Source organism: Xiphophorus couchianus, chromosome 13 (genome assembly GCF_001444195.1).
Source record: "Xiphophorus couchianus chromosome 13, X_couchianus-1.0, whole genome shotgun sequence".
Taxonomy (NCBI): domain Eukaryota; kingdom Metazoa; phylum Chordata; class Actinopteri; order Cyprinodontiformes; family Poeciliidae; genus Xiphophorus; species Xiphophorus couchianus.
Window position 1 is genome coordinate 25,659,469 of NC_040240.1, and position 69,286 is coordinate 25,728,754.

At 45.6% G+C, this 69,286-nt stretch overlaps 2 protein-coding genes and 1 pseudogene across 3 annotated transcripts; 2 read left to right on the plus strand and 1 right to left on the minus strand.

Moving 5' to 3' along the window:
- Positions 1–8,187: 8,187 nt before the first annotated feature.
- On the plus strand, positions 8,188–27,997 carry LOC114155957 (ephrin type-A receptor 7-like; annotated as a pseudogene).
- A 4,215-nt stretch (positions 27,998–32,212) lies between these two features.
- LOC114155958 (prolyl endopeptidase) lies at positions 32,213–42,684 on the minus strand. Its single transcript, XM_028036114.1, has 15 exons — positions 42,531–42,684; positions 41,681–41,755; positions 41,478–41,611; positions 40,423–40,553; positions 40,149–40,358; positions 39,908–40,029; positions 39,313–39,418; positions 37,510–37,701; positions 36,936–37,133; positions 36,767–36,870; positions 35,479–35,615; positions 35,210–35,304; positions 35,008–35,139; positions 34,597–34,753; positions 32,213–32,942 (listed from the first exon to the last, which is right to left on the minus strand). The coding sequence occupies exons 1-15, from the start codon at positions 42,570–42,572 to the stop codon at positions 32,648–32,650; spliced, it is 2,130 nt and encodes a 709-aa protein (XP_027891915.1). The 5' UTR covers positions 42,573–42,684; the 3' UTR covers positions 32,213–32,647.
- Positions 42,685–50,941: 8,257 nt separating this feature from the next.
- prdm1b (PR domain containing 1b, with ZNF domain) lies at positions 50,942–59,876 on the plus strand. 2 transcript variants are annotated; one of them, XM_028037130.1, is made up of 7 exons: positions 50,942–51,391; positions 51,512–51,820; positions 54,343–54,462; positions 55,555–55,795; positions 56,965–57,866; positions 57,957–58,085; positions 58,380–59,876. In XM_028037130.1, exons 2-7 carry the CDS (start codon positions 51,650–51,652, stop codon positions 58,953–58,955), a joined length of 2,139 nt encoding a protein of 712 aa, XP_027892931.1. In that variant the 5' UTR covers positions 50,942–51,391; positions 51,512–51,649; the 3' UTR covers positions 58,956–59,876. The 2 variants fall into 2 exon arrangements, with proteins under 2 accessions (XP_027892931.1, XP_027892932.1); XM_028037131.1 differs by lacking the exons at positions 50,942–51,391; positions 51,512–51,820; positions 54,343–54,462 and adding an exon at positions 55,200–55,331.
- The last annotated feature ends 9,410 nt before the right edge of the window (positions 59,877–69,286 follow it).

A 69,286-nucleotide genomic window follows, 5' to 3' on the forward strand; every position in this document is an offset into this window, starting at 1 on the left:
AAGGAAATGTTATCTTTGCAAACCCCAGTTTTTGCTTTTGCACAGTCAGCACCCCAAAAGATTGAGTTCTGCCAAAATAATACATAAAATCCACAGGACAAAATAAAGTATAATTCCTGAGCCATTTTCTAATAGTAAAGAAAACATTTTCATTCAAACAATTTCCATTTGCTTCTAATATCGTCACAGATAATACAGTTTTTTCAAATACATTCGTCCTTTAGTAGTTTTAAAATTAGATAATACAATCTTCAGTAAACATGATATTAATACTTAGAGATTAAATGTTACGGGGTTTCAATCTTCTATTTTGCATTAGTTTTACACCATCGCAGATGCTGGCCTCCGGCAGGTCTCCCCCCAACTGCCTGCAGGAATGCTAATTTATAGCTCTGTGTTCTAGCCGGGCCTCAAAAGGCCCCATTTAGTGATCTGCATTCTGACCCCTGTCTGTCCGGTTCAAAACAAGAGTATCAAACCTACCCTTTTTACACATGCGTAAAATTAACTGTATCAAGTACTAGAATTAATCCTTTTTCTTAACACTAACTAAATACTTTCTTAGCATTCTAATTTTATTTTTCATCAATTAAATATTTGGCTCCAATTCAAATATTTGGCTTCAAACTAAAAGCTTAGTTTGAAATCAGATATTTAGCTAGCTAACTAGTTAGCTTTCTATAACTTCATCTAAATATTTAGCTAGCAGGTGTAAAAAAAAGAGGATCATTTAATGCTAGCTTTGGACAAAAAGTTTTGGCTCTTTCCTCTTTTCTCTCCCGAGTCCTTGGCGAGTGGCGGCGTCCTGCTAAAACGAAACAACAACAAAGCGTGTTGACGTCAAAGATCACAGAGTTTAATCTCATACAAAGCAATGAACAACAAAGCTGCAGAGGAACAGAGATATGCACCTTTCTCATAAAAATAAGACACACAAGGGGAAGACAAACGAACACAAAACACAAAGACAAAAAAAGGCAAAAATAGCGGCCGCTCTCTTTCTCTCGGCGTGCTCCGTGTACGTAATTTTTATACCAAATAGGTGTTTCCCTATTTAATATATGCAGCCAAGGCGTTCCGTTCTTTGACCAATTAGAAACTCCCTCAGGGACTCAGAAAAACTTGGAAACTCCCCTCATTATGGCAAAGGTGTCTGGTTTTTGTCTAAGTAAAAGGGCGGACCACTTCGCGTTCATCTCCGTCTGGTACGGGGAGAGGCGCCAAGAAGTCTCTTGCCCCCTATCGGAATGTAAATTTATTACTCTGTCTTCAGCGGGGGAGGAAAAAAGCCCTGCTTGTTTAAATGTCTGCTATTGTCAGCTCCCACATGCTCAACAGAAAACTGTTCCAAATAAAAGTGTTGGCTATACCTTTACACATGTCGTATATTAGCTGTATTAAGCACCAAAATAATCATTATTTCTTAACACAGGCTAAACATTTAGCTCTGCGCTAGCGGCAGAAGTGTCCGCCTCTGTTTCTTCAGATCTGCTGAATTTTTCCCATAAATCTTGAGGATCATCAGGAAGTGTTCTGGTGGATCTGAGCCGGGTCACATTGTTCTTTTGGGTCAGCAGTGGTTCTGGTCTGGAAGCTCCATCATGGAGGCCACTTTGTCTCTTTCTTATCCTTAGATCCTGACCTCTGACCTTAGCTGAGGCAGTGAAGCCTTGGGGTGGTTCTGTTGAGTCTGTCTGCAGGTTCTGGTTCTGCTGAGGTTCTGTGGAGACCCAGAACCTTACAGATGGTTCTGGAACATTTTCCACTTTGTTCATTTTGGTGTTTTTATATCTGGACTCGATTCACCCTTTTCATCCTGCTGCCAGGCAGGTTCTGTTTCTCGGTTCTGGTCGGGTTTCGGTTTGGCTGGTGAAGTTAAACTACAGCAGGATTGGGATTAATTATTATCTTCAGGAATAAATCACGAGGAAACCGACTTGCAGCAGAAATGTGTCTGCATGTCACTCCCTTCAAACAGAACCTTTCCGTGTGAGAGGAGATGATGATCGGATCTTCATCAGGTTGGTTCTCATGTTCTGAGAGAACCGGCGGTCCCAACAGAGACATGATGGAGCAAACAGAGCCGAGGAGGAAAACCGTCTGGAGATGTTTCAGATCAGATGCTGGGAGGTAGCCATGTTTCCTGAAAGCACCAGACGGCTGCTGCTGTGTGTGTGCGTGTGTGTGTGTGGGCGTGTGTGTGTGGGCGTGTGTGTGTGTCTCATCCTGCAGGCGTCCGTCTGCTCCTCTCCTGGTTTTATGTGGTTTGTGTCGCCACGCTGTAATATCCCGGCTCTTATTGGATAACTTGATTCTGATTCTGAAGACATCCCATAGTCGGGCCTGGTTCCAGTCAGCATGGTGAGAATCAAACATCGCTAGCATGATCCGCCGCAGCCTCAGCAGCTAACCAGCAGAAAGATTTCATTTGATTTAACTGCATGTTTTTGCATCACCATGTTTGTGAAATCACACAAATACAAATTTAACACCAATAATTTAGGATATTTAATTTGTCACAAGGGGGGAAAATGAGGATTGATTTTTTTAAGTCATATTTTCACCCTGTTATTCATTCTAAATGTCAGTTTCAAATTTAATATTCAGTAAGCTAGCTAGCTACGAAGCTCCAAGCTAAACATTTAGCTCTGAGCTAGCTAGCTAAACATCCAGTCATCTCTGTCTAACTTCATCTTGACGTTCTCTGGTTTTACAGATCAGAAAACATTTGATCTTTTAACAGATCAGCATCTTTTTGCTCGCATCACATCCTGGCAGCGAAACGCTTTTTCTAAATAAATGTAATTTTTTCTCTTATTTTTAAAATGTTTTCCAGTGAAATAGTTTTGTTATTCTGCTAATATTTTGACTTTATTCTCATAACTAAACCTCTGGTTGAAATCAAATCCACTTTATGAAAATATTTTTTTGTTAGTAATTTGAGCAGGAAAATGAGATGAGTTCTGGAAGTGCTGGTTTCGGACCGGTTGGACCTGCAGCGTTTCTGTCTTCTGCTCAGATGAAAACATTTTATTAAATATCAGCAGCCGGAGTCGGACCGGTCCGGATCCAGCCGGATCAATGATCCATTCGGAGGTTCTGAGTCCGGAACCACTCCGGACTCTTCTGATGGACACTGAAGCTACAGAACCAAGCCGAAGCTTTATTGATTATTGATTTCCAGCGGCTGAAGCGGGTCCGGTTCTGCCCCAGTTCTGGCCCGGAGTACAGCAGGAAGTTCTGTTGTGGGAGTCGGACACTAACCTGTTTGGGGTTATTAATATTTATTAATGACGCCGTCGGATTGATTCGTCCTTCAGAGGCAAAACTCTTAAAGTGGTTTGTAAAGTTAATGAAATTCAGATTCTTTTACCTTTTATTTGCTGCAGGATGAAACTGCAGTCATGAATTTTACATTTTTATTCTTCTGGTCGGATTGGAAACAGTTTCCTGTCCCTGATTCGGACGTCCAGAAAATATTTCCTTCATGGAACCAAAGATTAAAAAATGATTTTAATCACAAGATCAAAGTTTTGAGCAGAACAAAGTCATAAAAATGAGAAAGTTTCTAGCTGACCTTCTCAGTTGATGATTCCTAACTTTTTTTGTCGTATTATTTAGAATTTATTCACAAATTATTTATATTTTTTCTCGTATGTTTTTTTAAATATTGACGTTTTTGTCGTATTAATTACGTTTTTTCTCATATTTAAATTTTTTTCTCATTCTGAAATATTTTTATCTCTCAAACATTTCACCATGCTGGAGTTGATTCTGACAAACCAGCTGCCAGGCCCAGTCAGAACTTTGACTAGACCACCACAGACCCTGCTGCTGTTTGTCCTACAGAGAGGCTCATGATTGTGACCTTTGACCTTTAACTGAGGCCTGCAGAGTCTGAATCGAAGCTCTGGGGTTTCTGGTCTTTTCTCTGAGCTTCAGGCCCTGACCTCTGACCTTTGGCTGAATCTGCTGGGATGTCCAGTCCTGGGAAGGGAAGAGATGACCTTTGACCTCTCCCAGGTTATGGCTGATTTAACTCACCGACCTGCTGAGAGGAATTTATCCAGTGATGAAACAGAAACTGAGAGACGATTGGCTCAGAGTGTGTGTGTGTTTATGTTGGGGTGTGTGTGTGTGCGTGTGTGTGTGGGTGTGTGTGTGTGTGTGTGTGTGTGTGTGTGTGTGGGTGCTCGTCCCGCTGAGCCCCGTGGCAGAACCGGATCTCTCCCTGCCAGCTGTCTCAGACGGCCCTCGGTTTTTGGCAGGAAGTCAGCTGAGCGGATCTTTGTCTCGGTTTCGGTGTCGTTTGGACGGGTTCTGTAGAGCCGGTCTTCTCGTGGCGCCAGGTGGACTGTGGCTCGGTTCTGACTGGCGTGACCCCGCCTGGCGGCCGCCGGCTGCTTCAGTTATCGGAGCGGCTCGTATGGTGTCGGCCGGGTGGCGGTCCAAATGCAAGTCCGGCTGAAAGCAGGAGATAAGTCGGCCGGAACCAGCCGCCAACACGGCGGCGGAAAATGCGTGAGGCGTTTATGATGTCTGCATAATCGGGCCTTGATTTGGGTCCATTCATGCTGGTTCTGCTGGCGCTGAGCGCAGAACCAACGCGCGGCCGCGTAATGACTCACATTAGAAACTCAATTACAAGCTTCTGACTGGATCCGCGAGGCGGGGCTGGGATCTCCAGAACCGGGCCGGACTGAACCCAGCAGGAGTTCAGTCCGGCTGCAAACAGAACCGGCTTCATTATTCCACCATCAACACAAATCTGCATGGCGGCAGGAGCAGGAAGCGGCCGGCTTCATTTCCTGGGATTCATCACGGTTCGGCTCAAAGACGCTTTCACCTTTCAGCTCAGATCCAATAAACTCTGAAACGAAACGAAGCAACACTTCCCTCAAAATTAGGATTCATTATCATGTTTACCCGGTTCGCTCTCGCTACGGTGGCCCGCAGGTTCAAACGGCTAAGCAATGCAGAGACATGAATGATGCAAACTACAAAACTCACCACAAAAATGAAAACGAAAAACGCAGCAACCAGAGGAAAAAGAAACAAATCCAGAAAAACAGCATCAAGCTTCAAATGCTGCAAACTCGCTGCACAAAACAGAAGTCCTCCAGACCACTAGGGGGAGTCTGGAGGACGTTACGTTGTCTACGTAATGTTACCCAGAAACCCTGGATCCGTTTTCCAGTTTGACACTTTGTGCTTTTGTTGCGTGTTTCTTGGTGTTTTTCTGTCGGTGTGTTTTGGGGTTTACATCGTTGAGATATTTGCAGCTTCTTGCTCTCATTCTGCGTATAAATGTCTGAAACATCGGCAGGAAACAGGAAGCAGGAAGCAGGAAGCACAGAACATCTGAGACTCAAATGTCCAGAAAATTCATCTGACATTTCTGGTGAGAAAGAGTTTAGTTCAGATCATTCAGATTTATTCATCTGGACATGGATTATTTATCAGCATTTCTCTTATTAACTCATTTATTAATTATATTTGATGTTTTTGAACCAAGAACAACTTTTAGATCCAGAAAACAAACATCTTTAATTTAGCTGGATTGTGGGATTTTAACAGTTGCAAACGGAGGCCTGGTGTATTGCTGCAGGATCGTGTGTGTGTGTGTGTGTCTGTGTTTTATCATCACATTAAAATATTTTTTCTTTAGATTTCTGATTATTTGTTGTTTGTTTTAATCAATAAACCGAAATCTGTTGAATATTTAGAACTACGTTTTCTAAGTTTGACTCCAGGACATTTTGCCTTCTGGGCTTCCGTACTTCAGAGAAACATTAATAAACATGTTTTGCTGAAATGAGAGGAAGAAACAAAAAGAAACGAGGTTTTAATGTTTTCCTGGTTTGTTTCCTCTGATCCGTTCGGATCCGACCGGTTCTGTTTGGGATCTCACATCTTCTTCCCTGAACACTGAAAAAAAAGATCAAGAGATCAAACTTCTGTTGATTCAACACAACAAATCAAATTAAGTTCATTCAAGTTCAGTTATGAAGTTAAACATGTAAAGTTTGAAAAACTAAATTCAGTAACTGGAAAAGTTATTTTAAGTTGGAGCCACATTCAGTTTTTTTAGTGTAGATTCATTTTTGATTTAAAATGTTTTTCTGTAAAAGTTTGAGATGCAAAAACGACTCAGTTCTGACGGAGTGTGTTTCCTGACGGAGTGTGTTTTCCTGACGGAGTGTGTTTTCCTGACGGAGTGTGTGTTTCCTGACGGAGTGTGGTTTCCTGACGGAGTGTGTGTTTTCCTGACGGAGTGTGTGTTTCCTGACGGAGTGGTGTTTCCTGACGGAGTGTGTGTTTCCTGACGGAGTGTGTGTTTCCTGACGGAGTGTGTTTTCCTGACGGAGTGGTGTTTTCCTGACGGAGTGTGTGTTTCCTGACGGAGTGTGTTTTCCTGACGGAGTGTGTGTTTCCTGACGGAGTGTGTTTCCTGACGGAGTGTGTTTTCCTGACGGAGAGTGTGTTTCCTGACGGAGTGTGTTTTCCTGACGGAGTGTGTTTTCCTGACGGAGTGTGTTTTCCTGACGGAGTGTGTGTTTTCCTGACGGAGTGGTGTTTCCTGACGGAGTGTGTGTTTCCTGACGGAGTGTGTTTTCCTGACGGAGTGTGTGTTTCCTGACGGAGTGTGTTTCCTGACGGAGTGTGGTTTTCCTGACGGAGTGTGTTTCCTGACGGAGTGTGTTTCCTGACGGAGTGTGTTTTTCTGACGGAGTGTGGTTTCCTGACGGAGTGTGTGTTTTCCTGACGGAGTGTGTTTCCTGACGGAGTGTGTGTTTCCCTGACGGAGTGTGTTTTCCTGACGGAGAGTGTGTTTCCTGACGGAGTGTGTTTTCCTGACGGAGTGTGTTTTCCTGACGGAGTGTGTTTTCCCTGACGGAGTGTGTGTTTCCTGACGGAGTGTGGTTTCCTGACGGAGTGTGTTTTTCCTGACGGAGTGTGTTTTCCATGACGGAGTGTGTGTTTCCTGACGGAGTGTGTTTCCTGACGGAGAGTGTGTTTCCTGCGGAGAGTGTGTTCCGGACGGAGTGTGTGTTTCCTGAACGGAGAGTGTGTTTTCCTGACGGAGAGTGGGGTTCCTGACGGAGTGTGTTTTCCTGACGGAGTGGTGTTTCTGAACGGAGTGTGTTTCCTGACGGAGTGTGGGTTTCCTGACGGAGTGTGTGTTTCCTGACGGAGTGTGTGTTTCCTGACGGAGTGTGTTTCCTGACGGAGTGTGTTTCCTGACGGAGTGTGTTTCCTGACGGAGTGTGTTTTCCTGACGGAGTGTGTTTCCTGACGGAGTGTGTTTCCTGACGGAGAGTGTGTTTCCTGACGGAGAGTGTTTCCTGACGGAGAGTGTGTTTCCTGACGGAGAGTGGTGTTTCCTGACGGAGAGTGTGTTTCCTGACGGAGTGTGTTCCTGACGGAGTGTGTTTTCCTGACGGGGAGTGTGTTTCCTGACGGAGTGTGTTTTCCTGACGTAGAGTGTGTTCCTGACGGAGTGTGTTTCCTGACGGAGTGTGTTTCCTGACGAGTGTGTTTTTCCTGACGGAGTGTGTGTTTCCTGACGGAGTGTGTTTCCTGACGGAGTGGTGTGTTTTTCCTCCTGACGGAGTGTGTTCCTATCCTGACGGAGAGTGTGTTTCCTGACGGAGTGTGTTTTCCTGACGGAGTGTGTTTTCCTGACGGAGTGTGTTTTCCTGACGGAGTGTGTGTTTCCTGACGGAGTGTGTTTCCTGACGGAGTGTGTTTTCCTGACGGAGTGTGTTTCCTGACGGAGTGTGTTTCCTGACGGAGTGTGTGTTTCCTGACGGAGTGTGTTTCCTGACGGAGAGTGTGTTTCCTGACGGAGAGTGTGTTTCCTGACGGAGTGTGTGTTTCCTGACGGAGAGTGTGTTTCCTGACGGAGAGTGTGTTTCCTGACGGAGTGTGTGTTTCCTGACGGAGTGTGTTTCCTGACGGAGTGTGTTTCCTGACGGAGTGTGTTTTCCTGACGGAGTGTGTTTCCTGACGGAGTGTGTGTTTCCTGACGGAGTGTGTGTTTCCTGACGGAGTGTGTGTTTCCTGACGGAGTGTGTTTCCTGACGGAGTGTGTTTCCTGACGGAGTGTGTTTTCCTGACGGAGTGTGTTTCCTGACGGAGTGTGTGTTTCCTGACGGAGAGTGTGTTTCCTGACGGAGTGTGTGTTTCCTGACGGAGTGTGTTTTCTGTCCAGCTTGTCCGCCTGGATCCTACAAGATGTCGTCGCGGCAACAGGAGTGTTTTCCTTGTCCGGCCAACAGTGTGGCGGAGGAGGAAGGATCGGTGGTGTGTGTGTGTGAGGAAGATCACTTCAGGACTCCTCTGGACAGCCCCTCCACCCCCTGCACAAGTAATGACATCACCCACACACACCTACACACACACATTTCTATCTGTCATCTTTCTGCTTTTAACCAGTTTTCATTTCTGCTGATTCCATAAAGATCAGTTTATGGTTCACCCGTCCTTCACCCTGCATCTCCTCCTCCTCCTCCTCTTCCTCCTCTTCTTCCTCCTCCTCTTCCTCCTCTCATGTTTAATGTGAATAAATCTTTGATTTTCCTGGGAAGCATTCAGGAACGGCGGGACAGAAAGGAAAACGTTCTCACTGTTTCACCGTAATGTTGAACTCATGGATGATCTGAACTGAAACACAATCAGGTTTTTATCACCATGACGACGGTACGGGAACAAAGCAGGGACAAACTCGCCAAAGTTCCCTGGAAACCAGGAAGAAATTCTGGTTCAGCAGCAGCAAAGTGATAAACAATGAAATCAGACTTATACAAAATACAACATAAAATATATAAAAAATAAAATATTGTACAGAAACATTTCAGTGTTAAAAAGGAGCAAACAGCCGGGAAAAATCTAAATGTATCTGAGTATTAAAAGATTAAAACACAATAAACTATTTATAATAAATGACAATAAAATCTGCTGATAACTGTTCAATACCAGCAGGGTGTGAATACTTATTGATCAGGAAGGATCTGTGGAAACGCTGCAGGATTCAACAGTCTGTCTCCAGCCGCGTTTCCTTTCACTTTAAAATGCCTGAATTGAAATTATGAAAATGAATTTGCTAAATGGAAACAGGCCAATTTCACACGTTTCTGATCAATTTTCTGGTTTTGGTTTGGAAATGGAAATAAATTTATTTCACAAAACTGCAATAAAACCACGAGTCACATGATCAGCAGCCAAACACTGCTGAAGAAAACATGAAAACTATTTTTGTTTTTGTTTTTTTGCATAATTGAGGAAATATTTTAAATTTTTTCCATCAAAGTTTTTAATGTAATTTTTCTAAATGAGGATAAAAATATAGATTTTGATCCCAGATTTTCCATCAGCTTGTAGATTTTTTCCTCCTATGCTAACATGCTAACTGGGATTCAAACCCACAACCTTCCTACTGCCAAGCTGCCATTTCAGATCCTCTTGACCTTTGACCCTCAGAGCATCACTGAGAATGTGTCCCTTTCTGTGTCACCGGCCCGTTTCGGACCGTCTGCTGGTTCTGGGAGCCGTTCTGACCCGATGCAGGGTTCTGGAGTAGCGGCGGGTCGGTGGGTCGGCGGGTCTGTGAGCCCTGGCGAGCTTTAATTACAGCATCGATCTCCTGATCCGGCCCAATGGATTCACAGCCGTCTAACGAGCGCATTAATTAAAGTATTGATCTGCTGGTTCTGACCGGGCCCAGACCGGGCTAATCCTGCTTCAGAGGGCGGAGAGGAGGTCCGAAACGTCTCTGCAGCAGAACCGCAGAGCCAAAGCAGATCAGAACCAGAACAAAAACACAAAATCTGAAGCAGATTATTCTAGAAGCCGGAGTTATTATTATGTTTTTATGGAGAGAAAATCATGACGTAAAATCATGGGGGTCTGTAAACATCAGGGTTAATCTGATTAATCGATTAATCTGATTAATCGATTAATCTGATTAAACAATTAATCTGATTAATCGATTACTGAAATCAAGGTCGATTTAGTGATCGATTAATCCTTGACGCGAGTATTTAACTGAAAGAACAACACTCAGAATGAAGTCAAAATTGTACAAATTTAAGATAAAAAAAGCAAAACATGTAAAATTAATGATAAAAAATAAAAGCTTTGTAATTCTAGTTGCAGTTTTAGTTCAAATTCATTTAAAAATCTTCTATTAATCACATTTTTCCATCCAGTTATTAATCACTTTGTTGATGTTCAGCTCAACTTTTGACATGTCGATTTTTTAGCTGCAGATTCATTTTTTATTTTTTACATAATTGGATACAAAAGGTGATGAAAGGCAGATTTTTACAGAATGTGAACCAGGAGATCTGAACAGATTCAGTGTTTAGACTTTTCATTGCTGCTCTGGGTGTGTTTCTGTCGGGACTCTGGGTTTCCCAGGAAACAATTAATAACTAAATTAGTTGATGATTAATACTGCAGATTAATTTCTGGTCCATCGTTAGTAAAAAAAAAACACACAAGCAGAAATGATTGAACCCAAACATTTCAATATTAGATATACATTTTTTAATTCTCATCAGTTCTAGTTTGATCTAAAGGGTTATAAAACAGGGTCTCTGTTATAAAAACATAAAATCTTTCTTACATATGTGCTTAAACTGTCTCCACGCTGTGACAGTTTGTGACCAGATCGATCTGCTTCACCTGCTCTGAGCCGCCGCCTGAAGAAATGCACCAAAAACAGCCAATCAAAGCCAGGAGGCGGGGCTTAGCGCTGCCAATCACTCAAAGCACTAATGGTGAAGAAACAAGTAACAGCTACAGGAAAACAGTTTATCATGCTAACTAGCCTAGCAAGGAGCAAGGAGAGAGGGAGCATACACTAGAGTGATTGACAGCACTGAGACTCTGTTTGGCTCCATGTTTTGTTTCATCCAATCATAGTTCATGTTTTCATGCTGGTCTCCCTGACCCGGTCTGACCCCGCAGGGCCGCCCTCCCCGCCCAGGAGCCTGCGCTTCTCCCTGCGACAGTCCTCCCTGGTCCCTGGACTGGGCCCCGCCCTCGGACTCCGGGGGCCGCGTGGACCTGACCTACAGCGTGGGCTGCCGGCGCTGCGGCCCGGCCCGCTGCGAGTCGTGCGGGCCCGGCGTGGGCTTCGTGCCGCAGCAGGTGGGGCTGACGGAGCGCACGGTGACGGTGGTCAACCTGCTGCCCAACACCAACTACACCTTCAGCGTGGAGGCGCTGAACGGCGTGTCGGACCTGCTGCCCAGCAAGAGCTTCTACACACAGGTCAACGTGTCCACCAGCCTGCCCCGTGAGTCCCGGTCCTACCAGAATCAGAACCAGATCAGAACCGGAACCTGAAAGCTGGATGCTGGATTGATTGTATCTGGTTCAGGCTGACACGATTAATCGGTTTAACTGCGATTAATCGATAATTGAAGTAATTATCGATAGAACTAATTTAATAATCGATTAATTGTTAACTTTATAGAGACTCAGAAACGCCGTTTGCTGAAAGAAGAAAACAGTTGGAGCAATAATGATGTAAAACTGTTAAAAAGATAAAAAAACCTTCTTAGTAAATCTGTTTTACCCAGAATGCCTTGGTGGCTGTTTTATTTCCTGCTAATCTATAACTGATTAATCACCAGATCAGCTTCACTCTGAGCAGAAGTTCACACTCTGATGTTCAGATAATCAATCGATCAATAAAAAAATGATTTATTTGTTTTTTTGTATTTTTCTATGTATTTCTAATGTTGTATAAAAAATATACAAAAAATGAAAAATCTGCAGAATGTGCCAATTTTTATCTGATTAATCATCAGATTAATTTATTAATCGATAGAATAAGTTGCAGCTATTCTGGTTGGACTGGTTCTGGTCGGGTTTCCATCTTGGTTCTGGTTCTTCAAGGCAGTAAAATGTTGATTCTCTTATTTAAAACAGGAACTTTGTTGTTTATTTTTATGTACTTTTAATATTAAAATTAGCTAAAATATTTTCATAAAGAATCTGCAGAATGTAAATTTTTGATGAGATTAATTATCAGAATAATAGATTTAATAAGCTAATAAATTAAATAATAATAAATTAAATAATAATAAATTAAATAATAATAAATTAAATAATGAAGTGAATTCAGACGGATTATTTCAGGACGTTTTCCTGACGATCCGTTTCTTCCCTCCTCTGTTTGGATCAACCAGTGATCAGCGGTTCTGGTTCTGGTTCTGTTGGAGACTCAGTGACCTTTATAAATACTGCAGGGGGGGTTTGGTGCTCTCACCTTCCTCTCTCCTCCTCATCATCGTTTTATTACTTCCCCTCTTTCTCTCTCTCTTTGCTCGCCCTTCAATTCCTTTTTTCTCTCTTAATAAACTCTCCATTCTTAGCGGATCGCTCCTCCTCCTCCTCCTCCTCCTCCTCCTCCTCCTCCTCCTCCTCCTCCTCCTCCTCCTCCTCCTCCTCCTCCTCCTCCTCCTCCTCCTCCTCCTGCTCCTCCTCTCTCCTCTTCCTCTCCTCTTCTCTTCCTCCTCCTCCTCCTCTCTCCTCCTCCTCTTCCTCTCCTCCTCTCTTCCTCCTCCTCCTCTCTCCTCTCCTCCTCCATCCTCTTCCTCTCCTCCTCTCTTCCTCCTCCTCTTCCGCTCCTCCTCTCTTCCTCCTCTTCTCCTCCTCTCTCCTCTCCTCCTCTTCCCTCCTCTTCCTCCTCCTCTCTTCCTCTTCCTCCTACTCCTCCTCTCTTCCTCCTCCTCTTCTCTCTCCTCCTCCTCTCTCCTCTCTCTCCGCCTCTCTTCCTCCTCTCTTCCTCTCCTCCTCCTCCTCTCCTCCTCTCCTCCTCCTTCTCCTCCTCTCCTACTAGCCGTCTCTCCTCTTCCTCTCTCCTCTTCCTCTCCTATAGCTCTCTCCTCTCCTCTTCCTCTCACTCCTCATTCCTCCCTCCTCCTCTCCTCCTCCTCTCTCCTCCTCCTTCCCTCTCTCCTCTCTTACCTCCTTCTCCTCCTCTCCTCCTCCTCCGCTTACCTCTCTGCCCCTCCTCTCTCCGCTTCCTCTCCTCCTCTCTTCCTCCTCCTCCTCTCCTCTCCTCCTCCTCTTCCTCTCTCCTCCTCCTCCTCTCTCCTCTTCCTCTCCTACTCCTCTTCCTCTCCTCCTCCTCCTCCTCTCCTCCTCCTCCTCCTCTTCTCCAGCTGAAAGCTGCAGGTTCATGTTTTCTCCTGAACGCTGTGATCTGCTGGTGTTGGTCTCCATCTGGGTTTCTGTTCTGGACGCCGTGACATTAAAGCGCCTAATTGAGCTGCACGCGCTCAGTAGAGGCTGTGGGGAGGTGAGGGGGGGTCTGCAGGTTTTATCAGGAGCTTCCAGGCCACCGGGGGAACAGCAGCTCCGTTCGGCCCAAAGCTCCAGGCGGCGCAGGATTAGAGACGCATGAGAGGCTGCTGCGGTGCTGCAGGTCACAGGCTCATCAAACTCTCACATTCCTGCGTTTATGTGCTTAAAACGGCTTCGGTAATAACATCCCGCCACAGGAACGCTCATGGAGCCACTCGGCCTAGAGAGCCGCAGCCTTTTACCCGAGGAGAGGAGAGCAGAGCATGCTGGGAGGACGGGGAGGCGGGGCGAGCATTTCCACTTCCTGAGAGATTACCCACGGCCAGGACCCACCAGCGGCCGCGCCGGGGCCGGAGGCCGCCGGGCTGCAGGGACGATGCTGGGAGGAGACGGGGTGAAGGACAAGATGCAAAGGGAAGAATACTGACACCTGGAAACACCTGGAAATACCTGGAAACACCTGGAAAACACTGGCTACTTTAGACCGCTCTCTGTAAACTGAAGGAAGTGACATCATCAGGCAGAGAACGTAAAATAAGATCAAAGATAAAATTTGAGCATACATTTCCCACAATGCAATGCAGCATCAGATTAGATGACATAAACATTTAGGTGTGTTTTGCTTTTCAGCCAGCAAAGAAAAATTACAGATAAAGTCCAAAAAATCATAAACAAACATCCATACGCCTCCCAGTCCTCCCAGTAAGTCATAAACCACCAGTTTGTTTGGTGTGATCTGCGATCACAAGGCAGCAGTCGGAGGTTAGCTACATTAGCTTTAGCTTTCCTTGTGACATTTTTTACGCTAATTCGTAATTGTGAGTTTATTGCAAATTTTTGAATTGTAGAAAAACATTTGGTGTGTGATGCTAACTCTCACCTGCAGGTGGCAGTGTTTTTATTTCTACCCAAAGTTGGAATATTGTTTATCTTGAATCTTAAAGAGCAGTGGAAAAATCTGGAGATCATCTGTCATTTTGACAGATTGCAGTTCAGACTCCTGGCCACTGGGTTGGAGACACGCAGACATTTTCAACTTTTCGCAGAGTAAGGTAGCTAAATGAATCAAACGCTTTCCTTCTGACCGCTTCAGTTTGTTCCCTGATTTCTAAACTTTGAATCCAGTTCAAAATTAAAACCTAGAGACATTTGATTAAGCTCAAATAGGTGAACAGTTCAGGAGAATTGATTCTTTTTGTCCATATCCACGATTTGAAAAAGGTTTAATGAGAAAAAATGTCCTAAAGTCACAAAACCAGGAACTTTGATCGCAAAAATCTGAAAATCCTGTCTGGACAGTTTAGCTGCAGGTTGTTTGGTTCAGCTGATCAGCATCAGAGGGCAGCTGGTACCGACATCCGGCCCACAATGGATGTGATCAGAACCACCAGCTGAGGATCAGGAGATCTGAAAGGCGTTTCTGCCTCTTCCTCTTCTTCCTCCTCTTCCTCTGCCTCTTCCTCTGCCCCTGCCGCTCGGATCCCTAATTAGAAGTGATGGGAATGTGAAGCCTCAGCAGGCACCAAATGAATAGAGTCATCAGGCGACTGCAGCCCAGCCTTCGTCACCCAGTGATGGGAGATTTAATTGCAAACCTCTCGGCTGTAATTGGAGGCTATGAAGAGAAGTCAGCGTTCTGCTCCGGGTTGTTCTGGGAGGAGCTCCGGCTTTCATGACTCTCTGACTCAAAGTTATTCTCCTAATCAGAGATTCAAGCTTTAAGGTTCTGCTTGGTTCCTGCTGGATCCGGCAGGTGGAGACGCTCATCGTCCTGCAGAGACACGAGAGAGAAACTCGGCCTCTGAATCGCTGTGATGTGTTTATGCTGCTCTGAGGACACACACACCTCCACACACACCTCCACACACACACACACACACACACCTCCACACACACCTACACACACACACACACCTCCACACACACACCTCCACCCCCACACACACCTCCACACACACACACACACACACACACACACACACACACACACACACCTCCACAGGTTCAGCAGGACTGGAGCGGATCGTGTTGGTAGAACAGGAGGAGATGAAACTGAACCTTCTGGATCACAGTTCTGTTCAGATGATGGTTCTGATCCGACCGAGAGCTGAGCCCAGAGTCAGAGTGACGACCTCGTTTAGACCAATAGGAACCCAGAGATTTGTTAAAGAGACGGTATTGTGTGTGTTGCAGTATTTTTATTACACAATCCAGTAACTATGGTACTGAAATTGAAGCTGTGGGGAGGCGGAGCATTGGGTCTACAGAAAGTGGCGGAGCTTTGGGGGGGAGGCGGAGCTTTGGGTCTACAGAAAGAGGCGGAGCTTTGGGGGGAGGCGGAGCTCTGGGTCTACAGAAAGAGGCGGAGCTTTGGGGGGGAGGCGGAGCTTTGGGTCTACAGAAAGAGGCGGAGCTTTGGGGGGGAGGCGGAGCTTTGGGTCTACAGAAAGAGGCGGAGCTTTGGGGGGAGGCGGAGCTCTGGGTCTACAGAAAGAGGCGGAGCTTTGGGGGGGAGGCGGAGCTTTGGGTCTACAGAAAGAGGCGGAGCTTTGGGGGGGAGGCGGAGCTTTGGGTCTACAGAAAGAGGCGGAGCTTGTGGGTTGCAGTTCTGAGAGCAGCCAGTTGCGTCGCCATCAGTAATCCGGTTGTTTCCTGGGAGCTCCGTCATTAGCAGCTCGTTTAGCTTTGTTCAGAACATTCTGGCTGCTGTGATGGACCGGGCCGGGACACTAGAACCTCACAGGAGAGATCACAGCAGAACCTCACAGGTACTCTGGGCCCAGCTGGCGGTTCTGATCCACTCCTCTTCCTCTGCAGCTCCGTCTCTGATCAGCGAGCTGCGAGCGGAGAAGATCGAGGAGAAGAGCGTCACGCTGGTGTGGAGGGAACCGCCGAACCCAAACAGCAGCCGCACCGAGTACGAGGTCAAGTACTACGAGAAGGTAACCGACCCGAACTGAACCTCTGGACCCGACCGGAACCGAACTGAACTTCTGTATTAAAAGATACAAAAAAATCAGTTCTGTCCCTCCACCATGTCCTCATGCTGTCCCTCCACCATGTCCTCATGCTGTCCCTCCATCATGTCCTCATGCTGTCCCTCCATCATGTCCTCATGCTGTCCCTCCATCATGTCCTCATGCTGTCCCTCCATCATGTCCTCATGCTGTCCCCTGTCCCTTCAGGACCAGAAGGACCAGAGTTATTCCACGGTGAAGACGGCCGCCACTCGGATCATCGTCAACAACCTGAAACCTGGAACCACTTACGTCTTTCTCATCCGTCCCTTCTTGACTCCGGCTCCGTCCTCGTCCTTGTCTTCTTCTGCTCTCTCATCGACCTCTTCTACTTCTGCCTCCTCTTCCTCGTCTTCATCCTCCTCTTCCTCTTCCACTCCTCCTCCCATCGACTACGGAGCGTTCAGCACGCCGCTGGAGCTGCAGACTCTGGGCGAGTGTGAGTCCTCATGTTCTACTCAGCCAAAATCAAAACGTACGTTATTAAAAAGGTTTTACAGAAAGCAGCAGCATGGAGACCTAACAACCCGGCACCACACAGAGGGATTTAAAGCTCAGTGTCCTGAAAAACTGTCCTGTAAACTAAAACTCCAGTTCTGACCAGCATTATTACTCTGATGCCCATTGATCGGCCCGTCTATAAAGCCCGGCTTTCAGATGTGTTACAATCGTGGGGCTGGATCGATCAATCGGATTGTTCATGACTAATTGATTATTGATATTTATGTTTTTAGAAATTGTCTGGAAGACAACTTTAAGCTGTGTTTGACTCCAGCAGAGAGCGTGGTTTGACTGGTTCTGTTCTGACTGGTTCTGCTGGTTCTAGTAGCCCTGGCGTCCAGCGAACAGAACCCAGTGGTGATCATCGTCATCGTGTCGGTGGCTGCACTCATCATGCTGCTGTCCATGGGGGCGGGGCTTCTCCTCTGGAGGAGGTAGGCTCAACAGATCCCCATCCGTCCAACCGTCCGTCCATCCATCCATCCATCCATCCGTCCATCCATCCATCCATCCATCCATCCATCCATCCATCCATCCTACCCTAACCCCCCAATGTCAGGTGGGCGGGGCTAAGGTCCTACATTGGGTTAATCCATCCAACTGTCCATCCATCCATCCGTTTTGCTGCAGAGAAGCAGAAATAATCCTCCTGTAAATAATTTCTGTAATAATAAGATTCTCCAGAACCAAAACTGTTAAAACGTAACTAAAACCCAGATAAACTGTCTAAATTAGTCCTTTAAGGCGCCATCTTTATGTTTCTGTGCAAACTCTGATGTTTTTGTGTAAATTAGTTTAATTTGTCCTAAAGCCGTCTCAGTGTTGCCCTCTGTAGGTTGAACGCTGGTACTGCAGTGGATTTTTTCTATTGGTTCCGATGGGATGATGTTGATGTCACACCCAGATATAAACCATCTCACTCAGCCGTGCCCCCTGGTGGCAGTGAGGATAGCTAGCGTTGCTAGCATCGATCGATAGCGTTTCTTTGGTTATTGTGATTAATTAGCGGTATGGACCCCAGTGGAACCGTGTCTCCTCCGCTCCGACGGTTTTGATGCCGGACGATCTGTATTTCACACGTCACAATAAAAGTCTCCAATAACGCAGAAAAAAGTTCTTAGTAAACCAGGATTTGTCATTAGTTGCGTTTTTTTTGAAGAAAGTCACCAGTTGGGCCTGAAGAGTCACTTCTCCCATCCTGACCACGCCCCACTTAACCCCTTCACTCCTCTACATATTTGACCACGCCCCCCAACGTCAGGTGGGCGGGGCTAAGGTCCTACATTGGGTTAATTTGTCTTTAGGAGCAGCAGATGGGCTGTTGTGGTCAAACGAAGGATCTGCTTCGTTTCTGATGATGTAATCAGCTGGTTGCTAAATGAGCTCCTCTGATTGGTCAGAACTGAACGCTGCTTCCATCATCCACAGCGAAGTGAGTTCACCCTGCAGGCTGGGAAGCTTTTCTTTTTCCATAAATCATTCTTTAAATGAACCTTTCTGCCTCATCCTCCCATCATACAATCTGTCATCGCAGAACAATAATTAGATTGAAAGTTTAAAGCCGAGTAAAAACATCCTTTCTCCTGCGGCGACTCAATTCTACATAAAACTTTCTCCACATTAACATAAAACACAGGATTAGTCACAGATTACACAGCCCACGTTTAAAAATGAGATTTAATAAAAATAAGAGTTTAGAGCTCTTTTAAAAGAAAATTTACTTTTTAAACCTCGAAAGGTTTTAGGTAATTTATTCCATTCGTAAATATGGCCACTGCGGCGGTCTGTTTACAGCGGTAAAGATGGCCGCCGTAGCGCTCTGTTTACGGTGGTAAAGATGGCTGCCGTAGCGCTCTGTTTACGGTGGTAAAGATGGCTGCCTAGGCGGTAAAGATGGCCGCCGTCTCTGGATGGATTGTAAAGTTGCTGAGAGCAGATGGTCAGCAGATGATGGAAGCTGATAGAAAACTAACTGCTAACAGCTACGGCCTTTAGTGGAGCTGCAGCCGCTGACCCGGTTCTGACCCGGTTCTGTTTGGATGTGCAGTCGGACCAGGACTGGTGGGGTCGGGACGTGATGCGTTCACTGATTTCTTTCAGCTGTTCATATTTATCAGACGTCGTTTCCGTCCAGATTTACCGTCTGCTGCAGAATTACGACGCATTTCTCACACTGATGACAAACATCAGATAAAATGTGATGTGACCGTTTGAAAACTATCGGATACGATGTTGTAGTTCCACAAATGGAAGCGGGACAGACTGGATTTCTTCCTTTGGATGAAAAGATCGGAACGGGCCGATCAGACCGCTGAGAAGAAGTTGGATTCGTCGCCTGGTGGGTGAATTCATGTGAGCTGAGGAGAGGAAGAGCAGCGGACGCATCCGGGTGATGCAGAAGTCCTGAAAACTGGGTGAAGTTTGAGAGAAAGGAGACACACAGCAGGTCTCTGACACACACACACACACACACACACACACACACACACACACACACACACACACACACACTGAGCATCGGAGCTTGACTGAGTCGGATCGATCCGGAGTTTTGGAGCGTTGCTCCATCCCTCTTCAGGAAGCTCAGGCTTGGCTGGTCAGGGATTGTTTTTCTGTTCACTGACCACAACTAGCTGTGTGTGTGTGTGTGTGTGTGTGTGTGTGTGTTTGAGGAGCTGAAGGAAAAACAAAGAAGCAGGATATTAAAGTTGAGGTTCTGTGATGGAAACTGGACCGGACCAGCAGATTGCAGGGAGCAGCTGAGGTCAGAACCGTCAGGAGGATCAGCTGATCTCTGATGATCTCAGCTGGATCACATCAACCTGCAGGACAAATCGCTGCGGCTGGACAGACGCTGGTGGAGCCAGAAGGAAAAGTTTCCAGCTGCTTGAATTCATCGTTAGAAAATCAGATCTGAAATTCTGAAGGAAACTAAAGCTGAATTTTCTGTTTCGCTCATTTGGTCTCATTCATTTTATTCCTGATTTTTTCTGTTGAACTGCTTTTGTTCCAAAACACAGAGATACAAACTGTGGGACATTCAGGCTCCATTGTTCACACTAAGCCCTGTTCAGTCCATTGTAACTCCAGTCCGTTTAGAAAGTCCGGTTCGGTTGGTGAGGTGTGAACGCTAGTTGACCTCTGACCTCTGGTCCTCCAAATCTCATTCTGAGTTCAGTTGAAATAAACTCTGGTTCAGTTTGAATGGGAACACTAAGCGGACCGGAGACCGCTCCAAAAGCAGGAAGTGGACTACAATGCAGGGCATTCTGGGTAAATACAACCACAGCTAACATGTTAGCCTAGCGCTAGCAGCAGAAATGGTTCCTGGTCTTTAGCCAAAGACTAAAGAGAAATCCTCCAACACTAAAACCTGATGCTACGCCCCCTGCTGGTCTGGAGGATTTCCGTTTGGTGGCGCCAGTTTGCAGCATTTCAGACATTTTGTGGTTGAAGCATTTTTTTTATGTGCAGCGTTTTTCTGTTAGATTTTTTTGTTTTGGAGTTTTACATTCTTCTTGTTTTTTCAGCTCATTCCTCCGTTTTTTAGCCACCGCAGGTCATGACCTCCATCTGGTTTCTGCAGAACGATCATAAACTGAGTTTAACGACACAGCAGCATCCATAATCCATAATCACCTCCTCATTCACATCGTTTGTGTTGTTCAGATTATAAATCTGTGGGCCAGAATGAAATGTTCTGGAGGTTTAATCCAGGTTCTCCCCTCAGAGCCGGTTCTTCGGCTCTAATTAATCTGTGGTTCTGACCCGTGGTTCTGTGGTTCTGACCCGTGGTTCTGTTGTCTCTCTCTGCAGACAGTGCGGCTACAGCAAAGCCTCCCAGGAGGGAGACGAGGAGCTCTACTTCCAGTGTGAGTCCTGAATCAGAGCCGATGTTTCGGATCAAACTAACGTTAACGTCAGAGACGCATCGGATCGGCAGGATCGACCTCTGGAAGGTCAAACTGCAGGTTCCCAGTCAGATTCAAGTCCAGACTTTCACTTGTCAAGTATTTTATTCTAGATTCTGGTGCAAGTATCTTATTACATTTGAAATGAGACAAAATGACCTTAACAATAAAATTTCAGCTTGTTTTCGGTCAGTAGTTACTGAGTATTAAAGGGGCGGTGTCGTAAAATCGAGTCTTTAGAAAAACATGAAGCCTCCTCTCTGTAGCTGATTAGATTCTCTGCAGAGTTTCCAGACAGAAAGAAATGATGAGAGTCTGGTTCTGGTTCTGATTGGATCATAGCGCCTCATGCTGAACAATCAGAGCCGCTCTTTGTGTTCTACTGATGGAGCGAGGCGGCGCCAGGGATCACCTGTTCACTTCCTGTCAACGATGTGTGTTTCCTGTCTCAGTTCCTCTGACCCGGTTCTGTTTAACCAGCTCTGGGCTTCTCTGTGATCCAGTTAAGATCCCGACACGGCGGACCTACATCGACCCGGAGACGTGTGAAGACCTGCTGCAGGCCGTCCACGCCTTCGCCAAGGAGCTGGACAACCAGAGCATCAAGATAGAGAGGATCGTCCACACAGGTACCGAGTTCTGGCTGACTGGACCAGAATCTGACCGGATCTGATCCGACTCCACAGATAGAACCGCACCGCTCCGTTAGCTTGTTACGGCTTGTAGAGCCAAGAGGGGAAACTGTGGATTCATCTTTCAGAGTCACGTTGTCTTCATTAGTAACGTCAGTTTCAGCCTGCTGACGAAACATTTAGTTTGTAAATGTTGACACTGAAGCTAAATATTTAGTTTCAAATTAAAGATTTAGCTCAGAGTATTTAGCTTGTAAACTAAATGCTTAGTATGCAAGCTACATATTTATCTAACCAAATATTTACTTTAGAGCTAAATATTAAATTTAAGCTAAATATTTAGTAGGTAAGCTAAACTCTTAGCACTGAGCTAGCTAAATATTTACACAAACTGCATATTTACTTTTCTAACTAAATATTTAGTTTGAAACTGACATTTATAAATCTGTGAACAACCTCAAAGTTTAGTACAGTGAAGATCGAATCATAAAAGTGCCGTGTTTCTGTTAAAGCTCTTCATTATTTCTGCGTTATGTTTTCACCTGAACCATAACGCGAAGCCGCTGCTGCCTCTGACCTCAAGGTGGCGCTGTCCATTTCCTCCCATTAACCCTGAAGTTTATCAGATCGATTCCTGGTAATAAATCTGTGTTTTCCCTCATAGCCGTGTGGAAAACGCTGAGCTGAAGCTGTGCCTCTGCGCCGTGTCGCCCCCTGCAGGTGACTTTGGGGAGGTGTGCCGCGGCTGCCTGAAGCTGCCCAGTAAGCGCGAGCTGCCGGTCGCCATCCGGACGCTGCGGGCCGGCTGCTCCGACAAGCAGCGCCGCTCCTTCCTGAGCGAGGCCGGCATCCTGGGCCAGTTCGACCACGCCAACATCATCCGGCTGGAGGGCGTCATCACCACCGGTGAGCCGGGGTCAGGGGTCGGCTCTGTGGGGGCAGGGGAGGGGGATGGGGGGGCAGAGGAGCTGCAAATAGCAGCAGCTGCAGATGTGGAGGATCCAGTAATTGGTGCTTCAGAAGCAGCAGGAGCTGAGATGCTCTTCAGTCCCTCCCACCGCCTCTCTCTCACACACACACGCACGCACACACACACACACACGCACGCACACACACACACACACACACACAGCCCTCCACCTGCCTCCCTCCCCCGAAACACCTGCTCTCTCTCTCTCCTGCTCGCCCACACCCTCTTGTTGTCAGACGACAAAATCTCCTGTTTTCCATCACTGAAGCCCCAACGCTCCAGTTCCTCTGATTGGACCAGATCAGTTCTCTGAATCAGTTCTCTGAATCAGTTCTCTGGTTCAGTTCTTTAGTTCAGTTCTCTGGATCAGTTCTTTAGTTCAGTTCTCTGAATCAGTTCTCTGGATCAGTTCTCCGGTCCGAGCCTGGAACACGGATCCATGTAGAACTCCAGCTGCAGGAACCAGCTGCACCTCTGGATCGTCTGAGTCTGGAGGCTTAACTATGGAGGACTGATCCTGCCAAAACTGCCATTAGATGTAGAAATAAATAAATAAATGTGTGTGTGTGTGATGTTGATGTTGGAGATGAACACTAATTCAATCAGGCAAAACATTATGACCACTTTCAGGGGAATAACACTGGTTCTTTTCATCATGGCCGCCGTCAGTCGGTCCGGCAGGAAGTCAACGTTTTCTGGTGCCGATTCATTCTGTCTAGAAAAGTTTCTGTTTCTGCAGGATAAAGATGAATCAGTTTGTTTCTGCTCTCATCTCCTCCTGCTGGGTTCCTGAACCCGACCTCTGAGTTTAACCCAGCAGAACCAACTGGACCCGTTTCTCTCTGTGTCTTCAGGAAACACGATGATGATCGTGGAGGAGAGCATGACCAACGGAGCCATGGACTCCTTCCTCAGGGTACGGCTCCACACTCGCTCATGTTTTTGCCCTCACGACCTTGATGACTTTGATGACCTTGACGAAGGAGCTTTGAGCTAGCTAACGCCGCCTGGTGTCTCCTCAGAAACACGAAGGCCAGCTGAGCGTCATGCAGCTGATGGACATGCTGACCGGAGTGGCTTCAGGGATGAAATATCTTACTGAGATGGGATTCGTTCACAAACGGCTGGCAGCGCACAAGGTGAGGCGGGAGGAGGTCACTTCCTGTCTCCAACAGGAAGTTAGCTTCAACAAGGTTTCAAAGAAAGAATCAAAATATATGAACTTTAGAGAACATTAAACCATAAACATTCATGTAGAACTCTAACATGTGGCAAACATCTAATGTGCTACTGGCACAGCTAACGTTTCAATTAGCAATTTTATTAACATTTAGCGCAATTAGCTTCCCCTAAATAAAATTTCTAATTCTAAACTGCTAATTTACTTTTCTGTTTTTCAGCTAATGTTTATTATTAATGGTTTATGATTAGCTATGCTAACTATTTATCTAGCATTTTAGCTGTTTAGCTTGCATGCTAGCTGTTTAGCTAGTGTGTTAGCTGTTTATCTTGTGTGTTAGCTGTTCAGCTAGCGTGCTAGCCAGTGGTTGTGTCTGTAGAGGCAGAATAACCTCAGATCTGTCATCGGGTTCCTCTCAGGTTCTGGTGAACTCCAACCTGACCTGCAAGGTGTCGGGCTTCAGGCCGCTTCAGGAGGAAAAGATCGACTCCATCTACACCACGCTGGTGAGAGGCGGAGCTTCACTGCAGCTGGCTCTGAGCGCTGACCCCTGATCTTTACACCCCGTTTGTTCTCCCTGCAGCACGGAGGGAAGAGCGTGGTTCTGTGGACCGCCCCGGAGGCCATCCAGTACCGCCGCTTCTCCTCGGCCTCCGACGTCTGGAGCTTCGGCATCGTCATGTGGGAGGTCATGTCCTACGGAGAGAGGCCCTACTGGGACATGGGCACCCAGGATGTGAGTCGGTTCCCCTCCCCAACCCGCTGCTGTTTCCTGACCCAAATGGAGTCTGAGCCTCTCCAGCTGCGTGACTAATCCTGCTTCCCTTAAGGACACTCGGACCGCCTCGGTACCGACCCCGATTCTCCTCTTCTCTCTCTAAAGAGCTGAAAACCTTCAGCTTCCCCAGCTGAACCAGAACCAGAACCTTTAATGCAGCTGAACCAGAACCAGGAAGCAGTTCTTTCTCTGCTGCAGACGGACATGCAGCAGATCCGGTCCGGAGTCACAGTCTGGAGTTTTATTTTTGGGTTTTTATTGTTTTTGTTTTGGGTTTTTATGGTTTATGGTTTTCATTTTGGGGTTTCTTGGTCGGTGGAGCAGAACGGTTTCGGCTCCACAGGAAAACCCTGCAGATTTTTCCGCTGCTGCGTTTCCCAGAGTTCACTGCAAAAACACAAAATCTTACCAAGTAATTTTGATTTAGTTTCTAGAGATTCAAATGTCCTTGAAATCAGACAAAACTAACCTTCCAGTAACTTTTCAGCAGGATGTCGTAGTTTGTTTTCAGTCAATAATTCCTTATTAATGTTGATGAAAAGTGTTGGGTGTGATTTTGTGGTTTTGCAGTGTTCAGAGTTAATATGCATGAGTTGCTGCGCAGCATCAGGCTCCTCCTCTGACCTTCCTGCTGACCTTTGGTGAAGTTTCCTCTCAGTCGCCGTTCGATGATCAAACTTTCCAATTGAGAGGTGAAAGGTGAAGCTTGTAGAGCAGCAGAGATATTAATCCACTTTAAATGGAGACATTATATCATAAGCGGGTTTCTGCTGGACCCGTCCGCCTGCGATCCGCCGTGGCCTTTCCCCGGCGCCGCTGATTAAATGGAAATGTCAGGAGCTGAGGAGCGTTTTATGAAAGCTCAGATGGAGGGTTTATGAAATGATGCTGCTGATCGTTTGTTTACTGCAGCAGAGGAGGAACCAGGGCTGCAGCTACGCAGGGGCAGGAGGGGCCACCGGCCCCGAACTCATGTCCTTCACTCAGATTTATTAAAAATAATCACTGAAGCCTGTTTGCAGATAAATAGATATTAATTCACCTGAAATATATAACTTGTAAATACAATGTTGGGTCCAGCAATTAATGGTGATTAGTTAACAATTATTTCAATAACCTATTAAACTAGTAATTGATTAATTAGAGGCTCTAACAAAGAGCAACACAATCACAGCAGCAATGAAGCCGAAACTCAAACAGTTTTTTACATTTTGAATAAATGTAAAAAGGAATGTAAAATAAAAGGAATTATTGACTGAAAACAAACTACGACATCCTGCTGAAAAGTTACTGTTCGTTTTAACCCAGAACTAGTTTCAGCTTCATCTGGTTCAGATCGGATCTTTGTGGTTCTCCTCATGTTCCCATCAGAACTCAGAGCTTTTCCACCTGAGCTCAAAAAGGAAGAAATCCAGACGGTATTTTGGGTTTTAAAGGTTCTGGTTCTGTTCGCCAGCCAGCAGGAGGAAATGAAACTGATAACAGAAACTAAAACGTTGAGATATTCCCAATGGGAGGCTGCTGGTTGGTCCAGGAGCAGCAGGTGTCCGGTCCGGTCCGGTCCGGTCTGGTCCGGTTAGCAGCCGGTTCTGGAGAAACTGCTGGCATTAGGAAGAGGAAACTGGAAGCTCAGTCCCAGGAGTTATTAATGACCCCCAAGATGTTTTCTGTAAACAAAGGTTAGAGGTCATTTAATAAAGTTTTTAAGTAGGACAACACACACACACACACACACACAGCTCTGCTGTCCCTCACGTATGAAGCTAATTATAGATGAAGTGGTGGAGAATTTCTCACCTGACTTCCTGTGTGTGTGTGTGTGTGTGTGTGTGTGTGTGTGTGTGTGTGTGTGTGTGTGTGTGTGCAGGTCATAAAGGCCATTGAGGACGGCTTCAGGCTGCCGGCTCCGGTCAACTGCCCCCCCCACCTGCACCAGCTGATGCTGGACTGCTGGCAGAAGGAGCGGGCGGAGCGGCCCGGCTTCAGCCAGATCCACTCGGCGCTCAGTAAGAGCGTCCGCTCTCCGGACGGCATCGGCTCGTCCACGCTGGCGCGCAGGTTGGGACGCGGCGGCGGCGGCGGCGGCTCGCCAGAGGCTGCCGGGCTGATTTCTAATGTTTCCGTCGTTTTGCTCCCGCAGGACGCTGAGCTCGTCCATCTCCCTGGCCGAGCGGCCGCTGCCCTCCTTCCCGTCCTTCAGCTCGGTGGGAGAGTGGCTGGACGCCGTGGACATGAGCCGCTACAAGGACAACTTCACCGCTGCAGGATACTGCTACCTGGAGTCTGTGGCTCGCATGACCGTACAGTGAGTGGCTTCAGTAACACCTGAGGGATGCTACGGCACGCTGTAGGGACAAAATTAGGAATATGGTGCCACCAGCGGAATCTACTGTCATCCATTCTAAAGAAAGCTACTGGTCTAGCTAGCATTAGCATTGGAGAGGCTAACGAGTAGCATTCTACTTCCTCTAGTAGCCATTAGCAGAGGAAGAGAATGTTTGCTGGGTTTTTTTAGTCATCCAGCATCAACTGCATTAGCCTTCAATAGCCTAGCATTAGCATTGGAAAGCTTAAAGTTAGCCTATGGGAGGCTGATGTTAGGATTGATGTGATGTGATGGTGTTAGGAAGTAGCCAATCCAGTGGCTACATTATTCCCAGCATGCTAGTCCTTAGCCTCTCCAAAGCTAACAGTAGCTAGTAGTTTCCTTCTCAGCGAAGCCAGCTGATCTTTGATTAGGTCTTAGAATGGATGTAACCTCCCGCTGCATGGAAGTAGCCGCCGCCTGGTGTGTGATAGTCTTAGTTTAGTCACTAATGGCGCGCCGTAGGCCGTAGCTTCTGAGTGTCTGTGTCTCTGCAGAGACGTGCTGAGCCTGGGCGTCACCTCCCTGGACCACCAGAAGCTGATCCTGGCCGCCATCCAGACGCTGCGGGCGCAGGTGATCCAGATGCACGGCCGGGGGGTCCAGGTCTGACCGGGGGGTCCAGGTCTGACCGGGACTCACCTGGCTGCGGCTGCGGCGCCTCACACAGGTGTGCAGGAGGAGACGAGCGGGGAGCGTCCGCCCTGGAGGACAGGCCAGCGGACGCTTGACTCCTCTTCCATTCCTTCATCCCTTCTTCCTGTTTTCAAGAGGAGGTGAGTGGCGCGACCCAAGGACCCCAAAGGAGTGATGTCATGTGACCTTTGTGACCTCTGCCGCTCCCTCTGGCCAATCAGAGCCCCGGACGGACAGGTTTGGTGGAATGTCCCTTTATGACAAACCTTGGCAGAAGGACTCGTGTTTCCACGTTGATCTGACCGACCAACTGGAGCGGGCCTTGTGGGCGGGGCTTCAGTGGTGGCCCAATCAGAAACAGACGCTGGAAAATGTTGAAACTGTCGGGTTTTTCTTCTCCTTGGTGCTTTTTCCTGGTTTTCTTTGTGCTGGACGTCATTTCAGTAACAGTCCTCATGTTTCTGTGTTTACAGGTTCAGCTCAAAAAACTGGAATATCAGAAAAAATTCCGTTTTTTCTGTCAGATTTCAGAAACTTCTTGTAATTCTGATGATTAAACCTCAGAGAAGGAAAAGCCAAAGTTGGATCTGAACATTGAGAAGTGGTGGCGTGACACCAAGACGCTGAAGGAGCTCGTTGTTCAGAGTTCTGTATCCAAGCATATTAACGGAAGATTGAGTGGAAGGAAAAAGTGTGGTAGGAAAAGATGCCGCAGCAACAGGGAGAATCTGGAGGAACTGAGAGAAAAAAGACAAAAATGTTTCCCAGAATTCTGATATTTCTGCTTAAAATATCATCTTATTGATCTCATGTAATATTCTAATTTTCTGAGAGACAAAATTTTGGGTTTTTAATACTTTATTTATCTATTTATTTTAATATTCAGATTTTCTGTGACAATTTTTTGTCTCCTATTTATTTCATTTTATTTGATTTTCTTGTTATGATTTTCTGACACTGAATTTCAGGTTTTTTTGTTCATTTATTAATATTAGATTTTCTGAGACAATAAATTTTGGGATTTCAGTCTTTAATTCATTTTTTTAAATAATTTGAATGTTCAGGTTTTCTGTGAGTTTTTGGGATTTCAGGCTCTTGTTTTACTTTATTTAATGTTTATTATTTTTTATGTGAAGCAGATTTTGGATTTTCATTCTGAGCCAAAATCATTAGAACTACTAGAAAGAAAAGATTAAAATATTTCACTCTGTGTGTGAAATATGATTGATTGATTGATTGATTGATTGATTGATTGATTGATCAGACAGGGACAGAAATGTTTTTCAGTTCGTGGTGTTTTCCAGGCGCTGCGCCCCCTGGGGGCCGTCCTGCTGTAAACATATTTATCCATATTTATTGTCTCCACAGAGAAAGGTTTTATTCGTCCGGTTCTGTTGGGTTTGGACTCGGAACCGGCAGAGGGATGTTTGAACTGTCGGTACACAGTATCTGTGCGTTCCTGAACTTTAACTGGACTCGCTGGTTCTGTGGCAGCCTGTGTGATTCCTGCTGTAATAATGATGTTGTTGCACTTCTTCTTCTCCTCCTCCTCCTCCTCCTCCTCCTCCTCTGCGCGGTGAGCTCACGGTCCGGGTCGTTTGGGTTTCTTCTTCTTCACTCAGCCCAGCTCCACGTTTCCAGTTTTGATGTTTAATACTGTAAATATGTATCTGAAATGCCAAATCTATTTTTATAATTTGTTTGAATAACGTGTTGATCTAATATCTGCTCACCGTGGAAAAGTTTTACTGGTTACATTTGGAATATAAAACAGATTGATAATCATTTTTACCTGACTGAAGGAAATCTGATGGCTGTTGCAATATTTAAACGTGTTATTAAAAAAGTCCAACACCAGCAGCCGGTTCCGCCTCTTCAGATGCTGAATCAACTCAGAGTAAAAAAATTAAGCAACGTTTCGGTTATTTAGTCTCAGAGGAAAAACTCACCACGATATTCATCGTTGATAATATTTAGCTTTAACATTTATTTTCCATTTATTTTTAGCCTCATATATTCAACTAGCCAACTAAATAATTAGGTTGCTAGCTAAACGTTGAGCTAGCTGCTAGCTCTTTATTTCAGACTAAAACTTTTTAGATTTACATTCCAGGTATTTTGGAAAGTCCAAAGATAATTGGACCGACTTGTGATTTTATTTTCCTTGGAGTTTGTGACGTGAAGCCGGAAGGAAGCGACGCGCTGAGGACCGGAAGAACTGAATGCTAACTGGAGCCCAGTATGACGTCACGTCCTGCAGAGATCCTCCCTGAAGACGCAGATTGCGTCACCTGGTCACGTGACCGCAGGAAGTGACCGGAAGTGCAGATGATGTTTGCGTGGGAAGCGCAGCAGCAACTGAGGTCACAGTGAATAAAAACACAATGACGTCATCATCTTTCTGTCATAAAGGTGCAGCAGCGATCAATACTCTGAATATTAGCTCTTATTGGAGTTTCATCTGTGGAGCCGCCCACGCAGGACGCCGCTTTCATCCACTCCCACTGAACCCACTGAACCCAGACAGCAACTTACTAACTGCAACTGTTCAGCGGGAAATGTGAAGCTGCCGCCATCTTTTTCAAACCGGAAACCTGAGTCTGTTCAGTCTGTTAGCATCAGAGCAGCTCAACAGCTAAACACTTAAACTAGGTCTGACACGATTAATCAATTATTGAAACAATATCAACTCATTTATTAATCGGTTAATCATTAACTGGAGCATTCAGTGTTTCTGTTTGGCTTCATTGCTGCTCTGACTTGGTGTTTGACTGGAAATCGTCTTGAGTTTAATGAATAATCGATTACTAAATTAGTAATATTTCAATAATTGATTAATCACAACTAATCGTTTCAGAGACACTAATTGCATGTCTTTGGACTGAGGGAGGAAGCCAGAGAACCCACAGCCCAAGGAGAACACAGTTCTGGTTCTGGGTTCTGGTCTGGTTATGATATAACTCCTCATCAGAGACGACAACGACCTGGACTACAGAGAGGAGGTGGAGCAGCTGGTGGACTGGTGCAGAGACAACAGCCTGATCCTGAACGTTGACAAGACGAAGGAGATGATCGTCGACTTCAGGAAGAACCGGCCCAGCCACGCTCCACTGGTCATCAACAGCTCGGCTGTGGAGGTGGTCAGCAGCACCAAATTCCTGGGGGTGCACATCACTAACGACCTCACCTGGACTGTGAACACCACGTCTCTGGCCAAGAGGGCACAGAAACGTTTGTATTTCCTGCGGAGGATGAGAAGAGCACACCTGCCCCCGCCCATCCTCAAGACGTTCTACAGAAGCACCATAGAGAGCATTCTGACCAGCTGCCTCTCTGTGTGGTGTGGAGGCTGCAGCGCCTCCGACTGGAAGAACGTGAGGAGAGTGGTGCGGACAGCAGAGAGGATCATCCGGGCCCCCCTTCCCTCCATTCAGGACATTTCATCCCAGCGCTGCGTGTCCCGAGGCCGAAACATCGTCAGTGACCCCTCACACCCCCACCATGGACTGTTCTCCCTGCTGCCCTCTGGAAACAGGTTCTGCAGCATCCGGTGCAGGTCCACCAGGTTCTGAAACAGCTTTTTCCCACTTGCCATCAGACTGCTGAACTCTTAACTGGACTGCACTCAAAAACTGGTCTCCACTTCATACCTTGCACATGTACAGAGCTAAGTAACTTCTATTTTACTGTCAGTCCTGCACTTTATATTTTATATTCATATTTATATTCATATTTTATACTGTATTTTATTTTATTCTGGAGTAACCTCACAACATTGGAAGCTCAAAAACATTGTCCTGAGCCGTATACAATGAAATTTGGTTCTGTATTCACCCTGTGCATGCAAAATGACAATAAAGTCAGTCGAAGTCTAACTGGTTTTCCTCTGTTCTGTTCGGGTCGGCGAGGAGCCGCCGGGCTCCAGGGAGAGCAGATTAACGGAGCGCAGGTCCATCGCTAAGCTGCTGTGAAGGAGAAACTTCTAAAGTTCTGATCCGGTCTGGTCCGGTCTGCTCGGCAGCCCAAAGCGGCTTTAGGAGCTAATCTGAGCTTCGTGGAGGAGAAACTGAATGAAGGAGATGAAGGCTTGGAGTTCCTCAGGGATCCTGCTGCGGCCCGGCCCGGCCCGTTCCCCTCATTATTCTCGCCTTTGTCTTCAGAACCTCATTCAGAACCAGATTCAGAACCTGCGGCCCGGCGGCGCTCTGCCTGCTAATCCTCCACCAGACGCTTCAGGATGACATCAGATTAAACTGAGCGACCCGCCAGAACCAACAGCACCGCAGAGACCCTGCTCACCGCTTCACCTCTGACCCCTGAGCGCCGCCGCTGCTGGAGCTGCTTCTGCAGAGACACGCTGCCATCCAGTGGCTGCTGACGGCACTGCAGCAGAACTTCATTCACCAAATGTGATTTATGGAGCGATTCAGATTCTTGCTGCAGTTTATTACAAAATAATCCAGCTGAAACTGCTCCAGACTGTTGCCATGGTAACTGAAATCCTTCAGAGGTTTCCTGCAACCAGCAGCTGCAGATTCATCTCAGCAGAACTCAAAGAAAAGTTTTCTGGATCAACGTCAAGACCAGCTGCACTGCAAAAACACGTCATACCAAGTAATTTAGTGCAAATGTCTCAGAAAACTATAAAACAAGACAAACTAACTCAGTAACGTTTCAGTGAGACATTAAATTACTAATTCCACTGGCAGATCATTTAAATTCTCACAGGAAAATGTCTGAAGTGAAATAATCTGCAAGAAGTGAATATTTTGAAATGTCTTATTTTTAAAGAGTCACGTTTTATTTTTGTTTTTAGGTTTTAAAATTAAGAAAAACATGAAACTTTTGCAGAAAATAAAGATGGATGTTTCCATCTGTGGGATGAAAAATAGATCTAAATATCACAAGTTTTTTTTTAATGTAATTTTGTCCTGGAAGATCAATTTACTGCAGGAAAAAATGCTTAAACAATCAAGTTATTAAATTTACATTTAAAACTGTATTTTATTATAGTGAGTCAAAGATTGAAACTTTTTTTCCGGTTCTGATCCTGAATCTACACTGAAAAAATAAAACAACAGATCCAAATTAAATTGAGTTAATTTGTTAGTTTGTCCAAAATATCAAGTTTCTTAAGGTGTCATGGTAAACAAATGTAAATAAAGTAAATCTGACAAACTTAATTTGAATAAATGTTTTACAGTTGGATCATGTTTTTCTTTGTTCAGTGTAGATCCCTCAGTGGATCTCTGGATCTCTTCCTGACTCTGGACCAGCGGAGGTTTTACTGAAGGTGGACAGCTTTCATTCAGAGCCGGATCTGGACTCTGAGCTTCAGTCCTTCCAGTGGAGCTGCAGCGTCTCGGCGATGAAGGCGAAGATGTGCGTGTCCTCCAGGATGGCCTTGGCCGTGGGCTTCCCGGCGCCGTGTCCGCTGCGGGTGTCGACGCGCAGCATCAGCGGCCGGCGCTGCTGCGGGCTGCCGCCCACGCCGCGCTGCAGCGCCGCGCAGAACTTCAGCGTGTGCAGCGGAACCACGCGGTCGTCGTGGTCCGCCGTCAGCAGCAGGACGGCCGGGTACTGCGGGCCGGAGTACGGCGCCTCCGGCAGGTTGTGGAGGGGAGAGTACCTGCAGACAGGACAGAGTCCAGACCCGTTCTGCTGGTTCTGATGCAGACTGGGCTGCTCAAACCAGCCCGGAGGTTCTACAGCACCTGAAGGTCCGGGGGCCAAATACGGCCCGCCGTAACTTTCTGTGTGGCCCTCAGACGGCAAATTCCATCAATCTGTCGCTTCAGGTTTTCACCAAAATGCACAAAGAATCAACATGTTTTCCTGCCTGACGGGTTTTGATGGTTTTTGATGTTTTTTGCTGGTTTTTTGCTGGTTTTTGACGGGTTTTGATGGTTTTTGCTGGTTTTTCTCACTGCTTGAGTTTTCCATGAAACTAAAACTCAAAGATTTTATAACTACAGTTCAGCCAAAATACACTTTTTAATTTCTCTGCAGACTCTGGACAAATGACGCATTTTAATAAAAGTTAGAACTAATTTACAGAAAGTCTGGAATTTCATGCAAAATGATAAAGAATAGATAAAAAAATACTTTAGTAAACTGCGAACAATATAATATAATTAGTGAATATATTGCAGTATTTATCCTAAAATTAATACATTCTGCCATCTTGGTTTTTGTTTTTAATTTCTAAATGTTTTAGTGATGTAACTGCAAACTGAACTCGGCCTGCAGGTGGTGCTCTTTCTCACCTGAACTCCTCGGCCATAATCCATTGGTTACATATTTAATTCACAAACTAAATATTTAGCTTCTAAATGTAATATTTAGTTTGGAACCTAAATGTTTAGATCTGAGCTAAACATTCAGTTTGAAAAATAGATATTTAGTTTGGAATTAAATATTTATTTTGAAAGTAAATATTTAGTGAGCAAAATAAAAACCATTATTTTAGACTAAATGAAATATTTATTTCTCAAACTAAATTATTAGCTCAGACTTCAGCTGGTTAGTTGGAACCTCACTAACTTCCTAACTAAATATTTAGTTTGGAGCAGAAACTTTCATAAATGAAGGAATAAAATGGTGAAAATATTAAAACTTAAAAATGAACATTAGCATTTCTTTAATTATTGCTGTTATTTGACTCTAAATAACCAAAACATTTAAGCAAAGCAAAAAATCTAAACATTTAATGTCAGTAAAAACTTCAATACATATCTATATATCTATATATATATAGATATATATATATATAGATATAGATATATATATATATATAGATATAGATATATATATATATATAGATATAGATATATATAAACTAAATCTAATGTGAAATCCTAAAGGGAAAAGTTCAGAAATATTTCAGCCGTTTGAAGTTTTAGGATATTCATGTTTCTGAGGACAGAGAGGTTCTGGTTCTGTTCTGGTTCTGCTCCTGGTTCTGCTCTGTTCTGGTTCTGTTCCTGTTCCTGGTTCTGTTCTGGTTCTGCTCTGTTCTGGTTCTGTTCCTGGTTCTGTTCCTGTTCCTGGTTGTAGTTCTGTTCCTGGTTCTGGTTCTGTTCTGGTTCTGCTCCTGGTTCTGTTCTGGTTCTGCTCTGTTCTGGTTCTGTTCCTGGTTGTAGTTCTGTTCCTGGTTCTGGTTCTGTTCCTGGTTCTGTTCTGGTTCTAGTTCTGTTCCTGGTTCTGGTTCTGTTCTGGTTCTAGTTCTGTTCCTGGTTCTGTTCTGGTTCTGTTCCTGGTTCTGGTTCTGTTCTGGTTCTTACTTGATGAGCCACTGGAACTGCTCCGGGTCGTCTGCGCAGCCGTAGTCGGTGGTCCAGGCGTGTCCGATGGTGAACTTGTGGAACTTCAACATGTCCAGAACTCCGACCTCGGCGACGACGCATCCGAACAGCTGCGGCCGCTGGATCATGCAGGCGGCTGCAACAGAACCAGCAGAACTTCACCGAGTCCGGAACAGAGCAGCGGCAGCAAGAAAACCAAACCGGAAGGTTTTGACTATTTTCACTCAAATGTTTCTGCTTCAGTAAAATGTTGGGGAACCAAGATGGCCGCCCGGCTGACCCGGAGAGCACGGCGGGAAAAAGGAAATATTCCATGAATTGCTCAAACATCGGCAGCCCTACAACACCCCGGTGAAGGTTCTGCAGAACCGGGTCCAGAACCCGACTCACCGACCAGCAGGCCGCCGTTGGACGCTCCGTTGATGGCGATCCGGCTGGCCGAGGTGAACCGCTCCCGGATCAGGAACTCCGCCGCGCTCTGGAAGTCGTCGAAGCAGTTCTGCTTCCGCTCCAAGGTTCCGGCTGCAGACGGAGAACATCTTTAGAACAGAACCGGAACCAGAGCCGGGTCCAGAACCAGAGCCGGCGGTACCTTTGTGCCAGGTGAGGCCGTACTCTCCGCCGCCCCGGATGTTGGCCACGGCCAGAACTCCGCCCAGGTGTCTCACGAACAGCAGGTAGGCCACACTGGGTCAGAACCAGAATCACAACTGAGACCCGGATCCCGATACCGACACGTTCAAATCGCTGAGAAGAAAGAAACATTCGAACCGGACCGGCCGCTGGTCCAGAACCGGGTTGCAACACAAAGCGGCCCGGTTCTGGTCCAGAACCCGTTCGGAACCGGCCGATGTGGCTCACTTGTAGTACGGCTGGATGGAGTTCTCGAAGCCGCCGTAGCCGTACAGGAAGACCGGGTTGGTTCCGTCCCGCTTCAGGTCCCGGGAGTGGACCAGGAACATGGGAACGCTGGTTCCGTCCTTACTGGGGTAGAAAACCTGGGAGAGACGCACGGGTCGGAACCGACCCGGCTCTGGTGGGTTATAGGAGACTGACAGGTCAGAACCGAAGAGAACCTCCGATCCGTGAGGTCCAGAATCCATCAGAACTTGGGGAGAATTTCAGGTTCTACAGAAATGAGTCATCTGGGCTCAGTGTTGACCCGTCAGAACCAGGTAAACGGACTGAACCGTCCAGAACATTAAGGATGGACTGACTTCACTGAAACCAGTCCATTTTCTACCAGAACTTTCCAAAGATTCCTAAGAAAAACGCTGGTTCTGGTCCAGTTTCTCCTGGTTCTGGCTCAGTTCTGCTGGTTCTGGCTTAGTTCTGCTGGTTCTGGTCCAGTTTCTCCTGGTTCTGGCTGAGTTCTGCTGGTTCTGGTCCAGTTTCTCCTGGTTCTGGCTTAGTTCTGCTGGTTCTGGTCCAGTTTCTGCTGGTCGTGGCTGAGTTATTCTGGTTCTGGTCCAGTTTCTCCTGGTTCTGGCTTAGTTCTGCTGGTTCTGGTCCAGTTTCTCCTGGTTCTGGCTGAGTTATTCTGGTTCTGGTCCAGTTTCTGCTTGGCTGCAGTTGCTGCTTTTCACCAGCAGGTGGAAATGTTTCCTCACAGATCGGCCTGGTTCTGTTTGGACCCGGAATCATCTGGATCTGTTCTGATCAGCCAGCTGACCCAAAGCCAGTAGAACCAGGAAGAACCCAGTTAGAACTTCAGGGGTCGGATCGGACCTCCTGCTGGGTTTCTGAGACCCGACAGAACCAGCAGGTTCGAACAGCAGAACCTCAGGCTTAAACATAAAATCTCATTTTTCTTTGACCAGAACCGATTTGTGATTTAAATTTTTAAAATATCGATTTCTTTTCTAAAATGGAAATAAAAGTTTGAGGGCAGGAAACGTTCAGTGCCTTTGGTACTGGCCCTTTAAGACTTTATCTCCGGATTATTCTGACTTTGTTGTTGAGTTGATCAAACTTAAGTAAACAGAAGCTGTAAAAACAAGATGGCCGCCCTGACATCACTCTGAGCCACGGACGGGATTGGTGGAAAAAATGGACCAAAAGTTCAAATGATCAAGAAAATGTGTTTCTGTCCCGGTTCTGGCCGAACCTTCGGGTCGGGTCCAGGTGTCCAGAAGGGGGCGGAGCTCACCTGGCTGGTCAGGAAGTCCTCCTGGTTGATGCCTTTGACCTCGACCTCCCTGAAGACCCGGGGCTCCGGGTCGGGCCGGCTCAGGTCGCAGTGGTAGATGATCCCTGATGGAGAGCAGAGGGTCAGCTGGAGGCAGGGGGTCAGAGGTCAGAGGTCAGCGGTGGTTTACCCGGCGTGGTGAAGGAGGTGAACTTGTAGAAGAACTCTGAGTGTTTCTTCTTGCAGCTGACCCCGGCGACGGTTCCCACGTCCAGCGGCAGCTCCTGCAGCAGGCGGCCGCTGCTCAGCTCGAACAGCTGCAGCACGTCCTTCACGTCGTGGACGTAGTTCACCAGCAGGTGGCGCTGGTTCACACAGGAGACGAAGCCTGCAGGCCAGAGGGCAGAGGTCAGGTCGGATCCAGAGGTCAGAGGGGAAGAAACTGAAACTGTTATAAATTCAGAGCTTCTGCAGTTTGATCTGATTCCCTCCACCGGCGTGACGCAGCCGCTGGCGTCTGAGACCAGTTTCGCTTTTCCGCAGAGTTTCCTCTGGCCACCACTTCCTGGTCTCTGTGGTCGGTCGTCATGGAAACGCCGGCCAGGAATTCACAGAAAGGCTTTCGCAACGCTCCGGACTGCGGTTCTGAGGACGAGAGCTCTGCGTATGTCTGCTGCTGGCGGACTTTTCCCTTCATTCCCGGCACCGGAACCAGCCGAAGGGCGGGACCGGGCTGAACCGGGCCGGGCCGGGCGGCTGCTCACCCAGGACGTCCTTCTCGTGCTGCGGGATCAGCGTGGTCCAGTTCTGCTGGTCCGGGTTCTGGATGTCGATGTTGATGAGGCGGTAGCGCGGCGCGTCCAGGTTGGAGCGGAACGTGAACACGCTGCCCTCGTTGGTCACGTAGGAGTACTGCGCCTCGAAGTTGTCCACCAGCCGGACCCACGGCAGCAGACCTGCAGAACCAGAACACTTTCACAACCACACAGCAGGAAGTGGCCACAGCCGGCGCCGAAACCTCCCACAACACAACAAGGTCCGCAGGCCGAACTGGAGTTTCATCAGCTGCACACAGAGAACCCAACAGAACCAACAGAACCTCTGCAGAACCCAGCCAGCGAAGCAACTGCTGCTGAACATCATCATAAAGATTTTTATCAGGATTAATTCACATTTTCATCAATTATTTTAATGATTAATCGATTGGATCAGAAAATTGCCACTTTCTTTAGATTTTTCATTTAACTGCTGTTTTATACAATATTAGAAAAATGTTAAAAGATCCAAATAAAGAAATCATTTTGTTTCTTTAAATGAGAAAATCAACATTAGATGTCTAAAAGTCAACAGCAGCGTTTCCATAGCGACCGTTTGATCTGCAGATAAAAATCCTTCTAACTTCAACCTGTGAAAAGTTCAGGCTGAAGATCAGAACCGAGCAGAACCGACCTGCTGATTATTGTTTTCATCAACTGATTCATAATTAGATCATAAAAGTCCTTGAAGAGTCAAAGAAGTTTTTAATCTTAAATCTTTATATTTTTACAGTGTTGCTTCACTACTGATTGTTGGTTCGCTCCAGTTAACTATGGATTAATTATCTCAATAATCGATTAATCGTGATTAATCGTTCCACCGTAATGGAAATTCTGCTTCAGAAACCAGGAAACGTCGTGTTTATTCAGGAAGAAATAAATGGGATGAGTCAAAGTCGCCGGCAGCAAAGTTCCACCTGAGTCGTGGTTGCAGAACGCAACAGAACCGGTCCGGTTCCGGATTTCTGTGGAAACGACTCCAGAGGAAAAACAAGGAAGGATTTTTACCTCCGTATTGAATCCACCTGCAGAAACGACTCATTTTCACACCGACGCAGCAGATAACAGATTCATTCATTCATTCATTCACTCATTTATTCATTCATTCACTCATTCATTCATTCATTAACTCATTCATTCATTCATTCATTAACTCATTCATTCATTCATTCATTAACTCATTCATTCATTAACTCATTCATTCATTAACTCATTCATTCACTCATTAACTCATTCATTCATTCATTCATTAACTCATTCATTCATTAACTCATTCATTCACTCATTAACTCATTCATTCATTCATTCATTAACTCATTCATTCATTCATTCATTAACTCATTCATTCATTAACTCATTCATTCATTAACTCATTCATTCACTCATTAACTCATTCATTCATTCATTCATTAACTCATTCATTCATTAACTCATTCATTCACTCATTAACTCATTCATTCATTCATTCATTCACTCAGGTTCACATTTTCTCAGAGTTTCATCCTGAAGTTTCTTCACTTGTTGAAATTCTTGTTGTTCCTCAGAAACTCAGAAGCTTCACTAAACATGAACCGAAGCAGAGCAGCTGCTGCAGTCCGGTCCGGTCCGGTCCAGTCCGGTCCGGTCCAGTCTGGTCCAGTCCGGTCCGGTCCGGTCAGCCCGGTCTGGTCCGGTCCAGTCCAGTCTGGTCAGCCCGGTCCGGTCCGGTCCAGTCAGCCCGGTCCGGTCTGGTCTCCAGGGATCCTGACCCACCTTGGATCCCGTCCGGAAGCGCCTGCAGGTCGCAGTACCAGAGCCGGTTGACGGGTCGGCAGCCCTCGGTGATGGACAGAACCGCGTACCGGCCGTCATCTGAGACCTGCAGCAGAACCGAACACGCAGCGTCAGCCGGGTCCAAAACCCAGAAGAACTAAAACCTGGAACCGGATTCTCCTAACGAGTCGAACCTGGAAAGTTTCAGATCTGCAGAAATTCACACAAAACAACTTAAATATTTGGACCCACTGACGCACCAGAACCAAACCAGAACCAGGTTGACACAGAAATCAGAGTTTTTTCTCCAGGTCATTAAACACAGCAGAACTAGATCTGGTTCCGACCCGATATGAACCAGTTTGGACCGGTTCTGATCCGTAAATATTTTTATGAAAATGTCTGAATCAGGTTGGTTCTGATTGGACCTGGACTGGTTCTGGGCCATAATTAGTGGTTGTGGGATGAAAACCAGAATCGGTTATTACTCTGCAGGGTTCTGATGGTTCTGGTGGTTCTGGTGGTCCGGCCCGTCTCAGAGTGAATGCACTTGGTTTTGGTTTCTGGATCAGAACCTGGTTCTGGTCGGACTCACCGTAACCGAGCTGTGCCATTTGGGATGGTCCGGGAACTCGGCCACCAGAACGTCGTCGGACTGCTCGGTTCCGATCCGATGGTAGAAGAGCTTCTGGTTGATGTTGGATGTGGTCTCGGTGCCTGAGGGACGACAGGAACTGGTTACTCTGGTTCTGTAGGTCGGGTTCTGATCTGGAGCCAGACCTGGGCGGTTCTGGTTTGTTGTCAGAACCAGATCCGGGTCGGTGCGTGGTTCTGACCGTCAGCCTTGCCGTCCTGACGCGGATAGCAGTTGTAGAAAACGCCGCGGGCGTCGTGGGTCCAGGCCAGGCAGCTGAACTTGACCCGCTCCAGAACATCGGGCAGCGGCGCCAGACCGACCGGGTTCAGGAAGCGCAGCGTGACCCAGTCTGACCCGGCACTGCTCAGCCCGTACGCAAAGTACTCACACTCCTCAGACAGCCGGCCCACTGAGGAGACAGAGGATTAGAGCGGTTCTGGAGCGGTTCTGCAGCGGTTCTGAGCCGGACTCACTCTTCAGCGCCACGGTTCCGTCTTCAGAGAGCGAGTTCGGGTCAAAGAACACGGAGGCCGGCGCGTCCAGCGAGTCCTGGACGTACAGAACGTCCTGGTTCTGGAGGCCCGCGTTGTGGAAGTAGAAATACCTGCAGGGAGAATCTGGAATAATCTGGAATGATCTGGAATAATCTGGAATAAAATGTGTAAACCTCCAGAGTTCGTGTAGAACGCCGTCGCTCCTGAACTGGATGAAAACCAGTTCAGGTTCAGTTAAAATCACATTTTTATTACATTTATTTCATTAAATTCTTATTTTCTGCTTTAAACTGAAGTTTAAAACACTTGAAGGTTTTCTGACACCAAACCTGATCAACTTGACCAGTTAGCTTCTCCTGTTAGCATGGGAACGCTTCAAAATAAAATAACTTTATTAACAAACCAATAAAACTAATAAATAAATATACAAGAATAAAGTTGCAGTTTTATGACTAATATTATTATTACAACTTCATTCTCATTATTTTGACTTTATTCTTCTACAAGTTTATTCTCTTAATACTATGACTTCATTATGGTAGTATTTTTATTTTTATTAATATGTTACTTTGTTACATTTCATTTAAAATGCTGCAATAATTTTAACATTTTGTTAAAATTATTTCTGTTTTAAACCTTCAGGATCATCTGAACCAGAGAGCTGAACTTTTTACAGTGTTTTACTGCATAACGCTGTAAAAACTCAGATATAAAATAATTGTTTTAAAATAAATATTGTTCTTATAAATGGTACATAATATATAAATATTACAGAAGCTTCCTGAACCGCTCGGCCCAAATAAAATGAATTAATTTTCTGCTGTTAAACTCAGGTTACATCTAGAAAAGATTTATTTCACATTTTTAAATGTTTTCATGATCAACTAAATAAAAATAAAACATTTTTAATTAGAATGTGGACTTGTTCTGAACTCCGAGTTCAACCAGAGTTTTCTGTGTGGGAAGAGAACGGGATCCGGTTCGGATCCGGTTCGGACCCGGTCCAGACCCGGGTCGGCCCGGCTGCTGTGTACCTGGACCCCCGCTTGTAGGGGCAGCTGAACTTGGGGTAGTCGTAGAGCTCGGTGAGGCGCTGCTGGAACCGGGCCCGGACCGCGCAGCCCTCCAGGTACGGCATGGTCAGCTGGTTCTGCTCCTCCACGAACGCCTGCGCAGCCAACAGATCGGATCAGACCCGAAACCACTGGGGGGGGGTTCTGCAGGAAGAGGGCGTTACCATGGTTTCCGGGCTGTCCGGGTCCTCCAGCCAGGCGTAAGGATCCGGGATCTTGGTTCCGTGGTAATCATCCACCTGTTCCACAAACAAACAATCAGAGTCTGGCTCTGAAACCGGATCTTCTGGTTCCGGATGTTCCGTTGGTACCGAGAAGCTCTGAGCAAAAACTGTGAGCAGCAGCTTCACACCAAACCTGCAGGCTGAACGAAACGGCGCCAGGACGAAGCTTTGGGGCTCCAAACCGGATCACAGGGAGACTCACAGAGTCAAAGGTTCAGGCTGCAGGATGGAAAAGTTCTACCTTCCACCAAGTTTTACCAGCGGAGGAGAGCAACAATCTGACGTCATTAAATCAGAGCAAGAAGAGCCTGAACCTCCATTTAGTTACTTCAGGTCATACAACTGAACTATGAACATGAACACATTCATTTTTTAACTGACTGAACTGGATTGAGAACCAGTTCTTTGGGAGGATGAACTGGTTTAAACTGTGGTGGTTCAGGATCCGGCCCTGGGCCCCCGGGCCCCTGGATCCGGCCCTGGGCCCCAAGGACCCTGGATCCGGCCCTGGCCCGGTTCTGCTCTGGTCTGAGCCTGGCTCTCCTGCACCCAAACCGTCCGGATCAGAACCAGGAAGGGAAAGTGAAAGCGGGTCGGAAGCTCCTCTTCCTGCAGCTCCAAAACTGATTATTGATAATTAATTATCAGTAATGATGCTGGTTTCTGCCTGAGCTCCGACCCGGAGCCTCCCTCAGCCTCTACCTGTCTCGCTGCGCACCTGAGCAGCAGACCCGAACCGAACCGAACCGAACCGAGCCGAGCCGAGCCGAGCCCAGCAGGCCGGACTCACCTGGTTCAGGTCTCTCCGGGCTTCGGGGTATCTGAACGCCATCACGCCGCTGGGGGTCCGGGGCCTCTAATGTCGGTCGGAACCAGCGGACTCTGAACCTCCGGGCTGAACAGAAAGTGAAACTTTCAGGCCGGCAGACAGGAAGTGACGTTGTCAGCCAGGACCGTAGATCCCGTCGCTCGGGGATTTCTGGCGCAGTTTCAGCCGCAGGAGGAGCGAAGTTCTGGGCGGCAGAGCGAGGACCAGCTGGAAGGGTTCGGTTCTGGTTCAGATTTTCCGGTTTTATCTCAGAATAAAGTCCAAATGTTGAGGAAAAAGTCTGAGATTAAAGAAACATTATTGTAATAACTGATTGTTGTTATCAGATGTTAACATGATGAAACATTTTTTAATTTATTTTTACATTTTATTCTAAACCAGGGTGTCCAACGTGCGGCCCGCGGGCCACCGGCGGCCCTCAGGATGGCTTTGGACGGCCTGGTTCTGGTCTTCCAGTTCGGCTGGTTTGAAAGTTATGATGAAATTTTTAAACATGATTCACATCTTAAAATGAAAACTTCAAGTTTTTTGCTTTCAGTTTAACTTCTCAGTAAAAACATCCAGGAGCTTTTACAGAACCAGAACCAGAACCAGAACCAGTTCATGTAACCAGAAAGAAAAATAACCAATCTAAAGAAATAAAATGTGGGAAATGGTTTCATGTTTTTTTGTTTTTGTTTAAAATGATTCCATTTTCCTCGTCAGAAACCCGACGTTATTAAAACTTTGTGTAAACATTTAAATTTCAAAAGAAAAATACTAAACATTTTTAGTATTAGTATTTATTTTTAGCTGGAGAATTTCAGCCTCACATTTTCAGATCAAACTGATTAAATCTCCTAAATGAGTTTAGATTTTGCTGATTGACCCGTCAGGAGAGAACTGGCTGTTTCCCAGTTTAACCAGTAAAACTCTGGTTTCCTCCATGTTGGTCCAACGTTTCCTGGACTTTGGCCCAGAAGTTCTGATTCAATGTTTCACTATAAAAAATGATTTATCTTCAGCTGGACATAAAACCATGAACCCTGCTGACCTTTGACCCGGAGGTATTTTTATCACTGCAGGTTTTTTCCTTCCTGCTCCATTTTCTCCAGACTGCAGGCTGTGCAGCTTCATGAGTCAGCAGGAAGGCCGGTTCCGACCCGGTTCCGACCCCGACCGGACCTTCGGGTCGCCGCTGTTGGCTCCATGCAGGGCGGCATGGGCGGGGGGGCGGCAGAGCGAAGGAAAACAGCTTCAGAGCAGTAATCTGTCTAATCCAGGAAGCCGAGAAAACGACTGGGGGGCAAGGGGGCGGGGCTAATTCCAACTAATTTAGTTAAGATGATTAAGTTGATGGGAAACAAGCTGCTGAAGGTTCTGGACTGGTTCTGGACTGGGTCCAGTCCATATACATCTGAGGCCCACACTGATGACATCATCAGTCTGTTACAAGTCCATTAACCGGGTCCAATTAGACCAGAACCAGAACCAGCTTCACTCTTCAGGTGAAGAGAATGAAAATATAAAAACGAGGTTTTTATTTTAAGATGGCTGCAGCTCTGCTGCACCACCTGAAGGTCAGTTTGTGTCCAGCATGTGTGGGGTCTGCAGAGAAACTAGCTGCTCCTTTCCTGACCCTTGACCTGGAGGAAAGGTCAGCCCTGATGGTTCCAGTGGACTGGACCGGTTCTACGGGCCGCCGAGAGTAAAGCTACCGTCACAAATTAAGAGCAGAAAGAAAAACGTTTTACTAACTTCTGATTTCAGCCTCAAACTAAATATTTAATTAGAAAGATAAATATTTAGTTTACAAACTACACATTTAGCTTTAAACTAAATAATATCCCTGAAGTGTGTATATATTTACACGAGTTAAACATCTGCAAACAAAATATTTAAGCTGTTAACTCTGTCGAGTTTAAAACTAAAACTCACTAAATTCATGTTTAACTTCTAATATTAAGCTTCAATCTAAATATTATGAACTCAGAGTTCGCTAAAAACGTAGCTTTGAGCTGAATATTTAGTTAGCATGCTACCTGTTTAGCTCGCTAACTAAACCAGCGGACGACTGGAGAGAAATGTTTCTCTGTGGAGAACGACGACCCCGAACTGGTGAAAGACGACCTTTTGACCTCTTGATGGGCAGCGGCCGTTGCTCCTCTCAGGTGGTTGCTGGTTGCGTTGTGCTAACACACCTGGAGGCAACAAGCTGAAGATCTAACAGCAACACGGCCTCTGATTGGCTGACCCTCTGCAGAGCCGAAAGTGGACCAGGCCAAGCTGCAGGTAGTTGGACGGTACCGGGCCCAGGCGGGTCAAGCCGGGCCCCCCCTGGCCCCGCCTGCCTGCCGCAGACGGGCTCTGATTGGCCGAGAACGGCCAGGTGATTGAGATGAGATTATCATGTCAGATTACAGCAGAGAGTCAGACGGAGTCATCTGACTGCAGCCTCACCGTTACCATGACGATTCACCTGAAAAACAAAAGCTGCTCCGCCGAGAGAAACCAAAGGTTGAGCTTCAGAACCTCACACACACAAACACACACACACAGAAAGGAGCTGCGTTATTTACCGCAGCAGCAGATGGTGCAGAGCAGATTATAATCCTCATTGTGTAAAATGTCTTCACAGATCTGTCGTCATGGAGATGAAATGATTCAGACATGAAATCAGGTTTGAAGCGTTTACATGGTTTAATCCAGATCTGACAGCGTTTCTGCTCTGCCGCAGCTGGAGCTGCGATAATCAATCAGAGCTGCAGTATTGATCGGTTATTGATCTGTTATCGCTGGGTGGAATCCTGCAGACAATAAAAGACCAGCAGCCAGATTAAGACAATTAGGCTCCGTTTGTTTTCCAGAGAGCAGGAGAAGCTGCAGGAGAAGGAGATTAAACCAGCAGATTTAGGTCAAAGTGATGAAGTGTGGAGGAAGGAAGGAGGCGGGGCCGGGGAAAGGGGGGGATTGGGGTCAGAGAAACCGATCGGTGAGGAAGAGGAGGAGAGAGGAAGAGTCTGATCCCTGACTGATCATCATCTTCCTCACCTGCTTCCAGGAGCTTCCTGTCTGGGGATTTTCCTGATCTGTCTAGACTCCTGAATCAGCACTCACTGTTTGTTTTTCTTTCCTCCTCCTCCTCCTCCTGGTCAGCCTAATTAGCAGATATTTTTATTGATCTGGTGGATTTGGTGCTGAAATCCCTTCTCTGTCTGCCAGACAGATCTGGACTAAAGTCCTCATTTTGAGCTGGGGGGGGGGGTTATGGGGGGCTAATGTGGGGGCTAACCCACCTGTTAGCATCGGTTCAACAGCATGCAGATCTGCTTCCAGCCTGAAAGTTTCTGTTTTCCTCCAGAACGATGAATAGGGAAAATGATTCCTGTGATATTTTTTAGAATCTATCTGAAAAGTGTGGAGTGTATTTGGTGTAGGTTCTGACGGGCCGAGCTGGACTTCACCTGCTGTGCCTGGTAAAAGCAGAAGCAGTAAATGCGGCGGCTGCAGCGTTCTGCTGCCATGAAGCTTCACAGCTCAGAGTGTCAGAATCTCAGCGGCTCCCAGATTTGCTGCTGCTGCTGATAACTGTGATATTTTCACGACACGTTTAATGAAGAGGAAAAAAAGTTGTTTTGTTCTCAGAGGAAGCAGCAGCTGCAGAGAAAAGGCCGGCCGCGTCAGTTTGGACCTTTGCTCTCAGAGCCACCATGATGGCTGGAAGCCGTGAAACAGAGAAGTCAGATGAAAGGCGGCGCAGCGACACGTCTCCTGCTGCAGCCTCGCATGTCTCAGAGCCGGACGATAATGCTGCTGATAAGGATGTTGCTGCTGAGGCTCTGGCTCGTCCGGCTCCTTCCTTCCTCTTCTGTGATGGCATGCAACCTAGAGGAGGTGTGAAAACGTCGGGTTATTTTGGTCTGTCACGCTCAGACTCTGAGAAACTCTGACCTGCTGCCGCTGCTGGGAATCTGAGAATCGCTTCGCCTCGGCCTGGAGCGGCGGGCCCAAACGGGACGGTTCTGAGACGGCCGCAGATTGAAACGCGGCGACGCCTCTGCAGCAGGTGCATCACCTGCACCTGCTGCAGGGCGGGTGGGCGGAGCCTGGAGCGGGCGAAGCTTCATGAAGCTCCAGGCGCAGCGGCGGCGAAGCTAACCTCAGGCAGCAGGCCGCCTGACGCAGACGGCTAAAAATATCTGCAGAGAACACAGAAAACCTCCGCGGTTCTGAGAACGCTGCACTAATCTGAGCAGAACCGGGCCGGATCACAGCCCAGAACCCGGCAGAACCCAACAGAACCCAGTAAAACCCGACAGAACCCAGTAGAACCCGGCAGAACCCAGTAGAACCCGTCAGAACCCGACAGAACCCAGTAAAACCCTGCAGAACCTGACAGAACCCAGTAAAACCCAGTAGAACCTCCCAGCAGCAGATTACTGGCTATTGTTGTTTCACCCCCTCCAGATTAAATGTCAGATTCTGTTTGTTCCAATCTAACCTGGATTATGGCTGATTTATAGATTACATATGTTATTCCCACATATGGAAACAGGATTGCTTTCATAATCCTCAGAGGGTCGAGTCGAGTTTAAGGTGGAAATGATTTCTTTAAGGTGGAATTGCTGCAGGTTTACTGCGGCTGTAAAACCACCAGAACCTTCTCACTGGTTCTGGTTCTGGTGAATCCAAATCTAATATTTCTGAAAGTTTCTCTTCCTTCAGCCGAGACGTTTCCACGGGAAACCAGAACGACTTTCAGGATTTTGTGTTTTTCAGTGTAGAAAAGTATTGGCACCCCGACCCGGCCAGCCAGAACCGGTTCTGACCTCAGTGGGTCTGAAGCCACAGAGAAAGGACGACACATCTGAAAAGTGTGGCATGCATCTGTATTCAGCCCGTCAGAACTCTGAGGTTTTTCTCCACCAACTTGCCAGAATCTCAGTTGGATTCTGGACTTTGACTAGGCCATTCCTCATGAAGCTCCAGTCTCTGCAGCCTCTAAATGATTTTCTTCCTGGATTTATCTCCATCCATCTTCCCACAGCATAATGCTGCCACCACCGTGAATCACTTTTACTTTCCTTCGTTCTTCCAGGCGTAATTCTCTACGTTACGTTTCAGATAAAATGCGATAAATCGTGTTTTACGTTCAGCTCTGTTAAAAACAGACACTTTGAGGAAAACAATCAGGAAGTGATTTCCGTGCTGCTGCTTAGATAATCCAGGGTTAAATGGATCTGATGTGGAAAGCGGGTCAGGCTCGGTAAACAACGCGCCGCCGTTCCTCTGATTGATCATCCACTTCCTGTTTGCTTCAGTTAATCCTCTGGAGCCACAGCTGGAAAACAAGCAGCCGTCAGCCAATCACACGCCAGCAGCTGTGACTCAGCCGTCCGGTCCGGTCCGGTCCAGACTGGACATCAGAACAGAGAGGAAAGGCCGCTCTGTGTTTAATGGCTGCAGGGCCGGTCCGGTCATTTCTGGGGCCTCGGGGGCCCCGCTTCCTGTTCAGATCATCACCATGAACAACATCCCATAATGAGACAAGAGCGCCGGACCCGCAGCATCAGGCTGTAACCATGGCAACACAATACTCAATAGCTGAAGACTATTCAGTTTTACAAAAATCCTTTAAATCTTAAATGTAAAACAATTTAAAATCTTTTAATTGATCTCTGTTGAAACCTTTAAATGAAATGGAAAAACTTTAATTCTCTGTAAATAGGTCAGAACTCTGTGGAGCAGGTCTGGTGGGTTTTCTCTCTTCCAACTTTGAACATCTGCAAACTTACTTATGGATTCAGGTCTGGACTTTGACTAGGCCATTCTAACCCATCCCATAATATCTCTGTCTGGATGTTCAGGGTGGTTCTCCTCCAGGGCGGTCCTGGATTTATCACCACAGCATGATGCTGCCATCACCGTGTTTCACAGTGGAGTCAGGTGAGTTCAGAGATGCTAACCGAACCTTTCCTGGTTTTCCTTTCTGTCCGTCCATAAAGATTCCTGGGCGTATTTAGGGGTATCGGTGTACAGTTGGCTCAGCAGAAATCCAAACAAGCCAGAACAAAGTTAAGGTGTGAATACTTTTGTAGCCTGGTGGTGGAAGAAGGCAGGAAGAGAAACAGGATCAGGAAGTGATTCACGGTGGGACCGGCGTCTCTGGTTCTGGTCGCCATTCCAGAACTTTTATTTCTGCTCATTTACAGGCCGACCTGCTGGTGTTTTCTTGATATCAGCCTTTCTGAATTTTTCAAGAAAAAATCATGGTTGTCAAGGAAAGTTGATTTTTGCATAAAAATCACCAATTAAATGAATGAGTTTGGCGCCAAATCAACCAAGTTATTCTGAACCATAGAAAAGTGTCCTGTCTGTTGGACTGGCGACCTGTCCAGGTGACCTGTCCAGGTGACCCGCCTCGCTGGAGACACCAGCACCTCCTGACCCAACCGGACCAGCTGGAAGAAAACGGATGGATGGAAATAATAGAGATTTTCTTGATCTTGTGTTTCCTTCTGGTGGATGTTTCTCAAAATGGTTGCCGTGATTGCAAAGGAGAAAGAATCTCTTTAGCTAAACTGCTAACCAAATACAAAATTAGCAGAAGCTAACGATTAAGACGTCTGTCTCTTCTCCTCCTTCCAGTTGACGCCTGGTCAAAGACTCTAACAGCAAATCCTCAGTTTCTGATTCTTCCACATATTTGTTACTTTAAAGTTTTTTGAACAGGAAGTGAAAAACATGATGCAACATAAAGTTCATCCAAGTCATAAACTGGGGAACATTTGGTGGCAATAACTGGTTTAAAAAGCTGAAAAACTTCAGCCATCTTGAAAAATGGCCATTATTTTGATATTCAAGCAGTTAATGGGAAACATGAAAAACATCCAGCCTGAATTTTTCAGTTTTTATTTTTGTCTCCTGGAAGCCAACCTGCTCTCTACCTCCATGGCTGAGTTGTGTTGGAGATGCTGTGGCCTGCTTCCTGCTGTCAGACTGGTTCTGTTGGTTTCGCTTGTTTTTCCTCAGGTTCTGCTCGATGTGATGTGGAAGTGACACCATGAAAACGTGTTCATGCGTTAAACATGCAGTGACATCATTAGTCATATTTGTCCACAGCCAGCTCAGTCGGTTGGTCGTCACGACAACAAGCTATATGAAAAGCAAAGAGCAGGTGGAGGTTTCACCTGAGTGCCTGAACCTGCCACAGTTTTCCAGCAAGGCGAAGCGGCTGCTGAGCAGCTGCTTCCTTTCTCTGGCCTCAAACGGACGTCGGGTCAGAACCTCTGCATGGCAACAGGTGCTGATTTGGAGCAGACTGTTATGAAACAGCCAGGTGTGTCAGGCGGCATCATTTGGTCTCAGACGGCTTCGGTAAGCTGACCTCAGGTCTTCTCTGATCCTGCCCGCTCATCTGCTCCCCTCCCTCCATCTCGGTACGGCGAGGATTCCCTTCGCCTGTCCTGGATGTGAGTCCAGGAGCGCCGAGCGTCGGCCAACCTGCTGTCCTGGAGCGACGGCTCTTTAGCCTCTGAGCCTGAGCCCAGACTGTCTGCAAATTAGAGAAATTAGCCCAGTCGGGCGCGGGTCAGTGAAAGAGCCTAAATCCTCTCCCCCCATCACACAAACAGCTCCAGGTTTAACCCCCAACACTGTGCAGTAAATCTGGCCCTTGGAAAGCAGCAGCAGCACCATATGGCAGCCAATTTAGCATTTCACCGGCCAAGTTTAGAACGAAGGCGAGAAGAGTACGGTCCGTTTGTAAAGTTACACAGGCAAAAATTAGCAGCAATAATTTGGGTTGTTTGGCCTGTCATAAGAAAAATGGAGCTTTATTTTTCTAAGTCATATTTTACCAAGTTATTCATCCGTTTATAAAAATCACAGTTTCAAACTAAATATTTAGCTCCAAACTAAACACTGATCTAAACATTTAGCTAGCTAGCTAAATGTTTATTTAGAAGCTAAATTTGATTGTATAACTTTACAAACGGCTCACTGAGACATACTGAGTTTAAAGTCTATCAGCGGAACATGATTCCTCACATTTATCAGTTAATGAACAGTTGATTAATAACTGCTTTAATCAAACCTGCGTTCTCACATCTTCATTACTGCTTCTGGATGTTAATGTTTGCTGAACTGGAGCAAAGATCAGAGATGCTCCTGCAGGGACGAGTCGGACCAGGAGGACCAAGCAACAAGAAAGTTGACTTTCAACATCCCACCTGGTTCAGGTTCTGCTCTGTGAACTGGACCAACATCTGGACCTGCACAGGTTCTGATCCTGCTCCAACACATTTTCCAGACTGAATTAAAGCGGACTTAGAGAGGCGCGTGTGTGTGTGTGTGTGTGTGTGTGTGAGGGATGTAGGTCAAGGCGATACAGTGGCAGCAGATTGCTCATTAAGTGCCAAACCAAGCAAAAGTCTCTGTTTTCCAGTGGCACCGGGCCGGCCATCTGCTCCTCCTTTATTCATTCATTAAGACGTCTTCTTTGTGTGTGTGCGTGTGCACGTGTGCACATACGTGTGGAAGCATTCATCACAACAGCCACTTGCACGACGTCACCCGTGTTGTTGTCCAAAAGCAGCAGTAGCGTGTCAGATGGCCGCATCACGTGACCGCGGCGGCCGGTGATTGGACGGCACACGCAGCTAAAACGGTTGGCGCTGTCCCGGCTAGGGACTTTCTGGTGAGGGTGATGCAGTGACCACAGACTGAAGGAAAACCTGGACTGGCTGGAGAAGAAGCCCAAAGAGAACGGAGAGAAGGCCGAGGAGTCAGGAGATGACGTAGCCAAAGACACGATGGTCCAGCAGCTGAATGAATGTGTGACGGTGAGTCTGAAGATGTTTTACTTCAACGCATTTATGGACTTCAGTGTCAGCTGTTTCCTCTCTTTACCCTCAGGTTAGTTTTACTTTAACTCAGTCCTCTCTTCTGTTTTGCTTCTCTAGAGTTTGAGCTTTAACTATCACACCTGAAAACGGGCCTTCCCCAATAAAACCAAAGTAGTCCTGAACCAAAGCAACCAGATCCAAACCAAAAGGCCAAAGCCTGAATCTATCACCTGACGTCTGAGAATACCTTGAAGAATGAAGCTGGAGAGCAGCCTGTCGGACATGAACGCCTGGAGGGAGGTGGACTTTGCTCTCAACTGCACCTACATTGTTCCGGACCAGGTGTCGGACCCGAGCTTCAGCCTCCCCAAAGCCATGACCTCCATCCCACGCAACCTCACCTTTGACTACAGCGCAGACAACGAGGTAACGTGTTGAGTTTCATCCTCCATCGCATCGATGTTTCTGAGTTACATTACGCTCTGTCGACCTGACTGGGTCTACAACAATAGGTCTGCTGAGCTCTTCACAAACATCTGTGGTCAGGTGAGGTCATGATGATTGCATTTAGCTTGCAGCTAGTTCATATGATCTCAGCCACTAACACCGGAACCAAACCCATCAAGACGATCAGAACCAGCAGCATTTTCCTCTAAATGCCCTCTCTGTCTTCAGGTAGATCGTTTCTGCTGAATGCGTCTCACCTGGGAGGCCTTTAGCTGTTCTGTGATCAGTTATGACCTCTGACCTGCCTCTCAGTCAGAAGCCCCTGAGGTGGATAGGTGTATTGGGGGTATATTGCTGCGGCTGAAGACAGATTCATTATCTTTTAAGGAAGAGGGAGCAGGGGCTGCACAGTGGCGCAGTTGGTAGCACTGTTGCCTTGCAGCAAGAAGGTCCTGGGTTCGATTCCCGGCCGGGGTCTTTCTGCATGGAGTTTGCATGTTCTCCCTGTGCATGCGTGGGTTCTCTCCGGGTACTCCGGCTTCCTCCCACAGTCCAAAAACATGACTGTTAGGTTAATTGGTCTATCTAAATTCTCCCTAGGTGTGTGTTTGTGTGTGAATGGTTGTTTGTCCTGTCTGTCTTTGTGTTGCCCTGCGACAGACTGGCGACCTGTCCAGGGTGTACCCCGCCTCCCGCCTGGAACGTAGCTGGAGATGGGCACCAGCAACCCTCCCGACCCCATTAGGGACAAGGGTGCACAGAAATTGGATGGATGGATGGATGGATGGATGGAAGAGGGAGCAGTGTCACACTCACTTGTTTTGTAGTCAACACTCAGTTTGTGGTTGCTGCCCCCTTCCTTTTTTATCCTCAGCAAGGCGACACTTTCTGTGCTTGTTCCTCTTTTGCAGTTCTCAGACTCTCATCTGTTCCTCCTCCGCCTGCAGCCGCCGCCGCTGCAGATAAAATCAAACTGTGGCCTCATTGAAGGTCCCTCACCTTGTTTGGTGCTTTTACAGATGTGCACCTAATAATACTTGGTGTGCACGTTTAATGCAGCGCCACTGCATGCAGCAGGAGATTCAATACTATCTCTGGCACTGCCCAAACTGCCTTTTTTCAGTTGCACAGTTTTCCTTCCTGTTCCTGTGGTGAGCGTATCCTGCAGCCGTTCTTTAGGGAGGGACCGTGAGCCGTCTTTTGGAAATGTGCCGTAGGAAAACTACGGTCAGACTCAGAGGTGTTTGCATGAGGAAATCAGTAAAAGACACGTGGCAGATGGAGCGTCAGCAACGGGTGGCTGTAAGATGGGCAGGAGGGGTGCTTGGGGGGGGGGCAGGATCTGGGTAGAGGAGGATGGGGGGGGTTAGGATAAAACCAGATGATTAACTTTCATTGGGGTAAGGAGTCCGGCCGGGCGGCTTGTGGAGACAGAGGGCCTCAGGAGGGTGATCGCGTGGGTCCACATGGGACCCCCCCCCCCCCCCCCCCCCCCCCATTGCCACCACCAGCCCATTATTTCACCCCCTGAAAGCCTAACATGGCTGGAACAAGCGGTTGAACAGTAGCGACAGTTCAGCAGGCAAAACAACTCATTAGTCACGCAACAGCTGCCAATCACAATGTCCCTGTCAAATTGGTTCACCTTATAATACACACACACACACATAAGTCAGTGGCTAATTGCCCGAAAATCAGTCACTTCTCTTGTTTCTGACCGTTTCCCTGAAAAGGATCAGAAAGGTTTGAATTTAATTTCTGGATTGTAAGTGACCAGTGTGTGTGTGTTTGTTGGATGTGTGTGTGTTTGTTGGATGTGTGTGTGTGTTTGTTGGATGTGTGTGTGTTTGTTGGATGTGTGTGAACAAAACGCCTTCACACTTTGTCAACAAAACAAAAACAAAATAACAATCATAGACGCAGCTTTAAAGGTGTCAACAGTCCTCACAGGTCTACTGCTACCAAGAGGACAATGATCTGTCTGGTAATGTCCTCCAGGTTATCTTGACCCGGAAACTTAGATCTCTTCCTTAAATCACTGTGTCTTCCTGAGAAACCAGGTACATTCTGATTGTACATTGACAGGTACAGACAACAAACTGTCGGGGAATCTGCTTTTACATTCTGACTCATTCCCACATGAGGGGCATTTTGAAACCTCGGATTTCCAGTTGGCAAACCACAAACTGTTGGTTGTGTTGTTTCCTTTACGTATGAAATCTCTAGAGTAACACCTGCACCTGCAGTCAGGAGGCGGCGGGTCAGAGATCAGTGGAGTAGGTCAGAGAAAGCGGTAAGTCTCCTCATTGGTTTAGCTCGTCAGGGAGGAAAGTGGGTCATGTCGAGGCCTTAATTGGAGCGGTCCGATCCGACAGAAGAGCGTCGCGGGTCACTGACCTGAGCAATGTAAACACAATCTGTAATGGATCGAACTTGTTCAGGTTTCAGTTACACAATAAACATGAGGAACGTGTCTGATAATTATTTGCTCTCTTATCCAGGTGACAGGTGTGTTCAGCAAGGAGTACATTCCTCAGGGAACTCGCTTTGGCCCCCTGCAAGGAGACCTCTACACCAAAGACAGCGTACCAAAGGAGGCCAACAGGAAGTACTTCTGGAGGGTAAGAGCATGCTGGCTATGAAACCTTCTCACGTCAGGGAAATGAGCCTGGGAAAAGTTAAGGAACCACAGGTTTTCGTCTTCCTCTCTTTCACATCACGTCTGCTTCTGTGCGTCAGTGAGAAAACAAAATTGCTTTCTCACAGATGTCTGCGGCGCTCAGGGCTTTTGGTGTAAATTTTAGAGGAAGTTTGTGAACTCTGCTTACACGTAACGATGGATTCAGTTTTAGAGTCATCAGAGTTTTACTGGCACTGGCCTCATATTTCAGTCACAAAGGAAGAGCTTATTGTTTGCTGTGACGGGGCTCGGGTCTCCACCCCCTCTCAGGATCTGAGCCTTTCTCTCTGATATCCACGGTTCTTGTATCATTCAGGAAATTTTCTCTTCTGGTTGAGTCAATTCCCAAAAGGAGTTTCTGACACCATCCTGTGTAGCTTCCTTCCTGTAAACCTGGTAGGGGTGTTCCTTCCTCCTCTCTATAGTGAAAGTCAGCGCTCCATGGAACAGATTATATTATCAGGCGTGTGTCACAGGTAAGACGTGCTGCCACAGGCATGCCCTGCAGCCGTCTGGCTGCTGGCCAGCTGCGCTGACATTTCACTTTCATCTGCTTTGTTCCACACAATCCCTCTTTTGGTGTTTCATTTCAACAATTAATGACGGATGGCGTGCTGCCTATGAATCAGAGAAACAGAGAACTGAGAAAGGAATCAAAAAGAGGCAGCGCACAACACAGTTAGCCCCGCCCCAAACCTTAAGGCTCAACAAAACAGAGACGCTGAGAGAAAACACTCAGAACAAGGAGCTACCAGTCAGAACCCACAGCAGCCTGACAGCTGAGCAGGACATTAACTGTACATGGCAGAGGTGATTATTCTCAACCTGTTAGCTTTTCTTCTCTAATCAATTCATTTATCATTTATCAATTTATCTTATCTTAATTCCACAATCTGCAGCACAAATTTAGTTTCTCTTTAAATTGATTACATTAATTTTGTGGCTTGGTGATTGTTCCAGCAGATAAAAGACTATTTGACATTCCTGTGTGTTGCCATATTTCCAACCTTTTGCTCTTCTTCTTCTGCTGCAGATTTACAGCGGCGGTCAGCTTCAACACTTCATCGACGGCTATGATGTCCAAAAGAGCAACTGGATGCGTTACGTGAACCCGGCGCGCTGCCTGGCCGAGCAGAACCTGGTGGCCTGCCAGAACGGCCGAGACGTCTACTTCTACACCATCCGGCCCGTGGAGCCCAAGCAGGAGCTGCTGGTGTGGTACAGCCAGGAGTTTGCTCAGAGACTCTGCAGCCAGCAGGGTGACCTCCGACACAGTGAGTTTCACCTCCAAACACAGCAGCTACTGCAGGGATCTGTTTACGACTGTCTGAAGGTGTACAGTTACCTCCTGATTACGGAGAACAGTGTGAGATAAGCTGGTGCTGCTGAACTTCTTTGATTTCTCTAAAGAATGACTGAATGAGAAGCAGCGAAGGACAGATGACTATCAGTTACTTTTAGTTGCGACGCAGCACAATGACTCACCAAAATCCCTTTGCTTTTTCTTACGAGAGCTGAAAAAGGAGCTGATTGGTATCTTTGCAGTGAATAAACATGTTTTGTCCTCTTCAAAGCGAAAGAGGACACATAATTCTTCAATCTTATCTTTTGCGGTACTAGGACTTTTCTTCCTGTCTGGTCTCCAGCGGTCACTCACATATCTCAATTTGATGCGTCACTAGGTGTGTTGTTCAACAGTCAGAGAAATCTGAGGGTAATAACGTCCGTTCAAAGTACTTGTGTGAGTCACTCGTTTCCAGCTATTTACAGAACATCGGGAGGTGAAGTCATGCCCTCGCCATCCGGAAAGATGAGGCTGAAACTCATAATTCATGTGTCCATTCATCCAGTCAACTGAGGCAAAGAATGACTATGTCTCTATTGAGCATTGCATCGTGCAGCTGTGATCCTCTGATAGTCTGTGAATGTTATCTCCAGAAGGTCAGGAGGTGGTTCTGGGTTAGCATCACTGCCAGGTTCAGGTCGCTGCAGGAGGAAAGTATGGTGGCCTCTCTTTGGAAATGTAAGAACCAGAAACCTTTGAGGGTTAGAGTCAGTGAGAACAGAGAGGCAATTTTCTCAAACCAGAAGAGGAAAAGAAGGAGATGTGTTTTTTTCTCTTGTGGTCAGTACGGTAATGCAGCTTACCCAGAAACAGTTTCACAAACGAAACTCAGTATTTCTGTGTTGCAGCTCATATATGACATGACACATGGACTCCCACACACCTCATCACCAACTCTCCCTCCCACAGAAAATCACTTGTACAACAGAAACCTATAAACGTTGTGTCATGTCAAAACTGAAACTACTATCATTTACCATAAGAGGGCGTGCCTGGTGTGGGCGGCTGAGCCTTACTGTATGTCTGTAAACACAAAGAGCTCAGGGATGAGTGTTCTTCAGCCTTAATCTCAACACAAATGTCATTTTCTTGTTGCAGAGCACAGCGATGAAGAGCATCCCAAACAGCATCTACCTCAACAGACATTTCTTCAGGGCAGAACGAAGGAGGAGGTGAAGGAGCAGCTTGAAGACGGTGAGGAGAAGATTGACGTGGAGATGTTGGAGAGAGACACTCCTCCTGACACGCCTGACGATCAGATCATGGACTTCAGCAGAAAGATGGACAGGGAGGAAGATCCAGAAGGCCGAGGCGTCATTCCCTCCCCTCAGCCCGACCGCAGGGAAGCCCTGCTGGGCTTGAATCACCCCTACCTATCCGACCACCACCCCTCTCTGCCTGCTCCACACCGAGGTCTCCCGCTTCACCTCCATGGCCTCTACGGCCACAGGGAGGGCCTGGTCTCTTCTTACCCGCCGCTCTACTCCCACTCCAGACATCTTCAGCCTCCTTACCAGTTCCTCCCACCGTACGGTCCTCACTATCCTCGCCTCATCCTCCCTCCCTACTCCCCTCCCTTCCCCAGCGTCATTCCTTCACGAGGATCCCTCCGGTACAGCAGCTACCTGGGCACTGACGGAGTGCCGTACCCCCCCATCGCTCCACCCAACCTGCTCCCAGTGTCCCTGCCATACGCTCCGTCATCTCAAGGAGGCCTGAAAGAATTAACCCCAAACGTTTCACCACCAAGAGGCGCTCCAGCCACCCCGGAGCTGTCGCCGCCTGCCAAACCTGACAGCTACCATCCCTCTCCGGAGCAGTCTCCCTCCAGCTGTGAGGAGGCCATGAACCTCAGCCTGGCTTTGAACAAGAGCAGCACAGCGCCGCGGAACGGACCCGGACACAAATCCCTGCCCTACCCCCTGAAGAAGCAGAACGGAAAGATTAAATACGAATGTAACATCTGCTCCAAAACCTTCGGACAGCTCTCCAACCTAAAGGTGACGACTCTTCCTCCACAATACAGCCGCCAAACACTTCTAGTCATCGTCAGTGAACAGTTGAACTCATAGTTGTCTTCCTACCATCAGGTCCACCTCCGAGTCCACAGCGGTGAGAGACCCTTCCAGTGTCATTTGTGCAAGAAGAGTTTCACCCAGCTGGCCCACCTCCAGAAACATCACCTGGTCCACACCGGAGAGAAGCCCCATGAATGCCAGGTACGTTAAAAACGGATTACATCAGAGCACAGTGTTGAAAGGTCAAAGACAAACACAAGCTGTGACTCACACACCTTTCAGGTAACTCAGTGTGTTATTTTCACTGAGGCACACCTTACATTTTCATCTCTGAGTCTCTGAGGGTGCGAGTGATTCACCAAAACTAGTCCCACCTGTTTCATACCTGAAATACGCAGGAATGAGATACTGATAGTAGAAGTAACATCAAAGCACCTTATCACCTTTCTTCCTGTTCAGTACTTGAGCCTGAACTTTCCATTTCATTTCTTCCAGGTGTGCCACAAACGCTTCAGCAGCACCAGCAACTTGAAAACACATCTGCGACTGCACTCAGGGGAGAAACCTTATCAGTGTAAATTATGCAACACCAAGTTCACCCAGTACATCCACCTGAAGCTGCACCGGCGCCTCCACAGCAGCCGCGACCGGCCCTACCGCTGCGCGCTCTGCTCACAGACCTTCTTCCACCGATTCAGCCTCTTCGTCCACCAGCGCAGCTGCTGCCTGGCTAACTCCGCCGGTCCTGTCAATGTGCACATGAAGGAGATGGTGGAGCGCTTCGACGCCAGCCAGGAAGCAGACACGCTCACAGAAACCGCCTCCACCTCTCAGGTAGGGGAAGCTGTGGAGCACTGGCTGGCCCGTACGCTGGAAGGAGAGGGGAAGGAGGACCAGAAGGAGGCCACGGTTCTGCTGAAAGCCCTGACCGCCGCCATCAACGCACCGGTAACACCTATGGTCCCGTCGGCGGTGCCGGTGTCACACCACAGCCCTACTTTGGGCTTCCAGGAGCGGGCCAGCGTGGTTCACCTCCACAGACGGCCAACAGTAAAAACGGAGGGACAGTGAGGGCAGCGTCCTGAAGATTCACCAAAAAAATGTACAAAAGACGGGCGTGGCCAAAGTCAGTGGCTGATTTTGCTCCAAAGTGTCAACAAGAATTTCTCCTGATCCAAAATAAGAGCATCCCAAAGAGAGAATGATGCTCGTCCCAGAGCTGACGATAAACTGTGACGTACTTAAAAACTTTCACTCAGGTAGAAAACTGTTTGCTTTGTTGTGCTTTAACTTATTATTTCTGTGACTGGTTTTGTTGATATTTATTTAGATGTTGAATTTGTTGTTTTTGTTAGTTTTTGTGTTCAGAGATTTGATAATGTTTTGTCAGTGGACGGCGTTGGATCACCTGTGAACCTGCTTATTGCGGCAGAACGGATCCACCTGGCACCACAAAGCCAATCATTTATTTATTTACGTTGAAATGGAAAAGCCATTGCCAAAATATTAATGTGTTTGTGGATCGTTATTCACATTGTTCCAGCTCCAGAGGAGGAAGGACACAGATTCAGTCTAAGCATTATTCACCTTCCTGTCAACAAACCGAATCAGAAAATAATCACATTTGAGTAAAACTGTTATGTTACTGTAAAGGTGTGTGAACAGAAGCTGCATCCAAATCTGACTTCAGACAGTAGAACCTCACATTCAGCAACATTCACGTTTTGTAGCTGTGGAGTAAAAATCTGTTTCATTTTTGAGTTTTGGTGAAAACCTCCAGAACCTTCCTGTAAAAACTCTGCTGAGTCTGAAATGTAGTTTTGTTTTTGTTTGTTTTTTTACTTTATCTTTTGTACAGACTGTTATGTAGTTTATTTTTTACAAACAGGTTATAAGATACTCAGGATTTATACATGAGAGACTATTTTGATGATACTTTTATATATTTACCTGAAGTAGCACATTAAAGATATTGTTTCTATAAAATAAACAGTTGGTGTTTGTTTTTATTGCAGTTAAAGAGTACATGTAATAACTCCTGAAGTCATATGATTAACGCAGTAAATCATAAAAAAGATAACATGTTCCAACATGCCCACACTAATAAATGATGTTATCTTTTGCACCAAGATGGCAAACAGCTGACAAAAACAGAAACTAAAAACACAGCGTACTGTACACTTAAAAACCTGATATTTATAGTTATTTATTAAATCTTTTTGTGTGAGGGCTAGGTTAAATATTTTAGTACAGAGGCAGATTGCTAACGTTAGCTAGCTGTTAGCTAGCTATGCTAGCTAGCTAGCTAACAAACAGCTTACCTGTTTTTCTAAACTCCTCAGCGGCTCTGAACGCTGCAGAGTTTCTGTTTTCTTTCCTCTGGGTTTTTATATCTTTATGATTTATGTAGCTGCACTTTGTATTAGTGAAGATTTTGCGGATATCTTCCCTGTTCTCAGACGATCACCGACAGCCGTAACAAAACTACATAATTATGATTATTGTTCCGATTAAAGCAAAGATGGAAATGAATATATTGGACGATATTCTATCAGTTTAGTGATATTTTCACATTTATGGTTTTAGTCTTGAAATAAAATCTGGAGTCTCCAATGTTTGAAATACAGAGTACAAATTGACCTTTTGTGTTTTAATTGTTTTTATATTTAGAATCAAACATTGAAAAATATTTTATTATTTTCACGAGATTCAAAAAATAAAATGTTGTATTTGTGACTTGATTCTTGTATCAAAATTCAAATATTTTTAAAATGGCTCACCATCTTCATTTGATTATATATATATATTATTATTATTATTATTTTTTTAATATCTTGTACAATATTCTGTTCCAAAACAAATATCAAAATCAAATGAGGTCACATGATGTTTTATAAATGTTTGATTTTTGTATGAGGATAAAGTCAAATATCATAAAATGTTTGCTTCTCGCCCAGACTGGTTTCACCAGGACCCCAGCATGTTTTAACAGGCCCAGGCTTTTCTGTCAGGCATATATATGGACCACCCTAAGCGCGTCTGCTCCACTTCTACAAGCAGTTGCACACTTCAACATGAACACATTGTCACTAAATGTCTCATAGACGTGTAAAAACACAAAGTTCACACTTATGAGGCCAAAGTTTGTAGCTAGAGATATTTCAGGAATTCACTTCCTCTTTAGATTCTTGAGGAAAATGTTCGTCACGCTGAATTCTCTCCTGTCAGCTGCAGAGCTGAGGCATAAATCACAAACATCCACTTGAGTTTTAAATTCAGGCTCAAGTTTCACTCCAGTCACCAAAATAAAAGACTTAAGACTAAAGTTTGACTTCAGCCCAAAGACTTGACACCTGACTTGGACTTGTGATCCGAGTCTGGAGTCTCAGTCCCAGTTTTTATTTGATGTAATGAAGAAACTCCAGGCTGCAGCTGCTGCAGATGAACCTGATGTTAGTGGGATGCTAACGGCTCCTAGCATCCAGTTCATGCTAGCTGTAGCTTCATAATAATGACTATATGAATGTATCTTCAACTGAACGCTGCACATTTCAAAACAAAGTAAACGTATGTGACCTTTGACCTTCTCTCGCTGCTAAGCTTGCTGTTACAGTAGAAGGACACTTCAAAGTAAAAGCTCTTCCTGTTCCGCTCATTTAGAAATTCACAAACTTTCTCCAGGCGATGCTGAAAAACATTAGCTGTTAGCTGCAGCTGCAGAGGAGGAACGACCAGTTATTCAGGTAGGGGTGTGATTACTTTTTGGTTTGGATCGACTGAAAACGGCTTTGTAAAATGTATTTTTATTTGATAATAAACATGTTTTTCAGGGTTTAAAACATCTAAATGAGGAAAATAAAACCTTTATGAAGTAATAAATGTTTGAGGAAGGATTTTTTTCCTGCACTCTGAATTGACCTTCCACCAGATTTTATTTGTTGTGATGTCATTTCATGAGCTGATCGCTGAGTCAGCTGTTGCCATGACTCAGCTGCAGCTTTATGGACATAAATGCTAACGAGAAGCTTCTTCTATTCATTCACTGAACTAGTTCACTTTTTCAAGTTTAATACAAGAAATGAAACCAGAATGTTCTGAATGAAACTCGGAATTGGATCTGCTTCCAAGAGACGACAGAATCGGTTTCCTCTCTGAATGTCCGGCTCTGCAGCAGCAGAAGGATCCGAACGGATCCAGGAAGTCTGGGCCGGAAGAACCGGCTGAGTTTCCTCACAGAACCATTTCACCGGTTTGCAGCAGGAGCGTTAAGTCAGAGCAAAACATTCAGTTTTGAAGCAGAAACGATTCCCCAGGGACCGATGCGACGCAGCTTTGTCGTCCATTGCTGCTGTTAGCGGATGTTGCTTGTGCATCAGATTAATGGGCGCACCAGAAACAAGTGAATACAAAGGTTCCAAGAAGAACCTTTGTATATATAATTTCAAAAATGCAATACATTTTGTTAATAAATTTTAAAGCAGGGGTCTCAAACTCCAGTCCTCGAGGGCCGCAGTCCTGCAACTGTTAGATGAGCCTCTGCTGCAGCACCTGAACAGAATAATTAGGTCATTAATGTTCTGGAGAACCAATCTACACAGGAGGAGGTGATTAAGGTTCTGGAGAACTGATCTACACAAGGAAGTGATGAAGCCGTTTCATTCCAGTGTTTTGTACCTGTGGCTCATCTAAAACCTGCAGGACTGCGGCCCTGGAGGCCTGGAGTTTGAGACCCCTGCTTTAAAGCATTAAAATTTATATAATCATTTAATTGATTAATGTATATGTTTTAAAATGTAACATACATTTTATTTTACTTTACCTTTATTTAAAGTGAAAACAGTCCAAGAACTATGTTTGGTTAAAAGAGAAGGAATTCAGAAAACTAGTCATTTTTTCTGATGTTTAGCTAAAATCAAACTTCATTTATGTGCTGTTGTTATTCTGACATGAATCATTTTCCGAGCTTTAATCAAATGAAAATCTCATCGTCCTCTGAGTAAAACCAGAAAACGGTTTTAACCATAAACACTGAATCCGACTGAATGACTGGAAGGGCTGGTTTTCTATGAGTTTTCTATTTGAACTGGATCCATCCTGAGATGATATTTGTTGTGACCATCAGACCCGACGCAGCGCTCAAACCTTCATCATGTCTCGGTCTTTAAAAGCTTCTCTGTTTCCTCTGGACAGATTTGTCATCTCTGCACCTGAACAAACACGAAACTCTGAAAAGTGACTAACTTTTTCACTTTGATCCCCTTTCAGTGAAACTCTCAGTCAACAAAAACCTGAAGCAAAGTTACAGTAATCATGGTTCAGTTCTTACAGTAATTCTCTCAGCCTTTCTGCCTTTTGCCAATCTTTCAGTCGTAACCACTTTCTTTTTCTTCGAGCTGAGCTCTGACAGCTCTTTCTGTAACATTTCCTCTTGTGCTGCGCTGCGGGGGAGAACCCCACAGAAAACACCTACGCAGCGCTGACCAGAATGAAAACAGTGCAGAGCTTTAATGTGACAGGAAGCTCCTGGCAGTGACGCTGCTGGAGCAGCACAGCATGTGATTCACCTGCAGTTTACCTTACAGCTAGCATGTGGCAGAGCAGACTGAAGGTCAGCTGATGACTGACGATCAGACTCTTTATCAGATTTACAGAAGTGGAGCTGATTCAGAGCAGACGGATCAGAAAGAGTCTGAAACTCTTTTCTCTCAGACACAAATAATGATTAGAACCTTCCAACTCCTGATGGAGCCAAACTAACATCAGCTAACATCAGCTAACATCAGCTAATATCAGCTAACATCAGCTACCATCAGCTAACATCAGCTAACATCAGCTAATATCAGCTAACATCAGCTAACATCAGCTAATATCAGCTAACATCAGCTAACATCAGCTAATATCAGCTAACATCAGCTACCATCAGCTAACATCAGCTAACATCAGCTAACATCAGCTAATATCAGCTAACATCAGCTAACATCAGCTACCATCAGCTAATATCAGCTAACATCAGCTAATATCAGCTAACATCAGCTAATATCAGCTAATATCAGCTAACATCAGCTAACATCAGCTAACATCAGCTAACATCAGCTAATATCAGCTAATATCAGCTAACATCAGCTAACATCAGCTAATATCAGCTAACATCAGCTAACATCAGCTAATATCAGCTAATATCAGCTAACATCAGCTAACATCAGCTAACATCAGCTAACATCAGCTAATATCAGCTAATATCAGCTAACATCAGCTAACATCAGCTAATATCAGCTAACATCAGCTAACATCAGCTAATATCAGCTAATATCAGCTAACATCAGCTAACATCAGCTAATATCAGCTAACATCAGCTAATATCAGCTAATATCAGCTAACATCAGCTAATATCAGCTAACATCAGCTAACATCAGCTAATATCAGCTAATATCAGCTAACATCAGCTAACATCAGCTAATATCAGCTAACATCAGCTAACATCAGCTAATATCAGCTAACATCAGCTAACATCAGCTAACATCAGCTAACATCAGCTAATATCAGCTAATATCAGCTAACATCAGCTAATATCAGCTAACATAAGCTAACATCAGCCCTGCAAGCGGCCGGGTCATGAAGCAGCAGTCGGGTGTAGAAAGGAACAGCGCCGGTGAAGCTACATCCACAAGTTTAACCTGAGCAGGGAGTTAACAGCCAGACCAGGCGACTGCAGCTTCATGAGGAAAAATTATCAGCTGCTTCCTCTGAACAGCTGAGCCAAGAGGAGGAGAGAGTTCAAATCCCCTTCCAACCAAAATGTGATGAAGAGATGTTTTATTGCCCAACAGTGGTGGGCACACTTCTGCTAATCTGCTAATGTGCTAATAGCTAAGCTAACTTTTCATTTAGCATTTTTGCTAACTTTCAAACGTTTGGTGCTCTTAACTTCCTGTGAATAATATTTCTGGATGAATCTGATTCACTTGGCTTTCAGATGAATAAAGTTTGGTGTCTGTGTTGAAGTTTTATCGACTGTTAAGAATTCAAGAAGCTAGATGTTGATGTTCATGCTCTTATTTTGAAGTGGGTTTATGCAGAAGGTCCGTTTCCTCTCCTCAGGTTCGCTCTCTTTTTTCTTTATTTCAAAGAAGACACAAAAGTACAACTCAGACAGCAGAGAACAAGATAAACACACACAACAGGTAAAAATGATGTCAAAATTAAATCGGTGCTCGTGGTTTGCAGCTTGAATTTAACTGAACACATCAGTAGTTTAGCATTAGCTACTGCAGAATCCCAGAGAGATGTAGCACTTTAGCATTAGCGGAAACAGGAATTATTGTTATTGTTATATGTACGCAAATTAAACTTTTATTCTCTCCAAAACAAAATGAATTTATTCATTTTGATTTTGGATAATAGTTCAGTTTTTAATGTCTCCATCCACAGATGAATAAAAATGGAAAAGAGAAAGAAGCTGCAGCTTCAGTCTGCTGCTGCTCCGTGGGGATTTTTATGCATTTATGATATTGTTTTTATTGTTTGTATTTTTAGTATGCTGTAGTTTTTGCTGACTAGTTGTCAGAGAATCCCTGAAGGCTTCTGGAGAAAAGTCATAGTGATGTCAATAAAAGTCAAATTATTGCCTTGAGAGGAAACTTTATTCCTGGTTTGGAGTTCAGCAGCTTGTGGTGGTTTTTATGGTTTCATTTAGACTGAATATGATTGATTATCGATTTGACCAACCCTAGTTATGTAATCTTAGTTCATGTTTTCAGAAGGTAAACCAGAAAATAACTGAGACATGAGGAACAAAGTCAAATAAAAAAGTTTTTCCCAAAGAAGAGCATAAAAAATGTAATGTGCAAAATTCGATTGATTAAGTTTTTCTGGCTATAAAAATATATTTGTTTCATTTCTACAGCAAACAACTAACAGAGTAGGAAAGAAAAAAACTTTTGTTTCTCTTTTTGTTTATTTATTTTTAGTTTAGCATAAACCACGAAAGACAAGTAAAAAATTAATTTTCCTAAAACTTTTCTCCTTCTTATCCGACAAAATATTTACTTTAGCACATAACTTTTAATGTCAGGAAAAAATAAAACATGATCAGGTTTAGAAAAACCCCCATCAATAAAACTAAATAAAATAAAAACTTTTTTTCTTGTGGCCCTTCAGGGCTTCCATACATCAGAACCAGGAAAGAGTTTCAGGTTTAATGAAACGTTTTGTCTCCAGGCAGAATCAGCTCAGAGTTTTAATAATGGAAACATGAAAGCGGCGCCCCAGTTGGGTTCTAACTGGTTCCCATCAGAACCGGTCCGTTCCCAACTGGAACAACAAACACATAAGGACGTGCAGAAATCCCCTGAATTAGACGGAGCCTTCAGGCCCGTTTGCTGCTTCCTGGTTGGGTTTTCTCCCGACCAACCAGTTGGCCCACAGCTCCTGCTGCTCCAGGAAGTTTCCTTCCCTGCTGCGGGGCCCCAGCGGGCCCCAGCGGGCCCCAGCGGGCGGCTCCACCCAGTTTCACGTTGGGAACGGATTTTCCTCCGGGGGAAATGTAAACAAGTCCAATTAGTGCCGCTCCAGCAGGAATGATTGATTTATTTCCATAAATGTTCCAGAGTTATTAAAGCTTCTGGAAACTCCGAGCGGTCCGGACGGGAAACTGAACAGAACCAGAACCAACTGAAGACCCGAAGGACACAGGATGTTTTTGATGATGGTATTTGACAAACTATAATGTTTATTTCTATTTCATAATTCATGACTGTTTGATGTTTTTAGATGTGAAGCTCTTTGAACTGGTTTGAAATTTAATAAACATTAATAAACCTGAGATCAAAAAGCTCCGTCGCCATGGAAACAAAGAGCTGAGTCAGTAAGAAATAAGATTTTAAAAAGCATAAAATAAGGTGAAAAAGCTAAACACACAATAATGAATAAAAAATGAGTGGGGAGGAGCTGCGCCTCGAAGGCGGGGCTAGGACCACCCAGACGTTTCGGACAGCTGAATGGTTGCCATGGAAACTAAAGGATTTCTCAAACATTAAAGAATCAAATCAACACTCCAAGAAAAACATTTCACAATGGAAAGAGCAGAAACGTAGATTTTACACGACACCGGCCCTTTAAGGAGAATCAAGTCTCACGGTCAAAGTTTGCAGACGGCTTTAAAAATGGAATCTCTGACCTCTGACCCCTGGAGAATCAGAGCTGAGGGAGTTCAGCTTCCAGGAAGATTCGTGTGTCAGCGCCGATCCAGGAACCGAACAGTTGGACCTCTGGGACGGGACGAGCGAGAGAGAGAGAGAGAGAGAGAAAGGAAACGATGATGAGAAGGAAAGAGGAACAGAAATCAGAAATTAGCTGAATAATCTGGAGGAGTTTATTCCAGTCTGTCCAGCCTTTATTAATCATCTATAAAAATGTTTTTATTATTTATTTATAAAAAATGTTGTAGTGTCAAATATTGGAGAAAGTTTGAAAAAAAAAAAAGATAATTACGTCTACCTATTAAAATCAAATTCATCTTAATGTAACATTATAATATTGCTCTACCTGTACAGTCATGTTTTATTTAGACCATTTATGTAAATGTGTAAATATTTATTATATTCATAAATCTCTTTTTATTCATTTATTTTATTCCGTTGTTGTTTTGAGTTGAGCTGTAGGAATAAAATGTCAAATTAAATTCTTGAATTTCTCAGAAAATGATTTGATTTATTTTTTGAAACAATCCATCATGAATCATAAAGTCAAAACTTTAGTTTTATATTCAAGGCTGGAAAATAAACTGATCAAACTTTAGATTTTATTATACAGTATTACATGTATAATACATTTATATCAGATATAAACATATTTAATCAGCACAGAATCAGTTTAAATTAAATCACCTGTGAAATTTACCACAGAAAATTTACAGTAATTGTTAAAGAACCAACATTTAATTTATTTATGTTTTTAGGTCTTAAAGCAAAGAAAAATACAAAATATTTACAAAAACTCAACTGTTACATTTTCTGTTGATGTTTGTGTGAAATTATTTTATTAATATTTATTAAAATACAAATGTAAGCAAAACATTCATAAAAAATAGAAATAAATAAAAATGTGGGGGTGACCCCCAAAAGCTGGCGCCCTGAGCGACCGCCCCTTTAAGCGTCCGGATCAGAATCATCACAATATTACATTAAACTCAGCAGTAAAGATGTTTATGTGATAATTTGACGTTTTATTCACATTATTCCAGTTTAACTCTCAAACTGAAACAGTTTCTTTCTGAAATTTCAGATTTTAAACAGATTAAATTTATAAATTAAACTCAGTAAATCGGCTTAATTTTCTAAAATTTTGGTTTTGTTGCATTTAAAGCTGTCTGTTTTATTATGTTAATGAATTTTAATCATTTACATTTTGCAAACAGTTTTTTATAAATATATTATTATTCTCATTGCTTTTATGATATTGTTTATGCCTGCAATGTAGTTTTGCAACAGTTGGCCCAGATTTCTGCAGAGGAACTTAAACAGGTTAATATCTCAGGATGTTTTTATTTATTTTTATAAACTTTAATTTGGTCATTTCTGCAGCAGAAAACCTGCAGATAATCTTCAGATTTATGAAAATAAAAGACGATTTTAAGATTAAAGAGAAAATGTTTGATGTGTCAGATTGAAGGTTTCTCCTGAATGTACCTGTCCACAGGTGCGCATTGGCCCCGCCTCCTCCTGCGTCTTTATCCTTGTTACTTGGAATAGGCCACAATTGGAAAATCACCAACTATCAGTTTAACCTCAGAGCTTCACGCTGCTTTCTGTTTGACTTCAGCAGAAAGATGTGAGGGTGATAATGTGTGTGTGTGTGTGTGTGTGTGTGTGTGTGTGTGTGTGTGTGTGTGTGTGTGTGTGTTCCCTTTCAGTTTAACTTCGCTGTTACAGCATCAACTGATCCATCAGATGTTCTGCTCGCTGCAGCTGATTTCTGCTCCCGGTGGGCGCGGTTGCGGACGGGTCCAAAGGTTCGGCTGTAAACACGAACCTGCAGCTTCTTTTAATGAGAGATGATAAAACTGCCCCGGTTCTGACGATCCAAACTCCTGACCCGGTTACAGGAAGCAGCAGAAAGTTTCAGTCACCTGCAGAGAAAAACCCGATGAGTTTCTTTAGTCAGACAGAACCGGTCCGGAAATGAGTCCAGACTGGGTCCGAACCACTGAAGAACGGGATCTAAAGCAGGTTTTGAAAAGAAGCCAGAACCGGGTGAAAACCTGTTTATAAAGAGGTTCGAACCGGGTCAAAAACAGTTCAGAACTAGGTCCAAAATGGTCCACAAACAGCTCCGGAATAGGTCCAAACGAAGTTTAAAAGAAGAAAAAGAGGTCAGAACCGGGTCCAAAACAGGTGAGAAACGGA

What these genes read in the sequence shown, in the direction of transcription:
- prdm1b (XM_028037130.1), top strand. Translation starts at nt 51,650, where the DNA reads ATGAAGCTGGAGAGCAGCCTGTCGGACATGAACGCCTGGAGGGAGGTG. An exon ending in ACTACAGCGCAGACAACGAG is followed by an intron (nt 51,821 to 54,342) that starts GTAACGTGTTGA and finishes TCTCTTATCCAG; the next exon opens with GTGACAGGTGTGTTCAGCAA. An exon ending in AGAAGCCCCATGAATGCCAG is followed by an intron (nt 58,086 to 58,379) that starts GTACGTTAAAAA and finishes CATTTCTTCCAG; the next exon opens with GTGTGCCACAAACGCTTCAG.
- LOC114155958 (XM_028036114.1), bottom strand. Translation starts at nt 42,572, where the DNA reads ATGGCGTTCAGATACCCCGAAGCCCGGAGAGACCTGAACCAG. An exon ending in CGGAACCGTGGCGCTGAAGA is followed by an intron (nt 40,359 to 40,422) that starts GTGAGTCCGGCT and finishes CTGTCTCCTCAG; the next exon opens with TGGGCCGGCTGTCTGAGGAG. An exon ending in TCCATCCAGCCGTACTACAA is followed by an intron (nt 35,305 to 35,478) that starts GTGAGCCACATC and finishes GTTCTGACCCAG; the next exon opens with TGTGGCCTACCTGCTGTTCG.